The sequence below is a fragment of the Coffea eugenioides genome, chromosome 2 (genome assembly GCF_003713205.1).
Source record: "Coffea eugenioides isolate CCC68of chromosome 2, Ceug_1.0, whole genome shotgun sequence".
NCBI lineage: Eukaryota > Viridiplantae > Streptophyta > Magnoliopsida > Gentianales > Rubiaceae > Coffea > Coffea eugenioides.
The window spans coordinates 45,748,956-45,821,044 of NC_040036.1; the positions used below are offsets into that span (position 1 = coordinate 45,748,956).

Here is a 72,089-nt window from a genome sequence, read left to right on the forward strand (position 1 = left end):
CATCAATCATCCAATTATTTTTTCAACCCGCTCTATTTGATGATTGAATTTTTAAACCTACAAAAACATGAAGTTTTCACTATTAAAATTCATAAAAATACAATTTTTAATATTTAAATTACAAAATGCATATTTTCACTGAAAACTTAGTTCATTAGTTATAAAAATAATTAAAACACATCAAAACTAATTAATAAAACACACTAAAAACATGTAAAATACACACTTATCATGTGCCATACATCCAAAGTTGCACATGTCGCTTGAGGATCGTTTTTCCTTCACAGACAAATTGATGAACTGCACTAGGGGATCTGCTACTTCTCAACTTGACATACAAATGCGTGAACTACCACTCTGAACTCTGAACTTGCAACAGAATGTTGGTATTAAATTGTACACAGCTTGACATACAAATGCCTGAAGTACCACTCTGAACTTCCAATAGAATGTTGGTATTGTATTGTACACGACTATGCTTGTTTCTTGTGTATCACAAAGAAAGTGGTGAATCTGCACGTAAAGCAGTATATTACTTATGGTACTCCAATTTTATCAGCACCATTAGAATGATTTACTTTTAAGAAGATCCTATATCAAACGACATACAACTTATATGATAAACACAAACTAAATAATGGTTTACTTCCTTAATTTTAGAAATTCTCATGTTTGTATCCCTCACTTAAACATGTCATGATTTTGATTATATTTCTGTTGGTGAATTATTATTTTTAGTTCATTTTATCCTGTTGTGATTTAGTGTTCTTCAGTTAAAACAAATTAATACATAAATCTCCTCGACTATTTTAGGTGAAAGCCTAAGAATAATTGCCACATGCTGTTTGAAGAAACTATAGAAATCAGAAGATTTTACACTTAGTCGGCGGAATGCACTCAAACAATAAGTCAATATGTTACTTTGTATGATTTATGCAGGCCACAGAACACCCAAAAGAAATACCCTTTAAATTTTGGATTGCATGCAATTGCTTGGGAAGTTTGAGATGATTTACATATCTCCTTGTTATTTTGAAGTTAACATGGATTCTAGGCATGCAAATGAGTTGGTTCTAACATTCAGACCTACTGAATTTTTTTTCATAATCACACCTGTTACAGATTATATGCAGGCTGATTTGTAGGGATTAGATAGCTGTCACAGATTCATATAGGCTGATTTGTAAGGATTAGATAGCTGTCACAGATTGATATAGGCTGATTTGTAGGGATTAGATAGCTAACAAATGTAGGCTAGTTTGTAGCCTAAATTATAGGAATTAGAGGACTGATTTATTGTAATAGGATATCTTCCTATTATAGGATGTCTATACCTGTATATATACCCTTACGATTGATGAATAAAAATATGGGGAATTTATTCTCTTCCTCTGAAATTGACATGGTATCAGAGCAAGGTTTGTTCATAAATTTTTTTTTTCTAGGTTGTTGGGTGTGAGGGAAGCTGCTGCCATATTCAAGGTACAGGCTTTAGAGGTTCCTTTATAGACACCGCCAACTCAGGGAGGTACGTAGTACCGATTGGTCAGAACCCAGCACCTCTCCTCTGTCTCTCGACGCTATTTGCATACCTGTTTGTGGGTCAACATCGATCTAGGTGTGGGACTTGGCTACAACAGGTTTTTCTTGTGGGTAATCTGTTATCTTGTTGAATTTTCTTAGCAATTATGTCTGACAAAAAGCCTGGAGTTGTTTCTGATATAGTTCCGCTGGTTTCAAAAATCACGGAACATAAGTTAACTGGAATTAATTTTCTTGATTGGAACAATACTATTGAATTATATCTGCTCAGTATTTCTATGGATGGCCATCTGACTGATGATCCACCTACGGATGACTCTAAATTGTCTTGGATGAGAGAGGATGCTCGCTTGTATATACAGATCCGTAATTCTATTGATAGTGAGATGGTCGGTCTGGTTACTCATTGTAAGACAGTAAAACAATTAATGAACTATTTACAGTTCTTATATTCTGGAACAGGAAATTTCTCTCGTATCTATGATGTTTGCAAGGATTTTTACAGGGCAGATAAAGGAGACAAGTCTCTCACCAGTTATTTTATGGACTTCAAGAAAACATATGAAGAGCTCAATATGCTGCTTCCCTTCAGTTGTGATGTGGAGGAACAACGAAATCAGCGAGAGAAGATGGCGGTTATGAGTTTTCTAGCCGGTCTTCCGTCTGAATTTGAGACTGCTAAATCTCAAATTCTTTCCGGTTCAGAAATTTCCAGTCTAGAAGATGCTTTTCGAAGGGTTCTCCGTACAGAGAATACATTACCTGTTCTATCTACTCAGCCTAACAGTGTTCTTCTTAGCCGAACTACCACAGCTGATTCAGGAAGACAACACTACAAGAGTAATGGCACCAGTACGAGCATGGGGTCGGGGCCCAACCACTCTGATAAGAATACTAGCAATCATGGACAGGAGCAAGGAGAGATTGTATGTCACTACTGTCATAAACCAGGTCATATCAAGCGAGACTGTCGGAAGCTGCAGTATAAGAAGGCTCACTCTGCCCATATTGCATCTAGTTGTGCGACCTCTGACAAGCATGTTACAATATCTGCGGATGAGTATGCTAGATTGACTCAGTTTCAAGAAACAGTGAAACAGCCATCTGGTCATGTTACTGCTCCTGTCGAGACAGGTAAACCCAATGCATGTCTTGTTTCCTCTTCTCCAAAATGGGTCATTGATTCTGGTGCTACTGATCACATGACAGGTAATCCTAGTTTACTTTCTAACTTTCAGCCACATAAATCTATCACTCCTGTTACTTTAGCCGATGGTTCAACATCCAGTGTTATTGGGTCTGGAACCACTCAGCCCACATCATCTCTCCATTTATCATCTGTTCTGAGTCTACCACAACTATCTTTTAATCTGATTTCTGTCAGCAAACTTACTCGTGCTCTTAATTGTTGTGTCTCATTTTTTTCTGGTTATTGTTCATTTCAGGATCTCATGACGAAGAAGATTATTGGTAAGGGACATGAGTCTGACGGTCTCTACATTCTTGATACACCGAAACCAGGGTCTATAGTTTGTGCTGGAACAATCTCTCCTTTTGAAGCACATTGTCGATTGGGTCATCCTTCGCTTTCTATGTTGAAGAAACTTTGTCCTCAGTTTTCAAACATTACGTCATTAGATTGTGAGTCTTGTCAGTTTGCTAAACATCATCGTCTTAGTTCTAGTCCTAGAATCAATAAGCGAGCTACTGCTCCCTTCGAGTTAGTACATTCTGATGTTTGGGGTCCTTGTCCAGTTACCTCTAAAACTGGTTTCATATATTTTGTTACCTTTGTGGATGATTATTCTAGAATGACATGGCTTTATTTGATGCAAAGTCGCTCAGAACTATTTCTTCACTTTTCTTCCTTTTGTGCTGAAATTCGAACCCAATTTGGTAAACCTGTACAAATTTTGCGAAGTGATAATGCAAAAGAATATGTTTCAAGCAGTTTTCAGAAATACATGATTGAGCAGGGTATTCTTCATCAGACCTCTTGTGTTGACACCCCTTCTCAAAATGGGGTTGCCGAGAGAAAGAATAGACACCTTCTTGAAACTGCTCGAGCTTTGTTATTTCAAATGAAGGTTCCTAAATGTTTCTGGGCTGATGCTCTATCTACTGCTTGTTTTCTAATCAATCGTATGCCTTCCTCTGTTTTGTCTGGTAATACTCATTTCCACACTCTATTTCCAAATAAACGGTTGTTTCCTATAGAACCAAAGATATTCGGTTGTACTTGTTTTGTTCGGGATGTTCGTCCTCAAGTTACAAAACTTGATCCTAAGTCCTTAAAGTGTATGTTTCTGGGTTATTCTCGCATGCAAAAAGGGTATCGTTGTTATTGTCCTAGTCTTGGTAAGTATCTTGTGTCTGCTGATGTTACTTTTTTGGAACAAACACCTTTATCTTCATCTTCAGGCTCTTCAAGTTCTGTGAGTCCAGGGGAGGATGATGATTTGTTAATCTATAGTGTCATACCAAATTTGGGTCCGCCTCCTTCTACACCGGTTAAGCCTCCCATCAAATATACCTACTCACGTCGGGCACATCAGCCCAGTTCTGACTTGGTCCTTGAGTCTCCAGAATCATGTCCTGATGAACCAGTCTCTTTGTCATCAGATCCGGCTGCCAACGATGATCTTGATCTCCCTATTGCTCACAGAAAAGGTAAACGTGCATGTACTTATCCAATCTCTTCAGTTGTTTCCTACCATCATTTGTCTTCCTCTTCTTGTGCTTTTCTTACATCCCTAGACACTGTTTCTGTACCTAAGACTGTTCGAGAGGCATTAGCTCATCCCGGATGGCGGACTGCTATGATTGAGGAAATGAATGCTCTAGATGTCAATGGTACATGGACTTTGGTTACCTTACCTGCAGGTAAACAAGCCATTGGATGTAAATGGGTGTTTACTGTCAAAATGAATTCTGATGGCTCCATTTCTCGATTGAAAGCTCGACTTGTTGCTAAAGGATATGCTCAAATTTATGGGGTGGATTATCATGATACTTTTTCTCCTGTTGCTAAACTTGCTTCGGTCAGGTTGTTTATCTCCCTTGCTGCAGCTTATGACTGGCCTCTGCATCAGTTAGACATCAAGAATGCCTTTCTTCATGGTGATCTTCAGGAGGAGGTATATATGGAGCAACCACCTGGTTTTGTTGCTCAAGGGGGGTATGGGAAAGGGAAAGTCTGTCGTCTGCAAAAATCTCTATATGGCTTGAAACAGAGTCCTCGGGCTTGGTTTGGAAAATTTAGCCAAGCTATTGAGAAATTTGGGATGCAGAAAAGCAAGTCAGATCATTCTATTTTCTATAGACACTCTAATGGAGGTATTATTCTGTTAGTTGTATATGTGGATGATATTGTAATCACAGGTAGCGACTCTAGCGGAATTTCGTCTCTAAAGTCCTTTCTTCATACTCAGTTCTATACCAAAGACTTGGGGATGTTAAAGTATTTCTTGGGAGTTGAAGTTAGCAGGAGTAAGAAGGGAATCTTTCTATCACAGAGAAAGTATGTACTTGATTTACTGTCGGAGTCGGGAAAGTTGGGTGCTAAACCATGTAGTACCCCAATGGTTCCTAATTTACAATTAACCAAAGAAGGTGAATTGTGTGCAGATCCTGAGAGGTACAGAAGACTAATCGGAAAGTTGAATTATCTTACTGTGACACGTCCTGATATTGCTTATTCAGTGAGTGTGTTAAGCCAATATATGTCCTCACCAACTGTTGACCATTGGAAAGCAGTCGAACAAGTTTTGCACTATTTAAAATGTGCTCCTGGACGTGGAATCCTAATTTCTTTTTGAAATTACCTTGCAAATTCATTTTATTTCGAAGAAATTGAACTTAAAAATATTGAAAACAAATTTTTGTGAGACTTTTCTTTTTTCGAAAATAATTTAAAAAGAAAATGAACCCTAATTTAATAAAAATAGCTAACTATCATTTTGCGAATTTTGATTAACTAAATAAAATAAAGTTAAAATTAAAATTAAAATGGAATTGAAATTTTGGTGTCTACACTCATTTTTTTAAACTTAAAAATAACAATGAAGCATTTTCAAATGTGCCTTAACTTTAATTATGGAATCTAAGGGATCAATTCTTTATATATTTTTAAAAAGTTTTAAAACCCAAATGTTATTATAATAATCAAAGCCCAATAACAATTGCAAAAGATCAAACGTTCTTTAAGTCCAATTGAGTAAAAAGAAATACATTTTATAGTAGGACACACTATAGGATCAAACCCAAATTTATATTGATTTTAAACTAATTCTTCCCACTTTTATAGAAGAATAAATAATAAAACTTAATTAAATGATTGAGTGAAGTATTTTACTTAAATAAACAATTGAGTAAATAAGTTAAATACATAAATAAATAAATAGTCTATATTTATAAATATAAAATAAAATAAATAAATGGAATACTTATTATAAACTAATGAGTAAATAAGTTAAATACATAAACACATGAATAAATAAATAATGCCTATTTTATGGATAACCAAGTTAAGGTGCCCTTTCAAAAAGGAAAAACTTTCTAATTTGGAAACCTTTCTAAAAAGGGAAACTTTATAAATTAGGAAACTTTCTGAAGAAGGAAATTTTCTAGTTTAGGAAACTTGTCACTTACTTTTCATAAAAAGTTCACACATGTTTTCTAAAATTATCCAAGATAGAAATGAGCACTTTAAGAGTAGGATATATATATATTCACAAAAATGAACTTCTCATTAATATGAAATCATAATTACACTGGAAGGATTCATTCACGTATAGCCCAAACCCCATGTACGAAATGATGGAAACCCTAATCGATCCAATCTAATATCCCCCCTGACCAATTGCGGCAGGTCTGGGAAGCTATTAAATACATGTCCTGCGCTAGAGTCAGTGCCAAAATTTGCCAGACGATCCGCCGGTGCATTTGCCTCCCTGTAGCAGTGTGTTATCGTGTGAAAAAACCGCTTGAACATCAGCAACTCATCCAGATCCCTCTGCAAACGCCAAGGGCAAGCACTAGTCCCTTGAACTATCTGAACCAGGGTGAGAAAGCCCGCCTCTAAGTGTAACTCCAAGAACCCTCGAGCCACACAATGCTTAAAGCCCCATAGCAATACTCGCAAGGTTATTATCCCGAAGTGCTCCGCATAGCCGAACACAAAATTTTCTTGACTATCCCGCACAAGACCATCCCCCCCACTCCTTCCTGGGTTCCCCTGAGAGCATACATCTAAATTTAACTTATAGCCTCCCCGCGGAGCTACCCAGCAAACTGGCCTAATAACCATCCACCTTTGGTGACTGCCCAGCTCGCGAAGCATCCCTTCCCATGTGGAGGCCGAACACTGCACCCCTGGGAACTGTGCCTGAAGGAAATCATGCAGAAGCTGGACTATCCGACTCACCGTAACCCCGACCCTCATCTTCCGACCTTCAAAAACCCCCTCATTCCTAACCTTCCACAAAACCCAGCATACCACCGAAGAAAGTATATTCTGTACAAACTTCACAAAGGCATTAGTCCCCCTCCTTGACCCGCAAGACCACACCATATGGCGCACCGTATAAACCCCATTAAACTCCCCAGCAGTACTCTCAAAGTGACGTCAGACCAATCGTGCCCCCTCCCTTGAGCAAAACATATGATTCAAGTCCTCCTCCCGGGGGTCCTGACAACACCAACAGGACACAGACCCCAAACCTCTGTAGGCGGTCCATAAGAGGGAGCCTCCCCTGCATTAGTCGCAGCATAAAGAAAGAAACCTTGACTGGAAGACCCTTCTGCCATATACCGCCAGAGAACCAGGAGCTGTTACTGGACTGACAGACCAATGAGTAAGTTGATGCAGTGGAGAATATGCCCGAGTTCGTCAATGCCCACACCATTCTATCATTGCCCCTACCGAGAGGGGGGTCAAGCTTCAAAACGTGCCTGACCAATTTCCCATCCAAGAATTGACGGAGCGTGGCCACATTCCAAGCCCCCCGATCGATAAAATCAGCCACCTAATGATCATGGAAGACCTCCACCTTGTCGCATAGCGCACCTGACCCCATCCAGTTGTCATGCCAAAAATCCAATGCACCCGCACGTACTACCCAGCTAATATTGTCCTCCCTAAAACACTGCATCGTCACCATCCTCCACCAAGTTTGGGATCCCTGATGCCCGACATCAGCAAGACAAGGGTGCTGTCCTGCGCAATACTTCTGGGACATAAACTCTGCCCATAATGATTGTTGTTGCCGAAATTTCCACCAAAGCTTAATGGAAAATGAGTAGTAGACCTGCTTCAACCCCCGCAGACCAACACCCCCCTCTTCCCTCGGCCAACACAGATCCGCCCAACACATCCAATGGAACTTGTCCCCTAAATCTGATGACCCCCACAAGAACTTGGCGAATAATTTCTCCAGTGCCACTAACATCCCCTTTGGAGGAGACGCGGCTGCCAGCAGGTAAACTGGCATAGAGGCTAGCACGCTCTGAATCAACACCACCTTGCCCCCTGCCGATAAAATCTGATTCTTCCAAGACAGAATCCGGGTCGCCACCGCATTGTATGTATTTGCATAGTAGACCTTCTTACTCCTTCCATCCTAGATATCATATGGGAAAAACCCGTCTATTATACCCCCAGTACCTGGCCAACAACCGCTGTCCTCTGAGAGGGAGCCCGTGGATGAGTAAGGAAATAGCTCTTCTGAGGATTGAGCCGCTGACCTGATGCCACACTATAATCATCTAGAACCCGTTTAACCAATCGTAGAGACGACCTCCCCCCACTAGAAAAGATGATCATGTCATCGACGAACGCCAAGTGCGTAACTATAGGACATCGAGGAGGTACTCTAAAAGGGGTAAAACCCCGCTGTGTGGGTAGCGCATTGAGGGCTCGAGACAACACCTCAGCTCCGATAACGAATAAGGCCGGTGAAATGGGATCTCCTTGCCGTAAACCTCGTGAGGACCTGAAAAAGCTGTGCGGACCCCCATTAACCAATACCGAGAACCATACATTCGAAATTAAGTGCCAGATCATGTCTATCCAGGTCTCACTGAACCTGAAATACCGCAGCAGCTATAGGAGGAAGAGCCATGAGACTCTATCATAGACCTTCATCATATCTAACTTGATGACCACGTTGCCATCCCGATTTGATTTCTTGAATCCGCTACTAACTCCTGAGCTAGCAGGAAATTATCTATAATCTGCCTCCCTTGGACAAACCCGCTTTGCTGAGGAGATTTAAGCCGGGGTAAGATCATAGCCAACCTTGCTGATAACAGCTTGGAGATGATTTTGTTAGCAAAATTGTACAAACTGATCGGCCGAAACTGCTTGAAATCTTGGGGGTTCTCCACCTTGGGCAACAAAACAATCGAGGTAGCCGTGACACTCCTAGGTAGCTCAGCACCGCAGAAAAAGCTGACAACTACCAGGTATACATCCGATGCCACCACCTCCCAAGCAAAGGTAAAGAATTTTCCTATGAACCTGTCCGGGCCTGCTGCGCTCTCCCCATCCATGGTAAAGACTATGTCCTTAACTTCTGTAAGAGAGGAAATGTTCGTTAATAGTGAGTTGTCCAGGTCCATTACCAGTTTTGGGATGACCTCCAGACCGGCATTAGAATGTGGGCCCCCCTCTGCCGTGAACAGCTCCTGAAAGAATCCTACAGCCACATCCCCAATCTGAGGCTCCCCCTCAATCCACTCTTCAGCTGTACCCCTAACCCGATGAATCACCGCCCTACGCCTCCGTTCCGTAACCAAAGAATGAAAGTATTTGGTGTTCCTATCCCCGTCCAAATGCCACCTTAGCCACGCCTTTTGTCTCCAAAAACCCTCCTCAATTACAAGCGCACGCCTCAACCGTGCACGAGCACTATGTAACTCGCCCCGCCGATGCTCAGTCGGATTCAGGTCGTACTGCATCTCAACCTCGGCTACCACGCGCTCTGCACTACGGGCCCCCTCAAAAATATCACTGAATGTCGTCCTAGACCATTGCTTAAGGGCATTTTTAACATACCGTAATCTCGTGGCCAGTACTTGCAGTAGGGAGCCACTGACTGGCTGAGCCCAGCAATCCTTGATAACCCCCAGCAAACCATGATGAGTGGTCTAGATGTTTAAGAAACGAAACGGCCTGGGCTTGTTGTCTAGCCTCGTAGCCACTGACAGCAACAAGGAAGCATGATCCGACGGGTCACAGCACAAATGCTGAACCATGACTTCGTACGGAAGCTCCAAAACGCGCCCACAAAGAAGTAAGCGGTCCAGACGCTTCCAAATCCACGCCATTCCCGATCGATTATTACACCAGGTATACCTTGACCCAGAGAATCTCACATCACTGACTCCAGCCACCGTCATGAAATTAAAAAAGTCCAACCCCTCTGACGGTCTAAATGGTAGACCGCCCCTCTTCTCCTCGGTCTTTGTGACCACATTGAAATCTCCCACCAAAAACCATGGGTTCAAGGCGGGCTTATCCCTTAGTAATGCACTCCATAACTCCTCCCTCTCCTGGTCCGTACACTTCGCATGTATACAAGACAGAATAATGGAGTGTTGGAAAAGATGAGATTGCACTCTAATAGTTAAATGTTGGGGAGACTCCCCAATAGTCTGACACGTAAACAACAACCGGTAAAAAATCCAAACTGAACCCCAATGATTGGACATGCAGCAATCAATCCCCAATTTAAGTCTAATATCAGTGATTGACTCCACCCTCAACTTAGGTTCAACAACAACAACCAATTGAAGATCATACAATTTAATAAGTTTCCTCAACCGTCTCAAGTTAGGAGCTCAAGCCACTCCCTTTATATTGCAGAAAAGTAACTTAATCATCAGAAAGCACAGAGAAAGTATTTGTTGAAGAACTAACCATGGATTGTAATGTTCTATCTGACGGGAAGCCAGCCCGGAGACCACGCGACCTTGCATCAGTTCTCTCCTTACAAATCACTTTCTCCTGCGCAAGGCTGTCAGTAATCGCCACTGTATCCATATGCACTGTCTCTAGTGGTGACACCTCCCCCCGAACACAATCCCTAGGACACCCGCCCCTAGGAGAGAGGTTACCCACCCTTCGCTGAGTGTCTTGTATGTCGTCAACCAACATGTCGTCCGCATAAGACATTGCTTGCCTCTCAACCAATTGCATGACCACCCTCGCTGCCAGCCCACTCCCCGAGCCTCGATACCTTCCCCTCCTCCCTCAGGTCGCAGCAACACCTCCTTATCGCTAGTCCCTTCGACTGCAACCACCCCCCCACTGTCCACCGCTGTCCCCCTCTCCTGCTCCACTGGTGTAGCAGCAGTGGGCTGCCTCACTTGCTCCCTTTGTGCACCCCCTGCTCTCTGTCCGTAGGTCATAACAACTGGTGGCTGACTGTGAGCATGCGCTCCCCAACAACTAGCACATTGGTAGCCACAGCCCCCGTAACTTCCTCTTTTGCCCCAGCAGCCGCCGCAACCTCTTGCACCAACACGGACTGCCTTTCCTCATTGCCCTCTGCATGCCCATCATGAACGTCCATATCCACCGTCTCTGTCAACCGAAGTTCTCTTGTTCCAGTAGTCTTGGCATGGTGACCAGTGGCACCACGTAACTCGGGTTTCAACACATGGCAGGTCTCCACATCGTGACCTTGGCGGAAGCAATGTGAGCAGTACCTAGTAGGATTCTCTACCACCAACTCTTGCCAGAAACCAGCGTGGTTTCCATTGCCAATCCAAACCCGTGACGGCGTCGACCACAACAAATCCATCTCAATACACACCCGTGCCACGGTTGGCCGTGAAACAACAAGGGTAGCCGCATCAACCAACAAATGATTACCCACCATAGAAGTAATCTGAAAAATCACCTCTTTATTGAAAAAATGCAGCGGGAGTTTTGGTAATTGGAGCCACAGCGGAACCACCGACGACTCCCTGTCAACATGGAAGTCCATGGTCCATTTGAACTCTCATGGGGAAGGAAGACACATACCAGATCCTCCGAAACCATACACGATGAAAGTCAGCTTCATTGTGTCACTGAATCAACACATGTCGTGCGTCCAACAAGCCCACCGACGGGTTCTCACGCAAATCCAGCGACGCAATGAACTTCCTCACCTCCTCCAGCTTCGGTCTACCTCTGGAGAATTTCCCAACCAATGTGAAACGAAATGGACTGGCCAGAGCTTCCACCACTGCCTGTGGGAAAATCAGCGTAGGTTCCCCCTTGTGTGTAGCCTCCTCTACCGCAAAGGAGAGCGACGGCTGCGATGAAATCTTCGTGAACAACTCGGAAAAATATTTGCGTTGAAAGGTAGAGGGGGCAGGATGCCCCCCATCAGGTGGCCGGAGGGCAGCCATGGATTGCCGCACCCCTGCCCAAGCTGCTCCTTCAAAAACCCTAGCACCGAATCCTTACCTTCTATTTTTGGAAAGAAAAGAGAGCGTTTTTACTAAACCTCGTCCTTTGCCAAAAGTTTAAGAGTAGGATATATGAACTAATTAAAGTATATATGTCACTGTTTATAGATTGGAGGAGACTTCAAGGGCATGTTAAGGATCTTTTCAATCAAGCAATTTGAGGCAGGTGGTACTTACCTCTCTGTATTTTTCAAATGTTAAATATGAATTTTCTCAAATGAAAACTTTATTTTGAAATATGTAAAATGGATCATATATGCCTATTTGAAATATTTTACTATGCTATGAAATATGAAATGAGTGATATATTTTCATGAAATGTAAGAAAATGCATGTGATAAGTGAAATGAGCTCTGAACAATCATGAAATATACAGTAGGGGCTATAGTTCTGTCATATATGAGGATCAAATGAAGATCAATAAAAATGTTTGATCAACTATGATAGTCGTAACTGTTGTGCTCGGCCGATTAGCCTATATATGCTATGTCATGTTATGTCATGTGGTCAAGAGGTTGACACGAAACCTCTTGGTTGCCCTCCTATAAGGGATATAATCTCTAAACTGACTACTCAAAAGCTAGATATTGCATGTACTTGTTTATGAGCTCTATTTTATGAAATTAGATGACATGATTGACATGTTTTGTGATTAGCAATAATTTTATATGAATTGATCACGTCATGTTATGTGTTTCCATACCATGTTCAGCAAGGAGCACCTCTAAAACTTGTGGGACTAAATGCTACGTCTGACAGAAGCCATTTGTATGTATACCACTCACTCTCAATAAAATATGTATATGTAATATACAAAAAGATGCGAAATGTTTTTGTTCAATGTATGCATGTAATATTGCTTGATTGAATTTGCAAATGTATATATCATGTACATAGCAAGATCATGTACGAATAGAAGATAAGAGAAGGGTAGAAAGATAGGCGTATTTTTACTCTAAAAGTATAGTGTAGGTTGTTTAGCAAATGTATGGATTCGAATATATTATGCATTTCTTTAGATTTGCAAGTTTTAAATATTAGTGAATTTTTACAAGTTATGGTAATAGTTGTGAGGACCCGAAAAATTTCCTTATTTTATTTTATTTCTTCGAATACATTTTCGTTACTTTACTGTATTGCCTTCATTTCCTAGATATTTTTACAAGTGAGTCAAGTTTTTAAATTATTTTCCTTGTATAAATTAGTACATATTAAGTTGTAATGCATTATGGAAGTGGGACCCACTAGTGAGGTGTGTGCGTCCAATTTTTAAAGATTAGGAGGAGTTTTGTACAAAGGGATATTATTTTATAAGGTGTTAAGGGATAATTAGATATTGGTTAGATATTTTAGTTTTTAGAAGACAATAAGATGAGGATTAACCACAGTGAGCCAAGTGTCGCACAAGCCATAGCTCTTTGACTTTGACTAAGACTTTTCTTGACCTTTTATTAACAAAAAATTTGGCCAAAATTCTATCATCTTTCCTCCCTCTTTGGCTGACTTTTGAGCCAAGAAAAAGAGAGAAAAAACTTCACAAAAACCCAAGTCTAATTCTTGAAAAATTAGTGCAAGATTCAAGAGAAAGTTCAACAAGATTCCACCCAACCTTGGCTTGCTACTTGAGAGGTGATTCTGGGGGTTCTTGGTGCAACTTGCAAAGCTTGAGGAGCTTGAGGTAAACCTTAAATCATGAATTTTAATGCTTTGAATTAGTAGGGTATGCATGTAATTAAGGTGCTTAGATAACCTAGATACTTGAGTTGTTGATGGCTTGGCTTGGGTTCTTGTTTTGAAGCTTGGATCATGGGTTTATGTTTATGCCTTCTATGTGTTTGATCTATGGTTAGGTGTGTTAGGTGAGGATTTCTTTAGGTTTTCTTGGTTGTGTTAGCATGAGAATCATGGTTAAAGTAAGTATAGTTAACTTGGTGTGTATGAAATAAAAATTCAACAATCACAAGTTGGAATTTATGCTCGAGCTAGCTGAATTTTTAGCTTCAATTTTGTGAGGATTTTTGTGTTGTTTTGGTGAGATTTGTGCTTGAGGAACTTGGTTTAACCTTACCCTAGAAGTGGATGTTATGTATGGGTGTTTGAGTGGTAGTTTTGTTGGAGTAAAGTTAAGAAAACTAGGTGGAAATTTTCTATTTTGGGGTTGCTTGCTGGCCGGCCATGGATTGGAGGTTTTTCCCTTGATCTTTGTGACTTATTGAACCTTAATTAAGCTTAAGAAACTTGGCTAAACATTGGTTTAACCTTATATGTGAATTGAGGTGAAATGGAGCAAGTAAATTGGTTGATTTGGCTTGGTAAAGTAGCGGACTGTTTTTTTCTTCCTTGTTGGCCGGACTGCCTTGATTCATTTTATCATTTTGTGTGTTGAATTTTAAGATTAAATAGTGCTATATAACTTTACTCCTTGTATATTAACTTTAGGAGATTGAATTGGATGAATTTGAGCCAAAATGAATGATATTAGAAAGGAGCATTAGGTGATTTTGTCAAAGTCCTGAGCTGATCAGAACAGGAAAATTAGTCAACTTCCGTGGACTTCTGGTATTTATAGGAGAGGAATTAGAGTTTGCATTTTATATCGTTGGAAAGCTCTTCGGGTCTAGTTTCCAACACTACAACGGCGTGTGATTCTGACTTTTCTACAATGAGATATGGCCATTTTCGCGAGACTGTTATACCCGAGAAAACTCTTTTGAACTTGAATGAGATTTTCCTTTTGCTCAACTTTCTTGCACTTGTCAAACTCATTTTCTTATGACATTTTCCTACATTTTTAGTCTAACTTGCATGGTAAATTGAGTCGATTAACAACCCACTTGGTCACCTAATGAACATACGTTTGGGTTGGAAGATGAATCTAGGATATTAACGACTTTCACTCGTTGCCCTAGGACTGGGAAACGAAGGTGAGGGTAATCATGGGACTTGATGGACAAACTCTCCATTTCTTAACAGGTGAGTGTTCCAATGCATGTTATTTGATTATGCTTTACTTGAGAAAATGTTATTATTTGCTTAAGTGCTCTCTTATGAATGACATGCTAATAAGTGAATGACTGTTGTGATTTTCTTGTCTTGCTAATTTGCTATGAGTGCATGTTCACATTGCATGAATGTGTGATAAATGTGCAAGAATGTATGCCAATGTGTACTTTATCGCCTCGGCTGAACTGAGCTTAACCTTTTACTGGCACCTTATCAGAGACTCGCTATTTGCGAGGTCGGATCAGCTGGATAACTTTGGGTTATAACTTACCAATGTTAAGTGCAAAGCTCAAACTCTTTGGCGAAAGGCCTTGAGTACAATGTTAAATGTTTAATGTTAAATGAGAGAACTGTTGATTTTTCGGAGGACATAAGGTGAATGTTAAATGAGAGGATTGTTGATCTTTCGGAGGACATAAGATAGGAGTTCGGAGGTTATAAGGTGGTAAAATGTAGGGGATTGTTTATTGGCAGTTATAAGGTGAATGTTGCTCCCTGTGAGCCCCGTATCCTTTTAATGTTTAAATTATTGTTCATCCTTGTATTTACTTGAATGAATGATTGAATGCACGCATGAATGTTATTGTTTATCAAGTATTTTACATTGAAAAATTCCTATTTCAATTAATTGCACCACTACCAGTTTCTAAAGTTGAGTATCGATTTACTTGAAGCTATATTACTTGAAAAAATGTGTTTACATGTTAAATTGTGTTATTCTCTTATTTGGCCTGTTTACTTGTGTCGCGCCCCATTTTTTGAAAAAAAAAGAAAAAAAATTACGAGTGTATAAAAATGAATTTTGATTTATTTGAGTGAAAATGAGTTTTTGATTTTTAGAAAATAAATAAAGAGAAATGGGCCTAAATGGGACTTAAAAGTTGCGACGATTTTGATCCAAAAATAATAGTTTAAAAAGGGGTTTTAAGAAAAAATTGGAGCCGCCACTTGGTATAAAGTTAAGGTGTACCAAGTCTCCCAAAATGAATTTTAAATAAAAAATTGAGAAAACCCTTTTTAAACGACTCCAAATCTACGTAAATCAAAGAAAAAGGTTCGAGAGTCACATTTGAAGAAAGGAAAGGCAAGGATAAAATCCAAGGCACCCTTTTAACCTAGCCAAAGCTAGTTGTGTGATTTAGTCAAAAATTTTCTTAGTTCAACCTAAAAATTTATCATATTTGGATGTCACTATATGGATGCAAAACCTAAACCTAGGAGGATATCGGTGGGTCAGAATATCTCTTCAAAACTTAATTGGTGCCAATCAGATAAATTGTGATGCCCTAGAGTGACTCTTTAAAGAGGTCACGAATATGCAACATATGAGATTCTCAAAAAAGAAAAGAAAATAATAATATACAAACATATATGACCTAAAGGAATGCATCGTAACGGGTACGGGGAACTAAGATTCGTGACTTCAATTTTCCCTTTTATGGAGGGAATACGAGCGTGCCAAGGTTAAAAAGCCAAATTCGTCCATATCCCATATTCGAGGGGTATTTCTCCTATTTAATCATGCAAATGTACTAACCTAGTTCTAATTCTTAAATGGAATGCAGGTCTAATGTTATGTATCGCACATGGGGATAAGAGATATATATATAGGGGAAATATGGGATAAGGGATATACATATGGGGAATATGGGATAAGGGATGTACATATAAGGGAAATGTCATGCAAAATGATAAAAAAAAAACCTAAAAGATAGAAAATATGCATGCAAATGCAGTGATTGTCACACAAACATGATCTAACGTGTAGACGGTCCCTAAGGGTCTAGTGTTAGACTAACCCATGTCTATGAGTCCTCACTAGCATTAAACTAGTGAAAAATCGGAACAAAGGGCCGCAACTAGCGTTGGACTAGTGTGGTGACGTTATACATTTATTATAATCAAATAAATCATATAAAACATAATGAAAGCAAGTAAACACATAATATCACATAAAACACATAACACACAAGCATGATATCTAGATGCAAGACCCTAAGAAAGCGAGTAACACGTAATACACAAGCATGCAAAACACATAAAGCAAATAGAAACCTAACTATTACATTTGGAGGCCCTAACTACAATCTAAAGGGGGAAGAATGAAATAAAACAAAATAGTAACCTAACTATTCCAACTTGGCATTTAAATGCTTCTCAAATAACCAAAAGTAAATATACAAAATTAAAATAAATAAAGTGAATAAATAAATAAATTAAATAATAAAACATTCAAGAAAAAACATGCAATTACACACATAAAATCACATAGGAGCACAAAGGATCAAGTAAAATCAAAATAAAGGGGTAGAGTGTACCTCCCTTGGATTGGTGTGCCAATGAAATGACATTTTTCTTATTTACCCTCTCCAAAACAAAGAAAAAGGTCAAGACATCACTTTAATTAACAAATAATTACAAGAAATGGAAATCAACACGAAATTGAATTAATCAAAGCATTCAAATGAAAGTCAAAAACCCCTATTCAACAAATTAAAACAAACAAGGACCCAATTGAAAGAATCAAAGAAGTTAGAGGGGCCAATTTATTGTTATTACAAATATTAAAGGTCTAAACTAAAATAAAATAAAATTAGGGTTTAAGATGAGGCCTACCAAAACCAAATACTAAAATTCAAAAAAAAAAATAAATGAAAACCCATTTGCTATAATTAAACAACAAAATTACCCAAAATTTTACTAAAATTCAAATCAAAACTAGAAATATATCAAAAATTATTCAACCTCCAAATTTCATCCCAAAACTGATGCATATTCTGTCCAATAATCACATGAAAGCATACCAAGGAAAAATAACATGTTAAAAGGATAAAATTGATTACTTTTTCTAATTTTTTGGGCCATAGTAGCATTAGACAAAAAGTAAGGGGTTAGAGTGCAATTTTCGAAAAATTTCATGCATAACCGCGAAGCTTTCTTCTTCAGCACATGGTTTTTGGGTTTCTGCAAATTTGGAAGCTTATTCAACGGAGATATGCCCATGCGAAATAACTCAAACGAAGTCTATTGATTCATCAACCCAACCCAAATGCTATAACTTCAAATCAATGTTGTTAACATCACCCAAAATGCAATTGTCTATTCCCAGCAAATCCAATGAAGCAACTGGATATGAATAATGCAGCAAAGACAGAAAGAAAGCAACCCCAAACGTGTACATGGTAAACCACAAACCTCAAACAAACCAAAAGCTTCAGCAACCCCGAAAAAAAATGACTCTATCAACACGGCTACAACCAACCAAGATTATGCAACTCAGGTCGAGAAGACTATTGACAAGATAACTGGGAAGAAAAAAGAAGCTTTTTGATTCATAACTGCAAGATTATCATCATTATTCTCTCATTTCCTCTGTCAAACCCATCAGAGACTAACGAAAATGCATCAAATGATTGAAAAGACTAGCATTTAACTAATGTTCATGAAGATCTGAACGATGAAGTCGCAGTCATGGCTATAAAACATTGACAGAAGCAAAATAACGCAAGATTCATGTATTGTGGGCTTGAACTCTCGTGAAAAATGGTGTTAAAACGATCAAGAGGAGAATCTGTGGTTACCTTAGAACCTTAATCAAGTGCAATGAACGTGAAAATGCTCCCAGAAATCGCACCGATTCTGGAAATTAAGCTTATGATAACTTTGCCGTCGAAATTTCAGCGATGGAGGACCTGAAACTTGGAGCCCCGATTCCACAGACTTGGCGATGTTTTTTCCAAACAAAATTCCAAAACAGGCCAGTTCGTCAGCCTGTGATGAAAATTTTTTGCTACAATTTTCTCAGTTTTTTCTTGCTCGATCTCCTCTCCCTTTTCTCTTTTCCTTGTCCTAAGCTCTCTCTCTTCTTGCATAGGTTTTCTTTTCCTAACCCAGAAAAATTTGCCCCCTGCCCGTGCCTTTTCTTCCTGCTTTTTCAACCCCCCAAAACCCCCTTTTTCTTCTCCCTTTTTCCTAGTTTCTTTCTTGCCCATTTTCTTCCTCCCTCTGCAATCTCTCCCTCAGTTCTTTTTCTCCTCTTTTTGTTCTTTCTTTTCTTGTTTTTCTCCACTGTCCAAAGCTCTCTCACAACCTCCCTTTCTCTGTTCAGCCGCCACACCCTTTTTCTCCTCTCCTCCTAGACCCTCGCTTCTCCCCCTCTCAAATTTCCAGAACCTCCTCTGCTTCCTTTCTTCCACCGCCCCTCTTGCTTTTCTTTTCTTTGTTTTTCTCCTAATTTTTCTAAACTTCCCAAGTGTCTTGCCACCTACCCCCTCCCTTTACATGTGGTATCAACAAAATGGGGACACTTGTCCTATTTGCATGCACTAACACTTGTCCAATACTTCCCTGATACACTTGTCTAATGCTCTTTAGCACACTTGTTCAACATGCAAACCCCCCACCTATCTTCATATTTTCCCTTTTTTATTATTATATATATTTTTTATCATTATTATTTTTGTTTTTCAAAATCAACTTAGGTAAGCAAACAAAGTTAATTCCTAATTAAAGTTGCATTCCAAAATTTTCATTTATTTTAAAGAAATTGAATCTAAGAGGATTAAAAAAACAAATTAAAAAGCAAATTTTTGAATTTTTGTGAGAATTTTCCTTTTTCAGAAATTTAATGCAAAAATATCTTAAAATTAAAAATAATAATGAACCTAATTTATAAAATAAGTAAAAATAACACTAACTATCATTTAATCCATTAAAATAAAATAAACTAAAATAAGAATAAAAAAAATAAAGCTAACATTGAATTAAATAAATGAAATTTTTGGTGTCTACAACTTGGAATGCTCACTGGGCGTAAGCTCATCCCATATTTTGTTTTTCTTAACAGGATTTGGATCTAGGAGTGCTCAAGAATACTGTTGGAATGTTTTGAGAGACTTTAAGTTTTTATTTTATTAGAAATGACTGTAGTGTATATATTTTTGGGTTATTGTTAAGATAGGCGTTGAATGATGAATCTTTTGTACGCGAACCTATGTAATAGCTTTTGGATGTATGCAAATGTTATTTTGGGGTGTAATGAACATTATTTTGGTTAGTTTAGAAATTTCAAGTAATTCTTGCTATGGATTGTAGTGAGTCCTGGCGAGAGCTACGTAGGCGGTCCGCTGACCCCTCTGGTTCGCCTTTGGGGAAAGTGGAGCTGTCACAATTGGTATCAAATCCTAGGTTTCAGATCACTATAGAGTATCCTAGGCTGAAAGTTAAGGATACCGGACCGTGGGACTAGTGTGACTGTTAAGTGAAACATTGAACATCTATGATCTCGGTGGTTCTTAAGACAAGTTCTTTGCACGCTTCTTCTCTAGGAATTGGTAAGGAAAGAAGAGGATTGTGAGGGGTTGATTTCATGAATAAATGATGTGTTTTTTGGATAATGGTAAGATTTGATATCTAGGTGTCGAATCTTTGACTTGAAGACTTATGAAGCTCTCATTTCGTTTGAAGTATCCCTTAAGGATTTTGAGATTCGAATGTACTTGGCCACAACTAGAAGTGACTCTTGGAGTGATTGATTAAGTACAGTTTTCCCGCAACTGTTGTTAACAGATTTTTGTTTTAGAAAGATAGAGTTGACCGGATCTGTTATGATATAATCAAGTGACCATTGATTTTGACTTGTGTGAAAGGGATAATGGGGTTGGAAGTGAGAATTGTTTAATGTATTTAATGCCTTCAACTTGAATGTGTATGACACTTGGTTTCAACTTGTGTTGATTAAATAGCTCTGATTGAGCCTAATTATAGCTAGAATTGATTGTGACTACGTTGCTTGTGGAAATGCTTTAGTCTAATTTGTCAGTTATTATTTTTGAATATATGTGCTTGTCATTGGTATGTTCACATGCATATGTGTGTGTATGTTCATAATGAATATTGGATTAATACACATCTACATAGACTGGTTGAGAAAAAAAAATGGAAGCTGGAAGACAGCGACGAGGGCGTCCATGTGGACAAGCCCAAAATCAAAGGGAAGAGAGTGGGTCTGTGGCTAACCAAAATACTGAGCCAAGGGCTAGGGCAAATGATCAAGTGGCATTGGCTATAAATCATATGACAGACTTGTTAGAACGTTTAGTGCCCTAACAGGACCAAGGGGCTGGACAAGTGAATCAACAAAGAGACCAAGAGATCGGAGAGGATAAAGCATTGGAGAGATTTCAAAAGTTTTCTCCACCTAAGTTTTCTAGGAGTCCTGACCCTGAAATAGTTGAAAATTAGTTAGAAAACATGATAAATATCTTTGCTATTCTAAGATATACAGAGGAAAGGCAAGTGACATTTGCTGTATTTCAATTTGAGGGAGCAGCCCGATCATAGTGGAATGTCGTAAGGACTAAGTGGGAGAGCGAGCAAGTACCCTAGACCTGGCTAAATTTTACCCGAGAATTTAATGAGAAATATGTTCCCCCTCTTGTTCAAGAAAGAAGAGAGGATGAGTTTGTAAGGCTCCGCCAGGAATCAAGGAGTGTTGTTGAGTATGAGGCTCAGCTTACAAAATTATCCAAATTTGCTCCAGAGTTGGTTGCTACTAAGCAAAAGAGAAAAAGGCGGTTCATTCAGGGCTTAAATCTGGAAATTCAAGAATCTTTGGCAGCGGCTCAAATTCCTACATTCAGTGACACCCTTGAAAAAGCTCAAAGGGTTGAAAGTACGAGATCTCAATTCCGAGCTTTTCAAATACGGAAAAGGGATGCATCTAGCAGTCATAACGTGGAAATACCTAGAGAAGATGTACCACCTTCCAAAGTTGGGAGAAAAGCTAGAGAAGTACAACTTTCACTTCCATCTCCACCCATGGCGGGGAAACCAGCAGGAACTATAATAAGAGGAACTCAAATTGAAAGGGAACCACCAAGGAAAGTTTCGCGGGAAAGCCAAGGACTGACACCTCATTTGACTTATGGATATTGTGGGAAGCCTAATCACATTGAGGAAAACTGTTGGAAAAAGTAGCGAAAGTGTTTGATTTGTGGAAGCGCAGATCATCAACTTGCAAACTGCCCGAAAAATCAACGAAGAGAGAGTGCTCCTCAGCAAATGGATAAAGATGTCTCTAAACAAGTAAAGGAAGGAGGGAATACACCTCGAGCACTGGCTAGAACCTATGCTATTTATGGACAACCGTCTTCAGAGTCCACAAGGGTGATAGAAGGTAAGAATTTCGAGAACGAAATTCTTTTAAGGGAGAGAGAGTGTGAGGACCCGAAAAATTTTCTTATTTTATTTTATTTTATTTTATTTTTTCGAATACATTTTCGTTACTTTATCGTATTGCCTTCATTTCCTAGATATTTTTACAAGTGAGTCAAGTTTTTAAATCATTTTTCTTGTACAAGTTAGTACATATTAAGTTGTAATACATTATGGAAGTGGGACCCACTAGTGAGGTGTGTGCGTCAAATTTTTGAAGATTAGGAGGAGTTTTGTGCAAAGGGATATTATTTTATAAGGTGTTAAGGGATAATTAGAGGTTGGCTAGATATTTTAGTGTTTGGAAGACAATAAGATGAGGATTAACCACAGTGAGCCAAGTGTCGAACAAGCCATAGCTCTTTGACTTTGATTAAGACTTTTCTTGACCTTTTATTAACAAAAAATTTGGCCAAAATTCTATCATCTTTCCTCCCTCTTTGGCGGAATTTTGAGCTAAGAAAAAGAGAGAAAAAAAACTTCACAAAAACCCTAAGTCTAATTCTTGGAAAATTAGTGCAAGATTCAAGAGAAAGTTCAACTAGATTCCACCCAACCTTGGCTTGCTACTTGAGAGGTGATTCTTGGGGTTCTTGGTGAAACTTGCAAAGCTTGAGGAGGTTGAGGTAAACCTTAAATCATGAATTGTAATGCTTTGAATTAGTAGGGTATGCATGTAATTAAGGTGCTTAGATAACCTAGATACTTGAGTTGTTGATGGCTTGGCTTGGGTTCTTGTTTTGAAGCTTGGATCATGGGTTTATGTTTATGCCTTCTATGTGTTTGATCTATGGTTAGGTGTGTTAGGTGAGGATTTCTTTAGGTTTTCTTGGTTGTGCTAGCATGAGAATCATGGTTAAAGTAAGTATAGTTAACTTGGTGTGCATGAAGTAAAAATTGAACAATCACAAGTTGGAATTTATGCTCGGGCTGACTGAATTTTTAGTTTCAATTTTGTGAGGATTTTTGTGTTGTTTTGGTGAGATTTGTGCTCGAGGAACTTGGTTTAACCTTACCCTAGAAGTGGATGTTATGTATGTGTGTTTGAGTGGTAGTTTTGTTGGAGTAAAGTTAAGAAAACTAGGTGGAAATTTTCTATTTTGGGGTTGCTGCTGGCCGGCCATGGATTGGAGGTTTTTCCTTGATCTTTGTGACTTATTGAACCTTAATTAAGCTTAAGAAACTTGGCTAAACATTGGTTTAAGCTTGTATGTGAGAAAGTAAATTGGTTGATTTGGCAAGGTAGCGGAATATTTTGTTCTTCCTTGTTGGCCGGACTGCCTTGATTCATTTTATCATTTTGTGTGTTGAATTTTAAGCTTAAATAGTGCTATATACCTTGACCCCTTGTATATTAACTTTAGGAAATTGAATTGGATGAATTTGAGCCAAAATGAATGAGGTTAGGAAGGAGGATTAGGGTGATTTTGTCAAAGTCCTGAGCTGATCAGAACAGGAAAATCAGTCAACTTCCGTGGACTTCTGGTATTGATAGGAGAGGAACTACAGTTTTCATTTTATACCGTTGGAAAGCTCTTCGGGTCTAGTTTCCAACACTACCAACGGCGCACAATTCTGACTTTTCTACAGTGAGATATGGCCATTTTCCCGAGACTGCGCATGCTTGACTGTTATACCCGAGAAAACCCTTTTGAACTTGAATGAGATTTTCCTTTTGCTCAACTTTCTTACACTTGTCAAACTCATTTTCTTATGAACGTTTCCTACATTTTTAGTCTAACTTGCATGGTAAATTGAGTCGATTAACAACCCACTTGATCACCTAATGAACTTGCATTTGGGTTGGAAGATGAATCTAGGATATTAACGACTTTTACTCGTTGCCCTAGGACTAAGAAACGAAGGTGAGGGTAACCACGGGACTTGACGGACAAACTCTGTATTTCTTAACAGGTGAGTATTCCAATGCATGTTATTTGATTATGCATGACTTGAGAAAATGTTATTATTTGCTCAAGTGCTCTCTTTTGAATGACTGTTGTGATTTTCTTGTCTTACTAATTTGCTATGAGCGCATGTTCACATTGCATGAATGCCTGATAAATGTGCAAGAAAGTAGGCCGATGTGTACTTTATCGCCTCGGCTGAACTGAGCTTAACCCTTTGCTGGCACCCTATCCGAGACCCGCCATTTGTGAGGTCGGATCAGCTGGACAGCTTTGGGTGATAACTTACCAATGTTAAGTGCAAAGCTCAAACTCTTTCCCGAAAGGCCTTGAGTACAATGTTAAATGAGAGGATTGTTGATTTTTCGGAGGACATAAGGTGAATGTTAAATGATGGGATTGTTGATCTTTCGGAGGACATAAGGTGGGAGTTCGGAGGTTATAAGGTGGTAAAATATAGGAAATTGTTTATTGGCAGTTATAAGGTGAATGTTGCTCCCTGTGAGCCCCATATCCTTTTAATGTTTAAATTATTGTTCATCCTTGTATTTACTTGAACGAATGATTGAATGCACGCATGAATGTTATTGTTTATCAAATATTTTATATTGAAAGATTCCTATTTCAATTAATTGCTCCACTACCAATTTCTAAAGTTGAGTATCGATTTACTTGAAGCTATATTACTTGGAAAAATGTGTTTACATTTTAAATTGTGTTATTCTCTTATTTGCCCTGTTTACTTGGAATGCTCACTGGGCGTATGCTCATCCCATGTTTTGTTTTCCTTAACAGGATTCGTATCTGAGAGTACTCAAGAATACTGTTGGAATGTTTTGAAAGACTTTAAGTTTTTATTTTAGTAGAAATGACTGTAGTGTATATATTTTTGGGTTGTAGTTAAGATAGGCGTCAAATGATAAATCTTTTGTACACGAACCTGTATAATAGCTTTTGGATGCATGTAAATGTTATTTTGGGGTGTAATGAACATTATTTTGGTTAGTTTAGAAATTTCAAATAATTCTTACTATGGATTGTAGTGAGTCCTGGCGAGAATTGGGCAAGCGGTCCGCTAACCCCTCTGGTTCGCCTTTGGAGAAAGTGGGGCTATCACAATAGTGCCTTGTATTTGTGGGAGTAAGGTCTTACAGATTCGGCATGCCACGTTGCAAATCCGACCTAGAGAACTGGATTTGGGACGGGACATAATAAACCAAAACTCAAAGATACTAATGAAAGATATACCAACGTAAAAAGTTTGGTAAATTGATAAGTGCTCTTTTAATAGAATCAGTGAAATAAAATTTTATCTCAAAAATGAATAAGCCTACAAATACATACAAACACTTTTTTGTTGGCTAAATTTCTAAGTGTTTACATTTTCCATCCCTTGAACTCATTGACAGCATCGCTTTCCTAATCGAATGTCTGCAATGTGGTTTGATTAAATTATTCCGTCTTTACCAACCAGTCAAATATGGGTTGCACCAAACGATTGTCAATATATATATATTTTTTTGCCTTTTTCCTTTTTCCCCTAGCGTAATAAAACAAAACTTGAAGTTACTAATGACAGATATATCAATGTAAAAAGCTTGCTAAATCGATAGGTGCTCTTTTTATGGGTTCAACAAAATAAGTTTTATCTCAACAAAAATTTCTTTTTTTTTTTCGGGAGAACCTCAGTACCAATAATGAAGAACAAAATCTGTAGTTTATGCATGGCCTTAGTATGTATAGACAGAAATTTCAGCCCTTTGTTTTTGAAGCCTCAAAAAATTGAATAGAAAATAATTGAATACAAATGTCAATATTTGAAAAATAAAAAATTTGAATTATAATTTGATAGCTTCGACACTTCAATTGGTATAACTGAGATTTAATCCATCACATTTGACATGAGACTTGCCTTTCATGAAGGTGAACTTGTTGAATCTTTTGGAATACTTCTATGGGATCACTATGGTCTAGCTTTCGTTTTGTGATCTGCTGCTTTCTCCTTTTGCAATCTTTGTAGTAAGTTATTTTCTCATTTACAATCTTGCAAATTTGAAATTGAGGTATTGTTGAGATGCTTGTAGGTGGATTTCTTCCACGATCAAACTATGACACGTAGTATTGGTTTTTCATCCCTCTTTTTGGTTTGGGTGGATGATGAATGAGAACAAAATTTGCTAAGGAAAAAAATGGCAAGACATGATAAGTGCTCATCAGTTGTTGTGAATGATTTGTGTTATTAGTTAGTTATTATAGAGTTGTAGGGATTATAATATAAATGGAGTCCTAAAGTTTTGCAAATGTGATTTGGATTTTCGGTGTTCCAGATTAGTGGATAAGGGCTATGCAAATTTAAAATAGTGAAAGGATAAGGGTCGCCTAAACATGCATACCAACTCGAAATCATGAGAAGTTACATTACTAGTAGCTAAAAATTTGAAATGGTTTGATTGTAGCAAAATTGTGGAACTAAATATCTCTAAATTAAAATAAATATAAAATTTTAGAAAAAAGTGATTGGGATTGTGGAGGTGTGTGGAGCCTTGTAATAATAAACGCTCCTTGCAATACATATAGATAGATAGGTTTTGATTAGTTAGAGCGGAATAAATTCAGGAAGAAAACCCAATAAATCACAAAGACTTTTTTTGTTATTTTTATTAAGTTTTTAATTGGCATTCATTAACGCACTTAAATTATACCTAGCTTACTATGGGAATACATACAATCACAATTATTGCATCACTTGATTTAGATAATTTTCTAAATTAACTACATTTAAAAAAAAAACACTCGAAACCTCTCTTAATGAGTGCTCATTAGGTACCCGTTAGCAAAACCCCCTTTTTCTATATATTTTCAGTTAATTTCTGAAATGTCAATAAAATTTGTGCACTAGTGATACTTTTGAGTAAAATGTCATTAGGTTATGGCTAAATATTCATTTAATGGCATAGGCAGGAACCAGGGTTGGAACAAGATTTTACTCTTCCCCCGAGTTTTGGGGGGGCGGGGGAGGGGGGGATAGTTACACGCAAAGTAATACAAAATATTGTACGTAAAGTACATTAAACTAACTTCAAAGCTTACAAGACAATAAGTGGCATTCAAATACTTTTATTGACAAGAGACAAAATCTGAAATAAAATACTAAATTATTATATCACTTGGAAGTTTTACAAATATTGACAAACAACTCCATAGCAACTTATGAATGATGCCCAAATTAAAAAAAAATTTGTCATAAGAAAGGCATGGGATTAAAATGCTAAACCTTGTATAGAAATAATACTAAAACAAAATTCAAATGTTGAATAAATAATAATAATAATAATAATAGTACCGCTATCTTCTTAACGGTAATTTTAATTATACAATAAATAATTAAGGTGTGTAGTACAATGAAATTATTTTTTTTGGGTCCAAGAATGTAATGGAATTACTTCTGATAACACTACAATGTGGGTTTGGGCGATTGGAGAAGAGTCAATATGGTTGGTTAATGTGTTAAATAACCTATACAGTTACATTGACTAATACTAGTTTTCCTAATTTGCCAAGTTAACTGGATATTTCCTTTATCTTTACTTTTCTACTTTATTCCATTTCCTTTTATCATTAGCTTTTTTTATAATTAGCTGTCATAATTGTATTGTACTTAATAAATAATACTTGAATATGGTAAGAATACTAATGTAAATTAGGTAAAGATAAAAAAAAAAAAAAAAAACTTACTAGATGGATAGAATCTTGGAGGCGGCCCCGGGGGATTGGAAGCTATGCCCATTTGCACCCCTGATTCCGTCCTTGAGAGGAACAGTGTCTCTCTGCCAACGTGTTATACAAGCTCGGTAGTGAATTTTTTTTTTTTCAAAGAATGCCTCCATCTTGAAAAATACCAAAAAATAGGTGCAACTAATCCTAAAATTTTTTATTGTTACTTTTTATTTTTAATAAATTTAGTATGGCAGTGTGGGTAAAATGAGCACCAAATGAAAATGATAATTCACTCGAGTTTGCAAACATGTTTTCTTTTGGCTACCTAGCCTGAAAAGCATTTTATCCCATTGAGCGTTTTTTGAGTCTAATTGAGCAAGTTGTTGTACTGGTTTTCAGAACCGTGTTATCCCATGTACCTATGGCTAAACCTTACAGTTGGACTTGTAGTGTATCCATTCTAAAAATCAAGGATTAGACGGTATAAATGATCCAATCTCATTTAGCCTTGCCTATTGTAATAGGATTAGTAGTTTATCCTTCAAACTGGCTATACATCAATGCCTTAGATTGAAATTAAAAAATCCATCCGACCAAAGCTTTAAAGGCGTAGTGACACCTAAACCGCAAAAGAAAGAGGACCGATTTAATCTTGTCAATTGCTCAATTGTTATGGCAATATGTATGCAGCGGTAGCTATAGTTAAACTAATAAGGACCAACTTAACAATGACTAGGTAAAGAAATTAGAAATTACCAAATGAGAAGTTGTACATAACCTTAAACGGTTTGGAATTGGGAGTCTTGGTAAAAAATTTTGTTGCGATCCGAACCAACTACTTGACATCTATACTATATATAAAGTTTGAGGAAGGGGTTTGGGGTTAACATTGGGTTAACATTTATCGTCAATTTATGAACTTTTTTTTTGCCCTTATAAAAACTACTTTTATTTTAACTACCTATAATTACTCATGACTATTTTTACTTTTAACTATTTAAGTATATATTTTCAGCATAACTATCCCTAAACGTTATAACTGTCAATATAAAATTATTTTATGAAAAGCATTTAAAAAATTAAAGTTTACTTCACTAATAAAAATTTTATTTAAAATATATGACGATAAATATTTTATGTTTTCTGATTGCACACACATTGAGTGTGCATTGATCACTAGTGTTTAATAATTGATTTTTGATCAATGAAACGGCACCAAGTAAGCAAATAAGAACCTCGCATTATTATTTAAATTGTATTTAATATGGAATTTTGGGTTCAACAATTTTATTTGGAGTATTTTTGTTGATGAAAAAACTAATTACTAAACTTGTCTGATAAAATTTGGACGATGTATACATCCCACGGCCGGATTTGTCACCAACCAAACTAGGCGTCCAAAGGTGGTTTTGCTTAAGAGTGTATCTGTACTAAAAACGCTTCGACTAAAAAAGAAGACTTAGATTCCACGCAAAAGGATAAATTTCTAAATATTGCGATCTTTCTAGGCGTTTTACTACATTCCTGTTTTCAAGTTATGTTTTCAGGTTTTAATTTCTCATGTAATCTTGGATGATGATCCGGGCTTTGCTTGTTCAACTTGTGCTACCTTTTTAAGATTACTAAGTTCCCTTTTATTTGATTCCGGATGATTCTCGTTATCTGGATTATCCTTCTTTTATGCTATTCTTCTTGTTCTCATTGTAGTTAATAGTTCTTCTTGCATATTCAATAGCAGCCATTGATTAGCAATTCTGGAGCAGGCATATTCCGGCAATATGGTAGTATCTTGGATTGTATTGATGCTGAAGAGTGTAATTAATCATCAATATTCAGTCGAGATGATATGGAATCCAAGGATGAAAATTAAAAAGGATTATTCGGGTAAGTTAATTAGTTAAACTCTAGAATGTGTATTTACTTTTTTCTAGTTTCACGGCCTCACACGATGCACGAGGATGCCTGGATTTGTTGTGAGTTTCCTGGATTTTATTGTGAGGGTACACAAGATGGATGTTAAAACAATATAATTGGCTGACAAAAGCAGAGAAAAAATTGTACCATAATTGAGCTCACGTGGGTTAAATTTGCAGTTTATAACTCAATTTGCAAGTTTATTGCTGCTTATGTTGGGTAAACTTGCATTAGACATGCTAACAAGTAACATGAAGATGGGAAATGTCCATGACAAAGAAAACCATTTTGCACAGAATACTAAATAAGCGACAAACATGGAATACAAAGTCCTATATATACATCAGTGATAATGGTAGAGAACTGTAGGTAGTGATGTTGGTAAATCATCAGTTCCTGACCCTGTTCAAGGAGTAATGTTGACATCAATGAGGTTTGTAGCAAAGTGGAGGTGTCTGAAGCCTCCTTGAAGGACCAGCTCTGGATTACTTGTTAGCAGAATTTTCTGCACCTCTAAGTCACGTTCAATGGTGATTGATGACGTAGAATTCTGCGGGCAACTGACCAAAGGTTTACTGCTTGATATGGGCTACTGTGCTTTTCTTGCATTGCATTCATTCTTTGTTTCCTATTCACCGAGTGCATGCCTGATCTCTGTAACTCTTGTCATTGCAAACGTGAACATAAAAAATGATGATATTCATCATCATCTATGTATATGGTACTTGACCTCAACAGCTGCTTGAAATTCCATCTTCCTGCTTGTCTTAGCTCAAAGTTTCCATATCAGCATCAGGTCTGTTATTAGCATGTTCCAAGTCCTTTCACTTTGGGATCATCTATGTTACATCTGTTGGGAGCATCAACTTCAATGTTACACAACTCATTATCAAACCGTTGAGCCTCATTGAAAGAAATGTCCTCTCGTCCAATGATTGGAGAACGTGCAATAAAAGCTGTCACTGCAATGGTACACGAGCTTGAAGATGTTCGGGCATGATTATGTTTGTAAGCAGCATGTCATTATTTTGTAAGTGAGAGATCTTGAGCCTAGGATCTCATACTTATAATCCCTCCCACTTCATCACCCAACCCATTTTTCCCCACTTCCAAAGTTGCATATTTTCACTAACGGCCCGTTAGCTGAAGATAAACTTCCAAATAACAGGACTATATACCAGAAACATGGAATTATGCATTCAATCTTATGGCTAACTTGGGAAACAATAGAATTATAAACTTAAATCTTATGGTTATCCAACAAAATTATGGTCCGCAGCATCGCTTAAAATAATTATAGGCGTAGACAAGAATTTTCCGAGGATTCGAGCAAATTTTGACAACCTAGCGTCCAGTTAGAATGTGATCAATCTCAAAGTCGGGAATCCGGTAATGTGCTTGCACCATTCAATGTTGGGGCAGCTACTCATGTTACAGCACCTTCCCTTTAGATGAGAAGATACGCATCCTATTGGTAGGCTTCTGATTGATTGTTAGGAGGGTTACAACTCAAGCTTTTCAGATGTGCCAACTTAGAATCCTTCAACAGATGAAAGCCTCTTGAAAAGACCACGCTATGTTTCCTTAAAAGGGCTGACAAGCCTCGTTAGCAGCATTTGTCGTTTGAATGAAAACAAATTCTGTTACTGCAAGGCCACAACCATTTTGAAAATCATTAGGTCAGGTGCAATATAAGTACATTCCAGAAAATGCAGGGCCTTAAGTATTTCGAAAATCATTAGGTTATGTACAATATAAGTACACTCCAGAAAATGGAAGCTGCAGATCCAGGAAGTATATCCATGATTATGAGAGCAAGGACATACCTTGACTTAAAATCCAACCAGTAGCTTTCCCATGTACATTGGCTTAATCCATAGCTCTGTTCTTCACCTTGTAAACAATGGGAGAAAGCTTAACAATTTCATACAAGTTTAAAATAAACGGCAGTCTATGAAGATCTTTTTGACTCTACGAATTATGAAACTCAATCAAAAGCACAAAGAAATCAGCAGAAGTCATGAAAATCAGATAAATTTCCTTCAATTAGAATATTAAAAACACATAGAGAAGTGTACCTCAGTTACGAGAATCCCTGTAGCCAGCCAGAATCATGTTTCATGCAGGTTCTTGAAGAGCTCAAGGCCTCAAGAAAATCTTATCACTGTCAGCCTCGTGTATACTTCCAATGGACCAACCATTGTGACTGTAGACTCTCAAATTAGACTTAGAATTGCCTATGACCAGAGGAAGAAATGGCATCGGATTTGTAGCTGCACAATGAGAATAAACCAATGTAGAATGGATTACAGTCATGCTGAATTGTAACTTAGCCTTCTCTGTGTGCAATTAAAGTGCAAGAGTCTTCCTTTTGGAAGAGCCCAAATAGATTGCTCCAACTACAAAAGTTCTCTGCTTACTTTTTCTAGTGCAACTGCAGAGGATGACTTGAACTAGGCCAAGTAAAGACCTAAATCTTGGGAGTCATATCCTCATTGCATATTTTCAGATAATATAGCAAATGTTCCTCAAGAAATGCCATGCCTTTTCTGTGCGAAGAGTCTTGTGAGCAAAAAAAAGTGACCTACCATCAGGCCTCAGTCAACAGCATTTTGAATTTCATGTTACGAATTTTATGCAAGCCGTGCTGAGTCCAAAATGCAACAAATACAAGAAAGTACAGCACAAAAACAATCAGCAAAATATGGTTCTTAGAGAATAACAAGATAAATCAATACTAAGCTCTTAAAGGAATGCAATGGTAAATTTTTTCATTGAGAAGTTGGGAAAAAAAAAAGATAAGAGTGCAAGTAACTAGCTAAATTAAGGTCACCTATTTCCAAGTTATTAAAATTGACTTTAGTTCCTTAGGTGGAACCTAGCATCTGACTATTTTAGGTGCACCAAGTCTGCCACGCATCAGATCAAAATCAGGTAACTAACACTAGAAAACCTTTTGAACCTGCAATATGGGCATACTCAAACTTCATATCTTAGGTATCAAACTATCTAAACAATGTATCTGGACTCTAAATCTTGTTAAAATCCCTCTAAGATGATAAGACAGCCTGTTTCAATAGGAATAGTCCTTACATTCTTGAATTTTGTAAGAATTCACTAAATAATTGAAAACAATGAATTTGCGAGAGACTACAAATACTAATCTCGACAAATGATGTTTCTTGATAATTAAATAGCATATTCTTGCTATTTCTTCCCACGGAACAACTTAATGAAGATAATGGGTATCATTTATTTCATCAGGTATGCGTGGTGATTATATATGATGAAGTTACATATCGTCCTTATAGCTGATTTCAAAATTGACCTTTTTATTTGTAGTAACAAGCAGGAATAAATTGAGGTGGTTCATTTTCTTCATTTTCATTTATTTATGCATATCTTTATTTATTTTTCTAATTTCAGCATTTCTAACTCACCAAGTATTTTTCATAACAGGTTCCCCTTACAAGAAATGGACACTCTCTTTCACCAGCAGACAGCCATCCACATGAACTGTACTTACCAACAAGGTTGATCCTTCCTCTCAGAACACTTCCTGGTTCAATGATATGAATCAAGATTTCCATGTATACCCCAGCGTTGAACTCTACCTCTCCTACATTAAATTTTTGACTTTCTCCATAATCCATTAACCTGATTCATTTCTAAAACTCACAATTAGCAATATCTCGTGCTAGGCTGGAGAACTTTATGAGATGAGCAAAGACAGAGTATTTACCATGGCATCTTTTCCATCAACCTTGTAATAGCCTTGAATTAGAGAATTTGCCCCCCATCAGATTGAGCCAACAGCTCATGCACATAACAGCTTTTTGTATACAAGAAAACTTTGAAGGATGTTTTCAGACCATTCATTAGATTTCTAGCACTCAAAAAACTGTATAAGAAAGCAGGGTTGCATCTGAAAATTTACAACATAAAAGAATGTAACCTCCCAATTAACATTGCTCAACAGACACATAATAATTCATTAGAGAATAAGAACTCCACAACTAAGATATTCTGGTTTGCTAACCAGAATATCAAGGACCAGCTACAAATCACTGCATACCCAGTGAAATACAAATAGCAAATTACCTACTATTATGCCAAGTAGCTCTAATTGGACAATATATCAAGCAACTGCTTCAAGGCACTGCTTGATTATTCAATCATCCGACAAGCTTCACTATTTCTTGATATTTGAGGCACTAATAACTGAAAGAGTTGCTAATTATGGTTCCATTCATGTCAGAAAATGATGGATTTGTTGCCCAAGTGGAAGACAAAAGGTGGTGCCTAATGGGGAAAGAGTCTGAAGATGGATTTTCAAAAGAAGAAGTATTCCTGATGCTTGTGAAGATGATTATGCAGAATTTCATATCATTCCTCCTTTAAATTGTATTTGAAGTTGGATAAAGTTTTCCTGAATCATAAATTTTTCATCAGAAAGAGGTGTGTTACCTCATGCATGAGAATCCCCATAGCCAACCCAAATACAAAAGTGGTGCCTTTGGGGGGTGGGGGTCTGAAGATGGGTTTACAAAAGAATAAGTATTCTTGATGCTTGTGAATGCGATTATGCAGAAATTCACATCATTACTCCTTTAAATTGTCCTTGAAAATCAGATAAATTTTTCCTGAATCATAAATTTTCATCAGAAAGAGGAGTACTACCTCATGCATGAGAATCCCCGCAGACAACCCAAATAATCTTCATTGTAGCATGTTGGAGAGCTCTAAGCCTCAAGAAAATCTATTACACCCACAACTTTCTATACTATACCATGTGTGTTTACACATGGTTCATCATGTACTCTAAAACTAAACTTGGCACTGCCTACAACATAGGAAAAGATTCCACTAGATCAGAAGCTGCACAATAATTGAATAGAGCAAAAGAAAAAGAATTACAGGAATGCTGAATTCTACCTAAACTGTCTCTGTATAAAGAAGGAGAAAGAGATCCTTTTGGGAGTGCCCTGATGGATCTATTTGAAGCTAGAAAGCTCTCGCCAAGCAAACAGCCCCTCATTTTTGCAGGTCAAAGAATGTGGAGGCATTTATCTGCATCACCATTTAACAGGAAACCATGATAGCTGAAGACTTTTGATCAAATATATCTGTTGCCGTGTAAATAAAAGATCATAAATTAAAAAAGAAATAAAAATAAAAGCAGACTCAAAAAAAATGATGATTATCAAATACTTTGTCAGACAATGCAAAATAGTGATCTACAACAATTAATCAAAAGCTCCAACAATTAACTGGTCAATGGCCTCGATCTAAGTTCAGAACAATTTAAGGACCAAAGTGTGTTATACTAATCACTTGAAATATTGACCTTTTTTAAGTTCATTACTTTAAAAGGCTAGCAATCTCCCAGTGCTACTACGCTTTGCTCAAAAAAAATGACATTGGATCAAAAGTTTCAAAATCTCATAAGCATAGTGAGTTAAGCTTATTTTATGAAGTGCATTCTTTGACAGGGAAAAAAAGTTCAGTACTTTGAGGAAAAAGCTCTTGGTTTCAGCTAATAGGTGGAATTCCTCAGCTTAATGGAAAACTTTCCATTAATTGTATGACTTGAAAATATTATCACATTGCTCATTAACTACAAATCTTTTACTAGAAAGACACGCTTAAGTATCTATAATTGTATGACTCGCCAAGCTTCTCCATGATCATTTTCATGTAAAACAATCTTAAAGCTTAAATATTATCACTTTGCTACTTTCATCGACAGTTCAGTCATTACAATCTGACAACATGCATACCCTTGGCTGAGTGCATAGATGCTAAAAGAAATGAGAAACTGAAAACCTTTTGCCTTTGAGTACCGCTATTATTTCTCTCAGTCTAGTAATTTGTTTGAGCAAAAGGCAAGGCTTTACCAGTCTGAAACTTTCAGTACTGAGTATAAGTCCAGAACTGAATTAACAATTAACTAAAACAATCGACAATGCAATTAAAAACACAGATTGAGATAACAAGATCAATATAACATATGCACTAAGTGCTCAAGCAAAAGTAGAATTTGATAAAAAATGCATGGTGGATATGCTGAAAAACTAGCCTAATTCGCGGCTCTGAATTGGGAAAGTTTACACCACCCACTAAGAACTACAAAATTTTGAAATTTGCATTGGTAATAATGTGCAGCTTGTTACCTTTCTCATCATATAACATAAATTTTGATAGCAGAAAATTTTTTTGTGGATAACCATGTAAGATAGGACAATTATGTTTTGCGACCATATTGCAATAAATTCCAGCTATGGTCTCACAAAATTTATCTGGAAAACCAAGTTTCAAACATTGTTAATTCTTGAACATGTTGGAAGATACAAATATTGGAGGAAGTAAAAATGGTAGTAAACCACAACTGAATATCTGGAAAGTGGAAGCTCTGGGGAAAATGAAAATACATACATACATAAACGGAGAGGTTACCTGGAGAGCAGAAATTGAGGACCAAGAAAAGATGGTTTGCAACAGTTATTCAGCAAAAGTTAGGCTGCACCATTGAGATGCAATTAATAAACTTTATCAATACATTACTGCTATCATTCGATGGATAGAAGAAGCAAAAATTAATAGAAAAAAATGTGTTAGTAGCACAGAGGATTACCGAGTAGCTTCAATTAATAAACTTCAGATGGAGATTAGCCTCTGATTTGCAGCCCATCAATGTAAATTTCAGGAATTTGGGAGATCTTGGACCACTCAGAATTGTTTGGAAAAAGGGCAATGTTTGGAGAGAATGCAGTTGTCCGATTTCAAGAGGCATTAGATCACTTGATTCATCCTTAGAGAAAATATCAAAGTGCCTCAAATTCACCAAATGCTTGAAATTGTTTGGAAACTTTGTCAATGATTCACAATCACGAACTCTTGCAGGTTGTAAAGTTTACAAAGAGAGTCCAGCAAAGTTTCTATTGGAGTATTTGACGAATCGAGGTACCGTAAAGGAGACAACTTGCCAATTGATTTAGGAAGCTCCTTGGCATGTGATGAAGTTAAATTTAGCAATCGCAAGCAAGTCAAAAATGAGATCAAACCATCATTATTTGATTTGTTCTCCAATAAAAATAATGTTGTTGTGTAGCTGAAACTCTCATTCAATAGAAATGATATTTCTTCCCCACCACTTCTCCCCATTGCAAGATACCTAATGGGAAAAGTCTTCTCCGGGTAATCAACTCCTGCTGACTCTTTCAAACTTATTGTTCTAAATTTGGAAATGAATTGCACCATATCATGCACAAGATCATGCATTTTGCAATTCAAAACATTCCCATAATCATCTTTTTCTGCATCTTGAAACAAGTTACTATCCAGCAAAATCGTAAAATACATGTTACCAACTTCCTCCATACGCATATTGTTTCTTTGATTTGAATGAAGAAATCCTTCTGCCATCCAAAGTCGGATTAGTTGACTCCTTTCCATTTGAAAATCCTTGGAAAAAATTGTACAATATGCAAAACACTTTTTCAGAGATGGATATGGAAGGCGATCAAAGCTCAACTTCAAAATTTTAGCAACATCACTATTTTCATCTCCACCTAAACTTTGAAGCCCAATCTCTAAGTTCTGCCATTCATCTATTCCCTCGTTAAGCAGCATGCCACCAAGAACACATGCAGCCCATGGTAAGCCTCGGCATCTTTGCGCAATCTTGAACCCTATATCTTGCAGCTCATTCAACAGTTCCCAAGCTCCAAATGCAATTTCTCTGAGAATGAGCCAACATTTATCATCTAATAATTGTTTCAAGGCACAAGGAGGAGAAGAAATTCTTGTGATGTTTGCCACTGGTTGCTTACGAGTCAGAAGAATCCAACTCCCCATGGATGGGCTAGTACCTTTTAGTGCACCAAGAAACTCATTCCACAGTGTGGGCTTCTCATTCCACACACCATCTAGGACTAGTAGAAACTTTTTCCCATCCAATAACTTCTTAAGTTGCTTCAACTTAGCTTCCCTACCCTCAACTCCAGGCTTTTGGACTTGCCATGATTCTAGAATCAAATCGAAAAGCCTATTGACATTGAAATCATCTGACACACAAACCCATATTGTTTTATCAAAATGTATGTCAATTTTTAGTTCATTGAAAACTTTTCGAGCCAAGGTGGTCTTCCCTATCCCGCCCATTCCTACTATAGGAAGAACTGAGAGACTTTCATTGTTACTCGTGGCAGTCAATTGTGTTACTATTGCTGAGACATCATCACCTCTACCAATGAAACTCGTATCAATGGTAACAGAGTCAATCTCTCTGTTCTTCACAAATCCTTCTCCACTAGGAGGAGAAAGAGCAGGAACATCTCTAGCTCCAATCTGTGACTGGAGGCTAAAGTCGATTGCTTCTTCATTGATTCTATTCAAGTCCATATTGATTTGCTGAATTTTGTTGGCCATTAAATTGCAACGAAATGCAATTGGACTGGAGAGTGAGAAGAAGAAGAAGCATACCTTCTTGTTCATTTGGTTTTGGATCTCAACTCTGCGTCGAATCATTTCATAGTTGATGTCATCCAACAGATTACCAGCATCGAAAGCCACAGCTTCAAGCTTCTCCAACCAGCGCTTCATGAACTCTTGAGTCACCTGTTTTTCCTCTGCATCATGAAGGACAGGCTGGATCAAAGTCAACCCATACTTCAGTTTCTCCAAATCGTTCTTGAAGCCAACAAACAGGCCAATTTGTTCTGAAGCCGAGTTTATTGCCTTCTCCACTAGAACTTGTACAGAGGAACCAAGCAGTGCATCCGCCATCAGGTCTATATTTGAGAGCAAGAGAGAATTTGATATTTCTGAGATTGGGGAACCCAATTTGCAGCTTTTAAGGTGAGAAAGAGTTGAAAATATGTACAGTAGCTGAGACCAAAAGTCAACGAGTTGGTGGTGTCTTACTGACTTTTGTTTTTTAGCCATTTTATATTCGTACTCCAGGCTTTTGAATAGTTAAATGAGTGAACTAAAGAATTATTACGTTAGGCCTATTGATGATAGCCTACCAAAGGCAAATTGGAAATAAAATAAGGGTTAACTACATTCTCAAAATAATCTTTTATTTAGTATAAACATGTTCTAAGCTCAGGCAGTTCATCGTTGATTTTTCTTTTCTTTTCCTTCTTTCTTTCTTTCTTTCTTTTTTTAAATATAGTTAACATGTTTCAAATTCGAGACGTCTCACTGATGCTTTCTCCTTCTGTACCACTCAATCCATCCCCCTTTTTCCACCGATGGTTGCTATAGACTTTATAAATCTTATTAAGACAACATCTTTTTCTTGGCATAGGCTATATTACAGATGGAAGTTAATGATTGAACTAAAGAATTATTTAGTACATTTAGGTCTATACTTGATGGGCGGCAAATTGTAAACAAAACAAGGGTTAATTACTATTTTCAAAACAAAATGAGGGTAAATTACTATTTTCAAAACAATGTCATTTTCAACCATAAGAAATATCAATTTGTAACATTGAACTTTAGTCTCTAGCATTCAGTGGCGAAGCCAAGAATCACTTTCAATGGGATAAAGACAGCGTATAATATGTTTATAATTTTTCAGCTAAAAATAAAACATAACAATAATATTCACATAATAATTAAAAATAATATGACATACTAGAATATACTAATAAAACAATCATTTCCTTCAAAAAAAAATACGTGATTTTTATAATTACTTGAGACAGATTTTCAAAACTTTGTGTTTTATAACCTTTTTATTCACAACTCCACGAGAAAGTGAAAAAGGTGAAGGAGGTGAATAGAGAAGATAGAAAAAGAGTTGATGAAAGATAGATAATATTTGTCTTTTTTTATGTGGTGAAAGGAGATCAGGAGACAAAATCAACACAACTAGCGAATTAAGATTTTGTTGCTTTTCTTTTTCAATACTTTAGTTCTTGTGACAGCATATCAGTTTCAAAGGGAAAAAACAAACACACACACACACAAACATATACACACTGACGTGTGGCATGTTTATTCTAAACTAGTTTTCGTGGATGCCCAGATTTTTTCTTGAGGATGTACCAAAGCTGGCTAGATATTGGTCCATAACTGTTCGATATCAAACAATCAACAATTTACAAATCTTATGCTTCAACAACATATATATATATAAGCAATAAAATGTACAGCTAACATCAGGGAAAGAGAGACATAAACTATAAATTACATGGCAGGAATTCATACATACATAGTTTGTAGTAGAAAACAACCAAGCCATGAATTAAAACTGATAATGTAGTTTGAAAAGCCTATGAATCAGGATTGCTCTCAAACTTTCATTTATCTCAAATTCGAAATACATGTGATCTCCAAGTCTGCTAGAAAAATAATAACAGTCATCTATTAGAAACTGAAAGCCAAAAAAAAAAAAGCAAGAGAGTTTTTTATGGACAAAATCTATACAAAGAGGATCAGGGTCATGCTTGTTTTTTCCTTTCTTAAATTCTTCAAGATCCAACTGGTTGCTATTAGGCTTCACAAAAATCTTCTTTTCAGTTGGCTTCTCAGCTTTACAACCCTGTCGCTAGACTTCATTAGCAATATTGGCTCCTCCTTCCAAATTCATTGCATACATTTTTCAAATGGGATACAAATTATTGAACTGAAACTCAGGGAAACTCAAATACATAGAAATTAATCGATTGACTCCAAAGAAATCTTTTTTCTTCTTTTTGTACAAGTTATTGCAAAGAACTAAGTACATTGCGAAGACAACTGAAGTATATGATAAAAGAAAATTATAGTAAGCTTTATATGCATGCACTAATCAAATTGTACCTTCCTAATTCCTCATCTACCCTAGGGCCTAGGCCGTGTGAATTCATCTTTTTCTTTTGTGTGAGACATGTTTTTCAAAGACAATAATACTGATGTTTTTCTCATGCTCACTTATTTTTCATGACGTTATCAGTGAAGCACTTATAGTTGTACTATTCCTTTCTCGAGGTTTAACTTCTTTTACGTAATTTTCGTCTTTGCAGAAATTGCATGCTTTAAGTTGCCCGTAAATGCTAGAAGAATTCTTCAGCATATGATATTCTTAATAGACCTGGGGCTTATCTTAACCAATTGGAAATTCTAAGCAATCAGGTTGACCATTTATTGGACTATTTCAAAGACAGTGCAGATAATTCACTGAAAGGAAAGTTTGGTTATACCTCAGTAATAAGATAGGTGATTTTATACATTTACCAAGTCCTAACCTAAGCATTTGACCTTGACCATATATAACTTTTTTTTTTTTTTTTTTTTTGTCGACACAGGGGTGTCCGGGTCAATCCTTACGGGGCCTGACCTTGACCATGTATAACTTGGTATGTCCATTAACATCTTTGTTTATGTAATTTGATAACTTAGACTAGACTTGGCAATTATGCCCAAAATCCAACAACCCACCCAACTCACCCACTAATTTGAGAGGTTGGGTTGGGTAAGTTGGATATTGGGTCAATTTTGGGTTGGATAATAAAAACCCACATATATTTTGGGTGGTTTGAGTATTTATGTTGGGCACTCATTACCCAACTTATGCTAATTGAATCAAGTGAATAGTCAACACAATCTTAAAAGGGTGAATAGTTACTCAAAAGCATCAACTATAGACTTTTTTTTATTATTTTTTGCTATAAACATCTTTTGTGATTATAACATAATTTGCCAAGCAAGTTAAAATTTTTTTACTTGGCCTATTTTTAATTCCTTGGTTACATACTTAATAGGGTATTACCCTAGATATGGAAAATGCCAGATGTGTTAGAATAATTGCCAGATTCATCGTGACTATGTGAGTTCGAATGTGACTTTTTTTCATTTATATTATCGTGATCAAAATGTGCAGTATGAAGAATTTGAACATTATTAAATTCGAAATTAATTTTGAGACGTTAATGTCAACTTACAACTACTCGTGTTCTCGGTGCTTAATAACTACCACATAACTCGTTCATGCTAAAAGATTTTTGTTTTTATAAACCGTATTCTCAATATGTAAAAACTACATAAATCCAAAATTACCATACTTTTTTTGTGAAAATTAGGAATGGCAATGGGGGGCACCCGCCCCGCAGGGGGCTAATGGGGAGGGGGTTGGGGCGGGGATGGGGGGAATTTTTTTCCCTCCGCTTAGAAACGGGGCGGGGGGCGGGGGAGTGTACCCCCGCCCCGCCACTCGCTTTAAAAAAATAAATATATAAAATATATATGTATATAATTATATATATAATATATAATTTAATTAGTTACAAACTTATGATAATGATATTATTAGTTATATGTATTATATAATGTCTATTAGTATATATAATATAATTGATATTATTAATTACACTAATAAGTAACTATGTGTACTAATACAAATTATTAATCGGTTATACTAAATTTACTAATACATTTATACTAAATCCCTAATTACACTTAATACAATAACATTTTTTTCTTAAAAAAAAGCACAAGCACAATAATGAATTAGTGATTGTATTTGTGCCAAAAGTGAAAACTTGACTACTTTAGTTATATTTATTTTATCATGTTAGATTGTATTCAAATAATTTTTATTTGATTGTTTTTATAAGTTTCAATTGTAAAATTATAATAAATAATAATTTGATGATGTGTTGATATTTTAGTACTTGATTATTTGCTAAAATTTAACTATAATAAAATTATATAACAATTTTTTATTAGCCCCGCGGGGGCATCCGTGGGGGAAGCGGGGCGGGGCAGGGGGAGCGGGGAACGGGGGATGGGGCGGGGCCGAGGGGAGTTTGTAGGCAGCGGGACGGGGGATGGGGAAGGGATCCCCCGCCTCGTTGCCATCCCTAGTGAAAATATTAGCGTAAAATCTTTTTTTCGGCGGTTTGGATATTTGTGTTGGGCATCCACTTAAAATTTTTCTTTTGTATGTGAAAATATACTTGAGAGAGTTTATGTATCAAAATCTATTAATTAATATATTTGATCATATTTGGATTATAGGTTTGAAATGACTCAATATGACCCAATCCAAAATTAACCCAATTTAAAGTTGGACGGGTTGGGTATAACCCATTTAAACAAAAACCCAATATTAACCCGCCCAATTGCCAGGTAAACAAATGAACCTTGCATACGATGCCTGCTGCTCTTAAATTGTCAATTGAATCGACAGATTGTCACACTAAGCATGGAAGACTAAAAAAAAGTTCTTCATAAACATCAACATAAATTATTTTAACTTAGACAGCAAGTATCCTTCAAAGGACCCTTGTGCATGCTGCACGAATTTCGCATCTCTAATGCTGAGGAGCACAGGGAAGAAAAAGTCCCTGCTTCCCATACAGTTTTAGTATTCCACACAAGTAAATCTATATTTCACTCCCTGGAAATGTTTTTATTTCTTTAGGCCTCTGCTTACAAATATGACAATAGGTTTTCATGAATGTAAATTAGTTAAGGAAACGGTGCTTCTTCTGAAGTAAGGTTCCCAAACGAAAATGACATACGCACAAGAGTTCACAATTTAATCTGCTTCAACCAAATTAAAGATTGGGCATGGGTATGACCGCCAAAAAAACAAGTTCCCTATGACTATATCAATTCCATAATAGAACTGTGCAATGGCCCAATGAAGGCAAAAATTCATGTAAAGACCACAAATCAGAGCATGCACCATATAAATAGATAAACATCTGAAACTCAAACCACTGGAATAAAACAGGAGATCGTATTACCCTTTGCCAACTTGGAAACCCGAAATTAAAACATCAACATCACCAAAAAAAGGCAAGTAAGAAAGTAGAATTTAAAAAATAAAAAAAAAGAATGAAATATGAAATTTGAACAAACTATGATAGTATCAAATGCAAAAGACGATAGATACACTGTGAGGAAAATGGGAAGATTATTGCCTTTGCTGCCATTAATGCCTGAGTTCCAAAACCTCCCTACTAATGCCCTACCCAAATCCAGGGACTAAACCAAAAAAAAATTATTAGGAGCTACAGTTCAGATCAATCAATAAACTGAAAGCACAAAATAAGCGTGTTTTAAATTTGAAAGTTTATGTGATCATAAAATTCTGTAATAGAACAAATCGAAAATACTATAATATATTTCTCTAAGATGGAAGCTGATTAGAGGCATATTTTACACACATAGGTCATAATCTCCAAGCAATCTGATTTTAATTGTCACCTATGAGTAGCGCAACAGATGAATAAAGTGAAATCTCATTTGATACATATATATAAGTTTGGACAGTAAATCACTATGTTGATGGCTTCAAAGATTCTAGATTGGATATACAGAAAAAGAAAAGATATGATTTCACCTATTATCTGGAAAAAAAAAGGGATAGAGATAAAGTTACTAAGTATCATCCTCTTAGATTTATTGGACTCTGGGCAAACCATTCCTCACTTAGTCTCAAATGACAGGAGCAAAATCCTGGTACACCTTCAAAATTTCTCAATAAACAACCCATTGAATTAAAAATGGAGAAGGAAAACTGCATCAAAAGATGAAACGAATCTCACCACAACACACTACTCCAACCAATATACATGCCACAGTAGGGAGAAGGTAGCAAAAGTCAAGCACGAAAGTTACCTTCCCAAAAGACAAGCCTAAACATTCATGTGTATCTCACGCCATAGGTAATGAACAGAAACCTGTAGCCTGACTTTTCTATCTCAATTACAATCATCAATTATGGAAGAAAAGTTGACATGAGCAGAACTAACAGTTACTCTAAATATAATGATCATATGGTCTGCATAACTCTAATGAATTGGATATGCAAATTCCCGTTCAGAGGTTAAAAAAAAAATGCAAACACCTATCTGTGCCAAATGTACATGAACATTTCTGACTGTCTTTTTCTATGATTAAGATTTTTTTTATCTCCCAAATCTCCACCTACTTTTGCTGTATTTGTCTCTCTCCAGCAATCCAAAGAAATAATGTACAGCCAACCACCATAAGAAATGTTGATCAACTCTAGTACTAATCAAAGTATATCAATCATTCTAGCAAAGAAAACCAACTACCTTGTTTTTAGCCAGTCTTTGTAGATCTGGAATAAAAAGATGTAAGAAAAAAAATCAAAATACGTACAACAACTACATGTGCTAGCAAAACCAAAAGCACAATAGGACACCCCCTGAAAGCAAATGTTGCCTGCTTTTGGCTCTCCGACAGCATAGCCCTAATTATCCCCTCTTTCTTTTTCTCTCCACAATAATAGATCAAAACTACATTTTGATTCATTCCAAAAATCATTAAATCAAGAACCAGCCAAAAAAAAAATGGCTCAAGAAATCATCAACTAATGAGCTAGTTCCTCTTATTGCACCACCCCACTTGAAGATTTTCCCTTTCTTCACTATTTGTGCAATGTAAAGGTAGTTTCAAGGCAGATGAAAATTGATGTGTGTTTGTATATGTTTTCTTGAAACGTTTTTTTTTCAAATATTTTAAGCAGGAAAGGGGTGAAATATAAGAAGCAGGAAGGAGGAATGAGGGAAATGAATTTAAGACTCCTAATTCTTGGGTTCTCAATCAAAACAATTAGACTAATGGTTCCCGGCAAAACTGATATGTATATGGTTGTCCTTAAAAGTTCAGATACTTCAATGCTAATTAGAAGGACAAGAAAATGACTCACAAGAAGGTTATCCACAATACTGCTAGCGTGGACAGCAAATATTTGATACCAAAGAAAGGAAAGCAAAATAATTTCAAGGGTACATCTGAGATGCACTGCATTTTCGATGTACAAGGATAAAAGTATCAAAGTGCAAACGGCAGTATGCACAAATTAACCAGCATAAGTTGAATGCTTTCCGCATACATCATTAAGAATCAGAGATGAATCTGTTTCCGGCACAATTTAGAGAAACATATTGCTTAAATAGGATAAATCCACTTCAGAGAACCACAAGGTTGCTGTAAACTTTAATTTTTTTGACCTCTTGTTTTCATGACAAAAGTAAGCTGATACCAAGATGAACTTCAAAGTCTCCAATTCAAGAAGTGGTTACTACTGTTCCATCAATATTCATCTTAATCAAGCTTTCATAATAACAAACCAGTTCTATGTTAAGCTCCAACTTTCTTGTATACGGACTATTATGCGAGCTCCATCAATTCATGCAGCCTCATCTAACACGTACTTCTATTCTGCAGACAGTAACTTGCTGACATGATGCAATGTCCTTCCCCTACACACCTCTACTCAAAGCCACAGATTGAAGCAAATATAAGGAAGGAAAGACACATACACGTATTGAAGCAAATGTTATCTTAGGACGGGTGCACAGGAACTTAAGATTTAATTTGCCCTTTTTTTCCCCTCTTGCAGAGTCACATGACTGATATGTTAGACAAGGACTAGCCATAGGTTGAAGACATAACAAAGTTTTTGTCTCCTAATTTTCAAAAAGGTAAGTATAACACTTAAAGTAAAAATTGAGTTAACAGATATTTAAATAGAACGTGATAGTAGGATCAAAACAGATTAATCCAAGCTCCAGAAGAAAAGAAAAAAAGTAATAAATTTAGCTTAGATTCTCTTTCTTCTTATGTTTCTTTCCAAAAAAGTAATGGTGGTTATGCACATTCCAAGAGCAAATAAAATGCACCTTTAGGAAACCTTCTTAGGGTCAGGTGAAGAATGATAGACCCTTCAAATGCCAGGGTTGACTCAAGCTTTCAGAAAACTCAATCTGTCACAAAACGTCAAAGAGCATCTCCTCTATGATGACTAAACAATAAGGTTTAGGAGTAGCTGGACAAGAAAAACCTTGTCAGAACTATCCAGTTTAAATTTACATATTTAGCCTATCAATGCAGCAACCAGAGAAAGGAGAGGAAACAAGTCATTCACATCCAATATGCTGAAATGGCAACATCTTGTTGAAGGGCATATCCCGCACCAAAGTTTGAGAATATTCTAGGCAAAAGAATCCAACGGCAGCAGGGAAATCACAAAAAACATCAACCTGACATATAATTGAGAATAATAGGGCAGTAGCCAAATGAATGACATAATCATGAAATAATTCTGTCAAACGTTGAAACTGCAAGTAATATGATATCTAAGAACTCTGCCAAGTACAAATTAAAAAGCAATCTCTATGCAACTAGCCTCTAATGAAGCAAGACTGCCATGCAAAGTTCAAAGCTTGTACAATCATGTCATAAACAACACCAAATGAACAATGTTTGTTGAAAAGCACAAAAGAAGAGTTCGTATAGAAAGTTCAAACATAAAGGACCAACAAAATTCCTCATTGCCAAAACAATGATAGCAAGATACTTTATTCACATAGATTGTATCCTTTAATGAATAACCAGCACAGCAGAACATATTTGTGCACCCAACTTCAAATGCATTTAACATCGAGAAATTAAACCTTGATTCTGCCTTAATTACATCACCCATGGGAAAAGCTCAACGGCCACGATCATTGAAGCCATCTCAAGCAAATTCAATCACACATGTAGATGACTTTCTGGGGAAGATTGATATCCTCTTAAGCGGAACTTTTCCTTGATGTCATCCGGAGGTAGACCAGAATGTAGCTTTATTCTTTTGAGGGCTCTTCCATGATTCAGAAGATACCTTGCTGTTGAAAGCTCATCTTTGAGGCCAGTAAAATTTTGAATAAAAATTTCTCTGAGACTTGACAGCAACCAACTGGGAACTTGCTTAGGAACCCTCCAGCATCCACTATGTGTTTCTCAACATTCCTAAAGCTAATTACAACAAAAACAACTATTCAATACACTCTCCACTAAAAATACAATCAAAGTCTTAACAGAATTACTCCTTTTACATTCTATGATTCTCTTTCACTCTCGACATAAGAGGGCCATAAGCTGACATGAAAAAGTTCGAAAAAAATGTAAGTTAGTGGAGCTCTCAAGCAAATCTGGCAGAAATTTCCACCCACAGCATCCAGCTGGTACCATCAATGAGGTTAATCTCTCAAACTTTGTTGACAAAGGGTAAGTCGCTCCGTTAAGAGACTACAGAAAAACCATTCAACTTGTCATGGATTTGAGCTCTGATATGCAACTAAGTACTAAAGCATACAAGACAATTGTTCAATTTCCTTACTTAAATTCTTTGTGCACCATATGGTATTATAACTACTTATAGGCTCAATGAGAATTAGAACTAGTAGCTTCACCTTACTGGCTTCAAATGAAACTGTCAGAATCTTCATATGATGAAGTGCTTGAAGTAGTTTAACAGCTCAATTGCAGTTAGGGAGAGTGAAGAATAAAACAACATCAACATATGCTTCTACTACGGGAGGTAAGGCTTCCAACTATGAAGTCTGTAGTCACTAAATCTTCCAGATACAGGTACTCATGGGCAGGGGCATTTATGTCGAGCTTATAGTGGAAATCAGGATTTTATACACAATCCGCATGAAATCGTAGTTATAGTCTTTCTAGAACAGGAGATAATATTGCAATAATAACCACATCAGGACAAACATCTCTTTTGATATGTAAGGATTTTAATACTGCACAGCCAGCTATAAGCTTCTGAACAGAATCATTGGATTCAAATTCAACTAAATTAAGGTTCAGGGTAACAAGCCTAGGAAGACAGACGAAGTTTGGAACTTTGATGACAATATGATTGGATAATTCAAGAAGTTCCAGTGTTTCCCAAGTATAGAGGCTCCTAGGCAATTTATACCATACATCAGGACAATAAAGAGAGACATCAAGCACTTGAACATTACAAGCAATTGCAGGGGTGACCCATCTATTCATGTTGAAGATATCACAGTCAAATTCCCACTTCAGACAGAACTTATGTAGTGATTGCACATCACTGAGAAGCAAAACCCTGTCAACAAACTTCACAACTTTCATCTTTTTAATGAAGCATTCACTATGGCTACAATACACACTGAAACCTTCAAAATGAGAACTAGGGACTTTCAGTCCACAGAAACTTCCATCATCTTGATAAAATGCTGGTTGCCACAACTTTTTTTGGTGGAAGAAAAGACAGAATGGAACAGAGTATCGAGTTCAGCAAATTACTAATCCTATCATCCGAATTCACCAATTTACCAAAGGCTTTCTTATGCTTGTAGCTTGATCTTTTACCAGCAGATCGAGTTCAATATCCATTTGACCTAGTCATTCCACCTAAGTAAACACTTTTCCCCCTCTCAAAATCTAAACACTGTAACAGCAATAGAAAAATTTTCATTATTGGAACTTGTATGCCAATATCCATAAGCAAGCTCTCTTGATAAATTCAAGGGAAAACATTGATATAAGAAATCCCAGAACAAAAGAAAAAGATTTTGCATGTCATCTTTTGAAACAGAAAACAATAACCCTGCATCATTTGAGGAATAGGCACAACTTCAATTAGTGGGCACGAGTTTTATCACAATAATCAAGATAACCATTTGAGCCATCTAATCAAAGCTAACTGTTAAGGATATTAATTTCAGAAAAGCGTATCAAACAGATAAGGGCTTCCTTAGGTTAATGTTAAGGATATACATTACTACCGCAATTGAGTACTCTGCATAACAAATTCCCTAAATAACATGCATGAAACAATCAAAAAAAAAAAAAAACAATCACAAAGAGTCGTCGGATCACCTAGAAAACCCAGAAAAGAAACATTAAACAAAATATACTAGAGGAGAAACGAGAAGAAACCATTAATTGGGGGAAGGACAAAGGAGAGAAATATCACCTAATCCATCTCGCAAACACCTTTCACCCATTATTGATGCAGAAGAATCCAAATAAGGTGAGCTCTCTATAAATGAAAACCCTAGGTCATAGATGTTCTTTGAAGTTGTGATGGTTAAGTTTGAACTCGAAATGAAGAATTCTGAGCTAGAGGAAGCATCTATCGACTCTAGTGAGGTAGCCTCCGCACCTGACAGAGATTTTAAAATGAAAACAAAAGAGTGGAAAAATCTAATAAATTTCATGATCCGTTTGAATTAACTATTTTTGGGTTATTTTTTAAAAAATTTACTCTATCGGTCATTAAAAAACAGAGGATGTCATTTGGGGTGTTGTATATGAAAAACTCAGTTTAAAAAAAAAAAAAAAAAACCTATGCTTGGATTTCGCTGTATTTGAAAAGAGAAAAATGTAATTTTGGTACCCAAACTTTGACACATGAGCCGTTTTAGTCCACAAACTTTGGGTTAAAACAAATCTAGTATCCAAACTTTCAACTTTTGAGCACATTTAGTACCCTTGACGATTTTTTCTCAAATTGTTATTGGAAAGAGTCACGTGATAGTCACATGTCCGGCCATTTTTGTATAAAAAAAAAGCCAAAAAATGTCAAATGCTATTCTGATACTAAATACTAAGTTTGAGGACTAATAATTTAAAAAAAAAAACTTAAGGACTAAATTACTTCACATGAGTCATTTAAAAATAAAAGAACAAGAAAACGATTGTTTGAAAATCACTAGAATCTACCAAGTTTTCTCAAATTTTTGGAGCCCAACTTGAATTTTTGTTGAAGTTCGGTTCTTAAGTTTTCTTTTGGGGAGCGGAGAGAGAGAGAGAGAGAGAGAGAGAGACGGAACACAAATATCATTTTCTTGTTCTTTTATTTTTTTAAATGACTCATGTGATGTTATTTAGTCCTTAGGTTTTTTTATTACATTATTAGTCCTTAAACTTAATACTTAGTATTATAATGGCATTTAATATTTTTTCGGTATTTTTTTATACAATAGTGGCGGGACATATGACTATCACGTAACTTTTTCTAATAGCAATTTGGGAAAAAACCATCAAGGATACTAAATGTAAGGATCGAAGATAACCAAGTGGAAGAGATAAACAATATACAGATCATAAACGTAACAATAAGTAAATAGAAAGGAAAGAATTGCAAACCAATTAACTACCCAACTCCTCTTGAGCTTGTAAATTAATTCAAATAAGCTTCTTCAAGTTGATAAATTACAATCACTCTTGCGTATAAAGGGAGGTTCACCTCCTTCTTGCCCCGAACACCACTCGGTCAAGCCAGGAAATTTTACTATCCCTCAGGACAACCCTCACAGAGCTACACTCATGAAGTATTCACTCACAAATGAAAAGCTTACAATGAACCTCACACCACTAAGACTACAAATCTTCTTTGAAGAGTATTTTCTCACTAAAATCACTGTAGATCTTTTGTATCTTCAGTGTGCAAAAGTTATTTGATGTATCTGACCAACCACTATTTATATAGGACCAAGAAAGTGCTTCATTAATGCTTTCAACGGATAGAAAGTAGATGAAGAGTCAACTAGCCATTGGAGTATCGGACGTCCGGTACTCCTGTTTTTTGCATCCGACAGCAGGCAGTGAGTTTGAGAAATTTTCTTCAATTGTATCGGACGTCCGGTGCAAGCTCTTTGTGCGTCCGATGGTTTCGTCGACTTCGAAAGATCCTATCGGACGTCCGAAGTTGTGCAATGTTTATCGGACGTCCGATACTGTCATCACAAGCGTCCGACATCTTTTAGCAACCTTTGTCTTCTTTCAATTGCACTTGTTCATGGAATCAAAAAACTTCATAACTGAAAATATATCTTGAAGAAATATTAGTATTATCCATTGTTTTGTAAACATCAAAAGTTAGGGACCAAGGTCAACATTCTCCGCCTTTTTGATGATGACAAAACAATGGATGGAAAAAGGAAAAAGATTGAGCAAATGAGCATAAGCTCCCCCTCATTCATCGCATCCAAACTTATAATCTCAGAATAACTCCCCCTAACACATAGCATCTATTTCTTCCCCTTTTTGTCATCATAAGATGAGAGTAAAAATCAGCTATCAAAATCCAGCAACAATAACAGAGAATTCAATATTCCAAATAAAAACAGAGAAATAATAGCAATCACCAACATATCACAGCAAATCATTATGAGATCAGCATTATTCTTCTTTTTTCTCCCTTTTTGACATCATACAAATTCAGTAATATTCAAAAACATCAAAAAAAACTCAGTTCAAAGTATCGGAAACATTAAAAGAGAATTACAAAAAAAAATTATGAACAAGAATCTCATCAAACTTACCAATATCTTCTACTTGTTAGAATTAGTATCATGTCTAACTATCCACACGCATTTCATGCCTCTTCTCATGTTCTTTTTCACATAACAATTACTTTTCATATGACCTTTTTGACAGCAAAAATTACACATAATCAAAGAGTTATTTACATGAACAGGTTTAATAAACCTTACTTGTCTTCTCTTATAAATAGCAAATTTATTTACATTCTGATTCAGCCTTATCTGATAATACCAAAATTTATCTTCTTCTCATAAGTGCCAAAATAAGATTTTGTTCCATTTTCTTGAAAGCAATTTTGTTTCTTATATTGTAGTAATTCATTTAAATCATCCATTCTTCTTTTCAAATCACCTTGTTTCTTTTTGAGTGTCTCACAAAGACTTGTTTTTCTATCAAGTTTATTTTGTAAATCAATCTCATTATTTTTCAAAGAATCATTTTTAGTTTTCAATTCTTTAATTTCTTGAAAAAGACGAGCATTGCCCTGAAAAAGAAAGCCAATTTTATGTTTTAATTCCTTATTTCTAGTATAAAATTCTTTCAAACTATCATGCAATTTTATAATGAAAGATTCAAGATCATCATCAGTTTCATCATCACTTTCAAATTGAGAGTTAGAAGATATTACCTCATCATCTCCAATGGCCATGAAAGCCAATTGAGCAGATTTTTCTTCCTCTTCAATTTCACCATCGGAGTTGCATTCATTCCATGTGAACTGGAAGTTGTTGAATCTGGATTTTCTTTCACATTTCCTCTTCTTCATTGAACACTCACTCATGTAGTGTTCAAATTAGCCACATTCATAGCATTTATCAGTTTACTTTTTATTGTACTCTTGCTTCCTTTTGTTTCTTGTGTTGCTGAACTGATTTGGAAATAAATTGATGTTTTCTCCTTTTTTGAACCTTCGTTTGTTGAAAATTCTCTTAAAATTTTTTGCGACGAGAGCTAGATCATTATCATCAGTTTTCGTATCTTCTTCATCTAGGGAGGCAGAATCATCCACATCTTGAGATGCCTTTAGAACAATACTCCTTCTTACTTTCGCATCCTCTTCCTCTTGCACTTTGGACTTAAGTTTCAGCTCATAAGAGTTCAGAGAATTAATAAGTGATTCAATAGACATAGTATTCAAATCTTTAGCCTCCTCAATAGCAGTCACTTTATTTTTCCAATCATCGGACAAGGCATTCAAAATTTTTCTGTTTTTCTCACCTAGAGAGTATTCCTTTTCCAGCACCTCTAAGTCCTTAATGAGGTCGTTGAATCAATAGTACATCTCATCAATATTTTCATGAGATTCCATCTTGAACGATTCATACTTGGTAACCAGAATAGACTTCTTTTGTTCTCTCACATTCTCACTACATTCATGAATTTCTCTAAGTTTATCCCAAATTTCTTTAGCGGACTTACAACTCTTGACTCTAATAGATTCATTTGAGTCTAAAGTACAATATAACACATTCATGACTTTTGCATTTAAGGTGAGATGAGTTCTATCCACAGCAGTCAGTTCATTTCTAGTTTTTCGTCTAAATCTATGAGTATTTTCATTTATAAGAGAGGCATCATATGGACCTTCACTAATAATAAACCACAATTCAATATCAATTGATTGCAAAAAAATAATCATTCTTTCTTTCCAACTCACATAATTTGACCCATTAAATATAGGTGATCAAATGACAGAATGTCCTTCAAAAAACATGGCATTATTGGTTGTCATTTTTACTCCTAAGCCGATTGAGCTTAATCTCAAGGAGACCAAGTTCTGATACCAATTGTAAGGATCGAAGACAACCAAGAGGAAGAGATAAACAATGTACAGATCACAAACGTAACAATAAGTAAATAGAAAGGAAAGAATTGCAAACCAATTAACTACCCAACTCCTCTTGAGCTTGTAGATTAAGTCAAATAAGGTTCTTCAAATTGATGAATTACAATCACTCTTGCGTACAAAGGAAGGTTCACCTCCTCCTTGCCCCGAACACTACTCGGTCAAACCAGAAAGTTTTACTATCCCTCAGGACAACCCTCACAGAGCTACACTCTTGAAGTATTCACTCACAAATGTAAAGCTTACAATGAATCTCACACCACTAAAACTATAAATCTTCTTTGAATAGTATTTTCTTACTAAAATCACTCTAAATCTTTAGTATTTTCAGTGTATAAAAGTTATTTGATGTATCTGACCTACCACTATTTATATAGGGACCAAGAAAGTGCTTCATTAATGCTTCCAACGGATAGAAAGTAGTTGAAGAGTCAACTAGCCGTTGGAGTATCTAACGTCCGGTACTCTTGTTTTTTGCGTCCGACAGCAGGCAGTGAATTTGAGAAATTTTCTTCAATTCTATCGGACGTCCGGTGTAAGTTCTTTGTGCGTCCGACAGCAAACAAAGAGATTTGAGAAATCATCTTGTTTCTATCGGACGTCAAGTGGAGACATATTCAGCGTCCGATGGTTTCGTCGACTTCGAAGGATCCTATCGGACGTCCGAAGCATGCGTCCGAAGTTGTGCAATGATTATCGGACGTCCGGTACTGTCATCACAAGCGTCCAACATCTTTCAGCAACCTTTGTCTTCTTTCAATTGCACTTGTTCATGGAATCAAAAGATTTCATAACTGAAAGTATATCTTGAAGAAATATTAGTATTATCAATTGTTTTGTAAACATCAAAAGTTAGGGACCAAGGTCAACATTCTCTCCCTTTTTGATGATAACAAAACAATGAATGGAAAAAGGAAAAAAATTGAGCAAATGAGCATAAGCTCCCCCTCATTCATTACATCCAAACTTATAATCTCAGAATAACTCCCCCTAACGCATAACATCCATTTCTTCTCTTTTTTGTCATCATAAGATGAGAGTAAAAATCAGCTATCAAAATCCAGCAACAATAACAGAGAATTCAATATTCCAAATAAAAACAGAGAAATAATAGCAATCACCAACATATCACAGTAAATCATTATGAGATCAGCATTATTCTTTTTTTTCTCCCTTTTTGACATCATACAAATTCAGTAATATTCAAAAATATCAAAAAAAACTCAGTTCAAAGTATCAAAAACATTAAAAGAGAATTACAAAAAAAAATTATGAACAAGAATCTCATCAAACTTACCAATATCTTCTACTTGTTAGAATTAGTATCATGTCTAACTATCCACATGCATTTCATGCCTCTTCTCATGTTCTTTTTCACATAACAATTACTTTTCATATGACCTTTTTGACAGCAAAAATTACACATAATCAAAGAGTTATTTACATGAACAGGTTTAATAAACCTTACTTGTCTTCTCTTATAAATAGCAAATTTATTTACATTCTGATTCAGCCTTATCTGATAATACCAAAATTTATCTTCTTCTCATAAGTGCCAAAATAAGATTTTGTTCCATTTTCTTGAAAGCAATTTTGTTTCTTATATTGTAGTAATTCATTTAAATCATCCATTCTTCTTTTCAAATCACCTTGTTTCTTTTTGAGTGTCTCACAAAGACTTGTTTTTCTATCAAGTTTATTTTATAAATCAATCTCATTATTTTTCAAAGAATCATTTTTAGTTTTCAGTTCTTTAATTTCTTGAAAAAGACGAGCATTGCCCTGAAGAAAAAAGCCAATTTTATGTTTTAATTCCTTATTTCTAGTATAAAATTCTTTCAAACTATCATGCAATTTTATAATGAAAGATTCAAGATCATCATCAGTTTCATCATCACTTTCAAATTGAGAGTTAGAAGATATTACCTCATCATCTCCAATGGCCATGAAAGCCAATTGAGCAGATTTTTCTTCCTCTTCAATTTCACCATCGGAGTTGCATTCATTCCATGTGAACTGAAAGTTGTTGAATCCGGATTTTCTTTCACATTTCCTCTTCTTCATTGAACACTCACTCATGTAGTGTCCAAATTAGCCACATTCTTAGCATTTATCAGTTTATTTTTTATTGTACTCTTGCTTCCCTATGTTTCTTGTGTTGCTGAACTGATTTGGGCATAAATTGATGTTTCCTCCTTTTTTGAACCTTCGTTTGTTGAGAATTTTATTAAAACTTTTTGCGACGAGAGCTAGATCATTATCATCAGTTTCCGTATCTTCTTCATCTAGGGAGGCAGAATCATCCACATCTTGAGATGCCTTTAGCGCAATACTCCTTCTTACTTTCGCATCCTCTTCCTCTTGCACTTTGGACTTAAGTTTCAGCTCATAAGAGGTCAGAGAATTAATAAGTGATTCAATAGATATAGTATTCAAATCTTCAGCCTTCTCAATAGCAGTCACTTTATTTTTCCAATAATTGGACAAGGCATTCAGAATTTTTCTATTTTTCTCACCTAGAGAGTATTCCTTTTTCAGCACCTCTAAGTCCTTAATGAGGTCGTTGAATCTACAGTACATCTCATCAATATTTTCATGAGGTTCCATCTTGAACGATTCATACTTGGTAACCAGAATAGACTTCTTTTGTTCTCTCACATTCTCACTACCTTCATGAATTTCTCTAAGTTTGTCCCAGATTTCTTTAGCGGACTTACAACCCTTGACTCTAATAGATTCATTTGAGTCTAAAGCACAATATAACACATTCATGGCTTTTGCATTTAAGGTGAGATGAGTTCTATCCACAGCAGTTAGTTCATTTCTAGTTTTTGGTCTAGATCTATGAGTATTTTCATCTATAAGAGAGGCATCATATGGACCTTCACTAATAATAAACCACAATTCAATATCAATTGATTGCAAAAAAATAATCATTCATTCTTTCCAACTCACATAATTTGACCCATTAAATATAGGTGGTCTAATGACAGAATGTCCTTCAAAAAATATGGCATTATTGGGTGTCATTTTTACTCCTAAGCCGATTGAGCTTAATCTCAAGGAGACCAAACTCTGATACCAATTGTAAGGATCGAAGACAACCAAGAGGAAGAGATAAACAATGTACAGATCACAAACGTAACAATAAGTAAATAGAAAGGAAAGAATTGCAAACCAATTAACTACCCAACTCCTCTTGAGCTTGTAGATTAAGTCAAATAAGGTTCTTCAAATTGATGAATTACAATCACTCTTGCGTACAAAGGAAGGTTCACCTCCTCCTTGCCCCGAACACTACTCGGTCAAACCAGAAAGTTTTACTATCCCTCAGGACAACCCTCACAGAGCTACACTCTTGAAGTATTCACTCACAAATGTAAAGCTTACAATGAATCTCACACCACTAAAACTATAAATCTTCTTTGAAGAGTATTTTCTCACTAAAATCACTGTAGATCTTTTGTATCTTCAGTGTGCAAAAGTTATTTGATGTATCTGACCGACCACTATTTATATAGGACCAAGAAAGTGTCTCATTAATGCTTCCAACGGAAAGAAAGTAGCTGAAGAGTCAACTAGCCGTTGGAGTATCGGACGTCCGGTACTCATATTTTTTGCGTCCGATAGCAGGCAGTGAATTTGAGAAATTTTCTTCAATTCTATCGGACGTCCGGTGTAAGCTCTTTGTGCGTCCGACAGCAAACAAAGAGATTTGAGAAATCATCTTGTTTCTATCGGACGTCCGGTGGAGACATATTCAGCGTCCGATGGTTTCGTCGATTTCGAAGGATCCTATCGAACGTCCGAAGCATGCGTCCGAAGTTGTGCAATGATTATCGAACGTCCGGTACTGTCATCACAAGCGTCCGACATCTTTCAGCAACCTTTGTCTTCTTTCAATTGCACTTGTTCATGGAATCAAAAGATTTCATAACTGAAAGTATATCTTGAAGAAATATTAGTATTATCAATTGTTTTGTAAACATCAAAAGTTAGGGACCAAGGTCAACATTCTCTCCCTTTTTGATGATAACAAAACAATGAATGGAAAAAGGAAAAAAATTGAGCAAATGAGCATAAGCTCCCCCTCATTCATTACATCCAAACTTATAATCTCAGAATAACTCCCCCTAACGCATAACATCCATTTCTTCTCTTTTTTGTCATCATAAGATGAGAGTAAAAATCAGCTATCAAAATCCAGCAACAATAACAGAGAATTCAATATTCCAAATAAAAACAGAGAAATAATAGCAATCACCAACATATCACAGTAAATCATTATGAGATCAGCATTATTCTTTTTTTTCTCCCTTTTTGACATCATACAAATTCAGTAATATTCAAAAATATCAAAAAAAACTCAGTTCAAAGTATCAAAAACATTAAAAGAGAATTACAAAAAAAAATTATGAACAAGAATCTCATCAAACTTACCAATATCTTCTACTTGTTAGAATTAGTATCATGTCTAACTATCCACATGCATTTCATGCCTCTTCTCATGTTCTTTTTCACATAACAATTACTTTTCATATGACCTTTTTGACAGCAAAAATTACACATAATCAAAGAGTTATTTACATGAACAGGTTTAATAAACCTTACTTGTCTTCTCTTATAAATAGCAAATTTATTTACATTCTGATTCAGCCTTATCTGATAATACCAAAATTTATCTTCTTCTCATAAGTGCCAAAATAAGATTTTGTTCCATTTTCTTGAAAGCAATTTTGTTTCTTATATTGTAGTAATTCATTTAAATCATCCATTCTTCTTTTCAAATCACCTTGTTTCTTTTTGAGTGTCTCACAAAGACTTGTTTTTCTATCAAGTTTATTTTATAAATCAATCTCATTATTTTTCAAAGAATCATTTTTAGTTTTCAGTTCTTTAATTTCTTGAAAAAGACGAGCATTGCCCTGAAGAAAAAAGCCAATTTTATGTTTTAATTCCTTATTTCTAGTATAAAATTCTTTCAAACTATCATGCAATTTTATAATGAAAGATTCAAGATCATCATCAGTTTCATCATCACTTTCAAATTGAGAGTTAGAAGATATTACCTCATCATCTCCAATGGCCATGAAAGCCAATTGAGCAGATTTTTCTTCCTCTTCAATTTCACCATCGGAGTTGCATTCATTCCATGTGAACTGAAAGTTGTTGAATCCGGATTTTCTTTCACATTTCCTCTTCTTCATTGAACACTCACTCATGTAGTGTCCAAATTAGCCACATTCTTAGCATTTATCAGTTTATTTTTTATTGTACTCTTGCTTCCCTATGTTTCTTGTGTTGCTGAACTGATTTGGGCATAAATTGATGTTTCCTCCTTTTTTGAACCTTCGTTTGTTGAGAATTTTATTAAAACTTTTTGCGACGAGAGCTAGATCATTATCATCAGTTTCCGTATCTTCTTCATCTAGGGAGGCAGAATCATCCACATCTTGAGATGCCTTTAGCGCAATACTCCTTCTTACTTTCGCATCCTCTTCCTCTTGCACTTTGGACTTAAGTTTCAGCTCATAAGAGGTCAGAGAATTAATAAGTGATTCAATAGATATAGTATTCAAATCTTCAGCCTTCTCAATAGCAGTCACTTTATTTTTCCAATAATTGGACAAGGCATTCAGAATTTTTCTATTTTTCTCACCTAGAGAGTATTCCTTTTTCAGCACCTCTAAGTCCTTAATGAGGTCGTTGAATCTACAGTACATCTCATCAATATTTTCATGAGGTTCCATCTTGAACGATTCATACTTGGTAACCAGAATAGACTTCTTTTGTTCTCTCACATTCTCACTACCTTCATGAATTTCTCTAAGTTTGTCCCAGATTTCTTTAGCGGACTTACAACCCTTGACTCTAATAGATTCATTTGAGTCTAAAGCACAATATAACACATTCATGGCTTTTGCATTTAAGGTGAGATGAGTTCTATCCACAACAGTTAGTTCATTTCTAGTTTTTGGTCTAGATCTATGAGTATTTTCATCTATAAGAGAGGCATCATATGGACCTTCACTAATAATAAACCACAATTCAATATCAATTGATTGCAAAAAAATAATCATTCATTCTTTCCAACTCACATAATTTGACCCATTAAATATAGGTGGTCTAATGACAGAATGTCCTTCAAAAAATATGGCATTATTGGGTGTCATTTTTACTCCTAAGCCGATTGAGCTTAATCTCAAGGAGACCAAACTCTGATACCAATTGTAAGAATCGAAGACAACCAAGTGGAAGAGATAAACATTGTACAGATCACAAACGTAACAATAAGTAAATAGAAAGGAAAGAATTGCAAACCAATTAACTACCCAACTCCTCTTGAGCTTGTAGATTAATTCAAATAAGTTTCTTCAAATTGATGAATTACAATCACTCTTGCGTACAAAGGAAGGTTCACCTCCTCCTTGCCCCAAACACCACTCGGTCAAGCCAGGAAGTTTTACTATCCCGCAGGACAACCCTCACAGAGTTACACTCATGAAGTATTCACTCCTAAATGAAAAGCTTACAATGAATCTCACACCACTAAGACTACAAAGCTTCTTTGAAGAGTATTTTCTCACTAAAATCACTGTAGATCTTTTGTATCTTCAGTGTGCAAAAGTTATTTGATGTATCTGACCGACCACTATTTATATAGGACCAAGAAAGTGTCTCATTAATGCTTCCAACGGAAAGAAAGTAGCTGAAGAGTCAACTAGCCGTTGGAGTATCGGACGTCCGGTACTCATATTTTTTGCGTCCGATAGCAGGCAGTGAATTTGAGAAATTTTCTTCAATTCTATCGGACGTCCGGTGTAAGCTCTTTGTGCGTCCGACATCAACAAAGAGATTTGAGAAATCATCTTGTTTCTATCGGACGTCCGGTGGAGACATATTCAGCGTCCGATGGTTTCGTCGATTTCGAAGGATCCTATCGAACGTCCGAAGCATGCGTCCGAAGTTGTGCAATGATTATCGAACGTCCGGTACTGTCATCACAAGCGTCCGACATCTTTCAGCAACCTTTGTCTTCTTTCAATTGCACTTGTTCATGGAATCAAAAAATTTCATAACTGAAAGTATATCTTGAAGAAATATTAGTATTATCCATTAGTTTGTTAACATCAAAAGTTAGGGACCAAGGTCAACACTAAATGTACTCAAAAGTTGAAAGTTCAGGTACCAAATTTGTTTCGCCCAAAGTTTGGGGACTAAAACCGCTCATGTGTCAAATTTTGGGTACCAAAACTGCATTTTTCTCTATTTGAAAAATAGTTGTTGCGACAAAATATGGGTCAGTGAATTTTAAGGATAAATTATGGCTCAAATATATTTTCATTTGGCCTACACCACAAACTTAGGGCATTTTATGGCTAATCATTGGAATAACGGTGCTAGAGATGAGAAAATTGGGTATTGTACCACTTTTGAAAGCAACTTGTCAAAACACGTATACTAATATCACTCCCATTAACATTTCCAATTTGAAGTGCAGGAGCTATCAATATGTGCCGAAACCAATTCTAATAGTTTAACACAATCCACCTTATCATTAAGTTGGTACTAAAGTACATTACCACAAAATTAAGTATTGTTAAATATGAACTTGTTAGCTACACTAGGAGAATTCTAAACGATGATGTCCATCTTCCCATGTCAGATGAAGATTGGTCATGGAAAAAACAACGTTACCTGGTCCATGGATGAGTCTTCCCATGTTAGATGAAGATTGGTCATGAAAAAAACAGCGTTGCTTGGTCCATGGATGAGTCCCCTGTCCACCTCCTATCGATATAGATACACATGATTGGCAATTGTCTGCCGATCTTAATTCCAATCAATAATTCCCTGTTGTGACATATAAATTGGATGAGGCGCATAGACTAGGTTCCCCTCCTCGAAACCATTTTCATATGCTCCGACTGCATATCCTTCCTCAAAATATTGGTCGTTTGGTACCTGATCCCACATCAAATTATGCAATGCACAATAGGTAAGAACAATATTATTCTGTGTGGCTATCATGTAGTTCTACATTTGCCCCTTAAGAATTGGGAAGTGCTTCTTCAGAACTTCGAACGTCCGTTCTATAATGTTTCTAACTGTTGCATGGCATTTGTCGAACAGGACTTTTGTTGCATGCTCCTGTGCTGATCCCCGAACACCTCGAAATGGAGCCATGAATCTGAGTAGATTTGTATATGCAGCGTGTGAGACCCCGATTAGCCCTTAAGTTTGATAAGAGGCGAGGCGAGTTATTTGGGCGGTAACATTAGGTTTTGGGACTAATTCGAAAGCCCTAAGTTAAATATAAGTTCGAGTTGTAGTTAAAGGTAGTTATTTTAGTGTGTGTTGAAGCAGGTACGTATAGGATTTGAATTGTTTTACATAGGTTAAGTAGGTTTACGCAGGTTAGAAACCCTAAACTAGCAAAACCTCTAGTGTTGCAATGTCTTAGAAACCCTAAGTTGGGTTTCAAAACCCTAATTTTGCTTATGACAAAAGGTTGTTGTTTAATTGCTTTGATGTAGGATAAAGTATGTTTAAGTATAGGTGATTAAGATAGAAAAGTGCTTAGTAGAGAAATTAAGTAAGATTAATGAGATTGGACTAGATTAAGTTTAAGTCCTATGGAGTAAATTGTAAAGAGTTCAAATGTTCAAGGGCAAGAGTGGAATAAAAGGTAAGTTGAAGTGTAAGGGTTAAAAGAGCAAAAAAGGAACTTTTATGTGATTGGGTGGTGAGAAAATATCTTCTCATGTCTTGACTAGGCTTATGACTAAGCTTATATCTAGAATATTCAAGAGAAAACCGAGTTATTCAACAACAAAAATAAGAAAGAAATAGAGAGAGAGAGGGCCGAACCTTGAGAGGAAAAGAAGGAGAAAAATTTCTTCCAAGTTTGATCAAGTTTAACCACTCATCTTGGTTGTGGAGCTTGGAGTAACAACTTGAGCACTTGATTGTTGTAGATTAACCACCACAAGGCTTGTGTGAAGGTAAACCATCTTGATTGAAAGTTAAACTCTTGATGACTAAGTTTTGAATTCATGAAAGTGATGTTTTTTTGTTGTTTTATGACCTTATATGATATAGATGGTGATTATATAGAGTTTAAATGGTTCATCTTGGTGCTATTTTGCTGCTGAAATTTCGGTCAACCAAGAGACATTAGGGCTTCTTGTTATAGTTTTCTTAGTTGATTGGGTTGGTGATTAGACTTGATAATGGAACTTTTGGTGTAAATAATTCATTTGAATGGTGAATTCTTAATAAAATCAGGTTTTGGTTATGAAAGCCTAATGTAAAGAGGGAAATTTTGTGTGGTTTAGTTAGAACTTGAAAGGTTAGGGTTGATTGACTAGAGTTTTGAAGTTGGTAAAGAACTAGTAGAACTAGAATCTAGATTATGGTTGGTATTTGGTATTTTGGGGAAAGGAATTTCGGACCATTGCTAGGTATTTTAGAATCTGGTATAGGTAGTATTGTTTGGTGAGTTTGGCTAGAAGTTTGTATGAGAACGCATAGAAACGGACTGTGCGGTTGAGGCGGCGCGAAACCGGCAAACTGGAAACAGGATAGTCCACAAATCCAAACTTTGACTTCTATTTTTCTTTATGCTGCGTGCTGATTCAGAAGTTTCTCAAACATGAAAGTTGTAGCTTCTTAAGTCTTTAAGGTGCCTGCAAAATTTCAGGTCAAACGGATCAGTGTAGCCAGAGTTATAGCCGAAACACTCACTCCTGTTTTGAACACTGGATTGTGTTACGTTTTTTGAATTTTGCTTCTGACCATGCTTTGTCGCGTCTTGATAACGTGCGAACTGGGTGCTGATCCCTTCATAAGAAATGTAGATCTTGGTTTTAGCTTCGAAATGGTAGTAAAGTGCATCCAAATCCGATTCCCGTAGCTTCAGTTATGACTAAAACAGGATCGGTTGTCAGAACTGCCTTCGAATTTGGACCGTTCTGACAGGAACTTTGAACCCCTTTTTTCCTATGCTCCATACTGATTCAGCTTTTGGTCAAAACACAAAAGTTATAGCCTTATAAATAAACTTTCTAACGCCACTGGAATTTCTTGATTCTGATTTCTGAGTCCTGAGTTATGGTCTTTCAAACAGGGCCTGTTTGGTAACCCGAAATGAAATGGCTGGAACTGTTTTGCACATTTTTGTCCTAGTTCCATTGAGATCTGGCTTGAGGTGCCTTTATGAAAGTTGTATCCCTTCTTCTTATCTTCGTAAAAGTACCTCATTCACTTTGATCCGATAACCGTAGCCTGAAATTTGATCAAAACGGTTTTAGGTGCCAAATCTGCCGTTTCCGTTGCCGGCCGTTTACGTTTTCGTTTGCCGTTTCCGCACTTGCATGTGCCAATTTTGCCGTTTTGCTTGTTTAGGCACGTTAGTAGCCGTTTGTGATATTATGTGATGCAATCTTTTATTTCAGACGGTGGTGAGCTAGGCGGAGCCAGTGAGGCCTACTACTAGCTACTCTACGTGACATAAATTGAACACCTTTTGATATCTTTATTTTGAAGTAAGTATTCGGGCCGTTTTGTGTATATGAATTGCTTATGTGTCTAAGGTGAATTAAAGGGTACCCAGGCGAGGGTGTACTTCATCGCACTCGACCTAAACCCTAATTTACATGCATATTTATACATGACATGTTTAAATGAATTATTTTGGGTTTGAACCCCTTGAGCTTGTAGCTCGGGGTGACGTTTGTGAGTTGGGGTCGCTCTTCCGACCTAGATGGACTATTCGAGCCAGCCGGGGCTTGGTCGAAGCCAGTCCAACCTAGTTTGAGGTCACCAAGTTTGTAGGTTCAAGTTGTGAACCAAGTTTGTGAACCGAGCTTGCGAAGCAAGTTCAATTTCGTTTCATTCGCTCGAGCAAGTTTGTGAGGTGACTGGCCAGTAAGGGTGATAAGGTGTTAGGTGGGAGTACAAGTAGAGTTCTACGGACCTTATTTGTGGCCGACGGAGTGTCGGCAGGAGGTCACGCATGGCAAACGACTTGGCTTTGGAGCCAACCTGTATCCTTCATTTGTATTGTTACTTTTGCACTTGACTTGACATTTTGTGAAATAGTTGTTTATCTAAATGTGCAATTTACGATTTTACCCCTGTTTACTTACTAAGCACATAGCTTACCCCGTTTCCTTTGTTTTGCTTAGCAGGGGACGACACGAGGAACTCCTTGGCACATTCACTAGTATAGTTAGGTTTGCTTGTAATAGTTGGACAATTAAGATGGTTGTTTTTGTTTTGGTGGTTTGTATAAGGACCCTCCTTAGGGTCTAATTTCTGCTGGTTGTTATCATAATGTAATATAGTGGTTTGACTAGCTGCTTTTGGGGATGTAAATAGAACTCTTTTGGAGTTGGCTATATTGTGAATAGTACACTTTTGGTTTATCTAGCTTTTATTGTTTTGAAATTTCGAGTCCTGGCGCGAGCTAGGCAGGCGTCCCGTCGATACCCTAGGGTTTGCCCTTGGGAGAAGCGGGGGCGTCACACAGCGTCCACTATATAATACTTACCTGCACATTACTAATTCATTTCAAGCCCATCAATGCTCAAATAGAAAAAAATCTGGTTTACTTTCCCAACTCTAATACTAAAGTAGACAATTGGGAATTGTATTGGAACTTGTTTAATTGAAATTCGTGTCTCCTTTTGCCATTGATCACCTAACCTCATTCATGGTTAGACATTTTTTGGAACACACTAGCTAGTAGCATAGGAAATGCTGCATTTGGGTCAAGAAAGGTATCTTGTAGTAACCGCGAATCATGTGCACTGTCTTCCTAGCCTACTCGGACATATACAAATCTCATGTTATGGTCGCAGGCCGCTAAAACATTTTGAGATAATCCACCATGTCTATTTCGAAATCACTCTCTATTGCACCAGACTGAGACAAGAGTGCCATTTAATGCCCCAACACAATCTTGTTGAGAGTAATAATAAATTACGAATGGTTTATGTGCAAACATATATTATTCATTACCTAAAACAAGGCTACCTTAAACCACAGCCAATACTTCCCACTATTCACAATCCGTGGATGAATCGCATGAAAATTGGTTGGCCTAACTATATCCCAACCTAATCTCACTAAGGCCCTTAGGCAGTGATGTATATGCCGATCCACTATTTCTAGGGGATGTTGAAGCGTTTGGACAAAACCTGATGCCGTTCATCATGACTTAGGCACATAATGGCAATGGCAACCGACTCATGAATGCCAACCTTTTATGTAGCGTGCGATAAGCTAATAACCCCGCTGTAGTAATAAATCACATAAAGCCAGGAACTGTGTAACCTCCATGGGTATGTTCTCAAATATCCTGTTGCTATGGCCATTTATGAGCTCAATCAGCCATTGCTCGTTGCTTAGAGCACCATCTCGAATCCTGTGGCTTCGTAGATCATTGGAATTGGTGTCTAATAAAACCAACAGAAGCATTACAAATAGAGCATATGCTACCTCGTCATCGTCATCGTAACTGTAATCATCGTTACCACCCTGTCCATGAAAACCCTGCATGTTGATGAAATTATCCATGTAGTGTCCACAAGATCCCACATAGATGCCAAGATGTTTTCTGAAAGAAAAGCAATAAAGGAAATATGTCAATCATATGCCATACGTCTAATATCGGGCTCGAATAAAAATGGATTGTACCGATATTCGGCTGCATTTGCATCTAAACATATTCTCAATAACAATTCTAAACCAAATGCCACTAGAAAATTGGTTAAAAAAATTGAAGTAGAATCGACCGGGATAACAAATGGCCAATCCAACTGAGCGAAAACCGTCCAAACCAGAAAACATTCTTTAAATACAAATAGCCAACACCTACAACTGTAAAATCAACAAACCAGAACAAATGTATGTTGTTCAATCTAAATTTACAATCATTCTAAGCACTTTAAAAAGTAGCAGGTTACATAGGAGCTATGAACCCTTCAAGATAGCATTACAATCCTACTAATATTATTTGGTTCGAGAGGTAGATAGCCCCGAAGTGGGGCAAACTCAAGTCGGTCATCATCGGATTTGGCAGTGAACCAAATGGCGCGATCCTCTACATCTTGTAAGATATTGGTGACCTTGACATGAATTTTTCATGGAAAGTTCAGAGAAGACAGTTGTTGGAGGACAACTTCATAGGCGGACAGTGCTGGCACAAGGGGTGGAGCATTTTTGGAAGGGGAGCTCACTGACATCGTACTAGAGCTCTTTTTCCAGCTTACAAAGCTCTATAGTCCATCCAAGATGCGATCAACTCTATCCTGTGAATGCTTGGATACGCTAGGGATAGGGAAGGAGTTTTGATGTGTCCCCGAATTTGCACTTACCCTTTCCCTTTCTGGATTTCACTTTCTTTGGGGAAATTACCTACACTTCATCTTCTGAAGTATCGTAGTCAACCAAACCCTTGGCTCTCGTATCCTTGGTAGCATTTACCATTTCCTTCTCCTGACCCAAATTAGGAGGTGAATCTTCAAATCCAGCACTAAAGTCCCCAGTAGGACAATGTCCAATTTCTCGTCTTGGCCATTACCAAAGTAGGAGAACTATGTGCTTGGAGTTCACAACGACAAGGGATCGATTGGATTTGAGAAATAAGGAACGAAGGGTCAAAAAATAGGGCTGATGGACTTGTAATAAAAAATGATAGTGTCTAAAAAAAGGGGTATTGTGCACTTACAAATTTTTCCTCTGCTTCGGCGTGCTATTGTGAAATACATATACAATTTTTCATAAATTTCTCAAATCCAAACGGAGTCTCAGTAAACTGAAGAAGGGATAATTTCAAAAACCATGCTTAGGTTTCTACTATTTCATCTAACGCACCCCTAATGTTCTAAAAATATTACTGACCTCTTCTTAAACCATGTCTTTTGTAGCAATACCACCCCTATATGATAAAAGTATTCCTAAAAGAACCAATTAAGGAAAGAGATGTAATTTTATTCCAACTCTACCCTTTTGGGTTGTGCTATCTTGAATTTTTTACCAAATTAATTTTTAATATGAGATTTTCATGACAGGACTTAAAAAAATTCTAGGGGTGGGGAGGTTTATTGTATGTGCAACAATAATTGTTAAAATAGTGATTTTTTCTACTTTTGGTTTTTTATTTGAGATTTTTTTGCCTCTATGGTTGTTAGAATATAATGAAGTAAATTTAGTATAAATTTGACATAGAAGGATATTAAAAGTACGAGAGAGATGTTTCAATGCAAAATTAATTTTAAAACATCCACCTTTTATGGATTTCAATTTATTATCTTTTAATTATTTTTTGCCTAATTGATTATCATGAGGTTAACATAGGAAGACCAAAAGTGGAGAAAGGGGGAGGGGAAAGGGGTTGTTAAGTGAAAAAATAATTATTAGAGTAGCTACTCCTTCTGGATTTTGATTTTTACTTTTCCAATGTTTTTGGACATAGTTAATCAAATAGCAAAGTTAAATGAATATGAGATTGACATAAAACAACAAGAAGTAAATAGAGTGTTTACCTGAAATGATAATTTTATTATAATCTCATTTTTTAAGATTTTTTTCTCTTCCAATTCTTTTTTTTGGCTTAAATAATTGTAGAGTAACAAAGGCAATTTAATATAACATTGCCATAGGAGAATCAAGAGAGAGAGAGAGAGAGAGATGTTTAAGTGCCACATTAGTTGCTAGATTAACGAATTTCGGTATTTCTCTCCCCATAATTTTTTCCTTAAAATATATTAGAATTAGTAAAAGAGATTCAATATAAAGTTGGTATTGGAGAACTAAGAAATATCAGGATGGAAAAAATGTTTAAGTGCAAAAACAATTTTTCACATGACAGTTTATTTTTATCAACTTATAGTTTTTCCCCCTAGATTTTTTTCCTAGACAATTGTTAGAATAGACAAGGATAATTTAATACATAGTTGGCATAAGAGGATTAATTGAATATACAGGATGTTTTAAGTATAAAAAGAATCTGAAATAATCACTAATTTATTATAGTGCTTTCAAGTGAAAACCAGGAATATGTGAAGTCCACTAGTATTAATATACAGCCAAAATGTCATATATAACCGTTTCTTAATGTAAATTACTTACATTTTACCTATGGACTTGGAGATTATTACGCTCTACCACCTTCCATTTAATAAAAATGCATTGTCCTTTTCTATTTAACAATATCTTGTGGTGAATAATGGCCGTTCCAAACAAGGTCGGACATAAAGGTGAACAACTGTTGGCTACATTGAATTTGACAATTTGACGAGAGCTCATCATTCATAGACCATGTCAGATTCTCCTTTCCTATTTTGCATTAATCAATTTCTAAAATATTATTCAATCGAAAAGAGGAAATGATAAAGGAGCTAAGAGGGCAAAAGTCCACTAACCATTCAAGAGAAGAATTTTCCATTTCGTTTGTTAGTTGTAGGGCTATAGTCGAGTAGAGTTGAGTTGAGTAGCACTATGCTCGAGTTTGACTCGAAAATAAAAAGATGCTGCTCGAGTTTGAACGAGCAAAATTTTTAATCACTCGAGAGCGAGCTTGATGTCGAGTAGTCTACAAGCCTAAATGATATGACTCCTTGATCCACAAGAATCAAGAAGGCGACACGCGGAAGCAAACCCTAGACCTTTAGAGGGCACGTTGCGAATTGATGGACTCGACCTCCAAACTTGGACCACTCAAGCTTGAATTCGATGGTAGAAGACGCCACAATCAAGTGTGTTCGCTTGATTGGTAAGTCAAAAAACAACCTAGGATCAACTCTAGGGTATTCAACTTAGCTTTCACATGCTAAAGGGAAATTGCCTCAAAGAAGATGAATTTCTGGAATTTCTTTTATTAAATGTCAAAAACTCCTTGAATACATCAACTTAGGGCTATTTATGGCCTTGTCTAAACCTAATAAAACTTGGAAACTTACTAAAGAAATTCGGCCAGCATGTTATCTTCCTCTTGGCCGAAACTTAACCTATTTAACTAGCTAATTGACTAACTAACTAACGGAACTAAGGCCCACAAGGCCGGCCCTCTAAGCTCAACATGAGCTGACTAATCTTGGCCCAATCGGCTATTGAAACTTGATCACTTGCATCTTCAATTATAAAAAAAATCTTGGTAGTCTTGCAAGGATCCTCCATGTCCATTTCTTCGATGCACGGTTTCTCTTGAACTTGAACGGCATGAACTAAGGCTTGAAGTAAGTCTTTGAACCTCTTAACTCGTGCACGTGTCACGGGTCCTTGAGGGACCTTCACAGGGTCTACTTGCACACCATAAGCAGTTTGCTCATTCACATCATTCCCCTCCTCTTGAAAAGGATTTGTCCTCAAAGCTTGGGGAAAAAGTGGAACTCCATGTTGGTGCGCTTATAGGATAGCAATGTGGAAACTAGATGAATGAGCACCAGCCATGTCACATATTGCTTGGACAACCTCATGATGCTCTTGAACAAGGACATTCTCCAAGACAACAAACACCTTGTATAAAGCTTGTGAAAATTCCATGTAGCACTCCAAAACTCTCTCATCAACCCTTGGTCGTTGCATGTCAAATTCAAACCTACAGATCAAATCACACAATTAGTATATGTAGGGTTAATACTACTTGACAACTTACGTTTCACATGCACTAGATAGGGATCTTCATGATGACTCTCAATCAGCTTAGAAAAATCTCGAATCTGATTGTGCAAAGTGACGAAATTCATCACTAGATGTTGGTGATAGGGTACTTCTTGCACGTATAAAGCTGAAGCAACGTGTTGCACCTCCTTATAAGCATGAATCAAGAAGTTAAAAATAACATTTGAATGCTCAACACATATGTTCACATCTCCCAACATGTATGGTAACAAAGGCTTGAAGTCCCCATCACATGAAGCACACGGGTTAGCACAATTCGAAGTAGACACAAGAAACAATTGACAACCAGCTTTAAGAGACAGAATTATGCTTGAAAATTCACAAACTAATATTGATGAAAAGTCCTCAAAACTGGCAGCAATAGGTACTATAGTTTGCCTTGGATTCGATGGCTTTTCTTGAGGAAACTTTGGAGGTACCTGGACATCTTTACAATCTGCAAATAATGAACAAGTTTCATCATGTAAAGGATCAGAATTTGGAACAATAAGGAAGGCAATTTCATGAAGTAATGGTGATTTTTGAAATTGAACAGCTTTTACTCCCTTCACCACTTTATTCTTGAAAGTTGGTAACACTTGAACAACCATAAATCCTTCAAAAGAAACAAGCGAATAAGCTTTAAAAACCTCAGAAAATTCAGAAGGAAATAATGAAGTGTCACTAGATGAATGATAAGGAACTATAGAATAAGACTCAGGTGTAGGTACTCCCTTTGAAACTGCATTCGGATCACCAACAAACAAATCAACTCTAGGCGAGAAATTGGTCACTTGTTGATAACAAAGAGATACCACACTTAAAGCACAAACTCCATGAAAGCTCTTCAATGTTCTAAAGGATTAAGGAATGGAACATTTTAAAATCAAGGCGATTGCACTTTGCTTAACTTGCACAAAACAAGAAACACTAGACAATGCAAAGTTAAGATGGTTAGTACAATAAGAAGTTCTCTTCACATCCTTAGATTCTGTAGTAGATGGTTGCTCTCTCTCTTGTTTTTCCATTATGGCTGAACCGTGCATGAAATTTTCCACACTCAACTCCTTTAAATGTTCATTCTCTCTATCTTTGACACTTTCCTCAACTTTTACCTCAAGTTCACTCTTAGCACCACACTCAACTCGCTCTTTTTCAAGCTTTTGTTGGAGGAGTTGTTGATAATGTCTCCCACACTCTACTAATTCCTTAATCTATGGATAATGTATTTGCATGCTTTGTTGTCGAATGAACCTCCTCCCTTCTCCATTAATATACTGACTTTGAAGAGGTAGATTGGACGTGGGGGTAAAATTGTGGAGAACCCCTCCTCTTGACATCCTCATTCACCATTCGGTCAAGGTGTCTATGAAGAGACTCGAAAGTTTCATCCAAACTCTGCTTGAATTCTTCCCTTATTGCCTCCATGTGTAGTTTAAATCCATTGTTTGGTCACCAACTCCATTAGACATGCTTAGGTAAACCTGCAAAACAAATAGAAACAACTACCTCTTTTTTTTTTTTTTATACAGTATATAGATCACTCACACTAGTGTTTCACTCAAGTTCGCTGCTCTCTAAGAATCTCACCAAACAATTCCTTGGCTTGCTAGTTGCTCGGGTTGAACAAGCTAGGCGTCACCGCAAGGATCGTTTCTTGACTAGACAACAAGTGACACAATATTTGCAGCAATAATGGAGATGAA

The 72,089-nt window shown here is 36.6% G+C and overlaps 2 protein-coding genes and 2 long non-coding RNA genes across 5 annotated transcripts; 1 reads left to right on the forward strand and 3 right to left on the reverse strand.

The window, feature by feature from the left end:
• Positions 1–10,949: 10,949 nt before the first annotated feature.
• Positions 10,950–11,534, reverse strand: LOC113759809. The gene has a single exon (XM_027302384.1). The coding sequence runs from the start codon at positions 11,532–11,534 to the stop codon at positions 10,950–10,952; it is 585 nt and encodes a 194-aa protein (XP_027158185.1).
• A 19,428-nt stretch (positions 11,535–30,962) lies between these two features.
• On the reverse strand, positions 30,963–38,546 carry LOC113759810 (putative disease resistance protein RGA3). Its single transcript, XM_027302385.1, has 9 exons — positions 36,394–38,546; positions 36,216–36,279; positions 34,695–34,829; positions 34,440–34,602; positions 33,200–33,684; positions 32,180–32,308; positions 31,838–32,032; positions 31,586–31,652; positions 30,963–31,405 (listed from the first exon to the last, which is right to left on the reverse strand). The coding sequence occupies exon 1, from the start codon at positions 38,544–38,546 to the stop codon at positions 36,633–36,635; it is 1,914 nt and encodes a 637-aa protein (XP_027158186.1). The 3' UTR covers positions 30,963–31,405; positions 31,586–31,652; positions 31,838–32,032; positions 32,180–32,308; positions 33,200–33,684; positions 34,440–34,602; positions 34,695–34,829; positions 36,216–36,279; positions 36,394–36,632.
• A 6,999-nt stretch (positions 38,547–45,545) lies between these two features.
• On the forward strand, positions 45,546–46,725 carry LOC113760473. Its single transcript, XR_003467047.1, has 2 exons — positions 45,546–46,173; positions 46,440–46,725. It is a non-coding gene; the product is annotated as an uncharacterized LOC113760473 (long non-coding RNA).
• Positions 46,726–46,923: 198 nt separating this feature from the next.
• LOC113760472 lies at positions 46,924–49,712 on the reverse strand. 2 transcript variants are annotated; one of them, XR_003467046.1, is made up of 2 exons: positions 49,516–49,712; positions 46,924–47,531 (listed from the first exon to the last, which is right to left on the reverse strand). It is a non-coding gene; the product is annotated as an uncharacterized LOC113760472 (long non-coding RNA). The 2 variants fall into 2 exon arrangements; XR_003467045.1 differs by having other exon boundaries at positions 46,924–47,804.
• Between the last annotated feature and the right edge of the window lie 22,377 nt (positions 49,713–72,089).

What these genes read in the sequence shown, in the direction of transcription:
- LOC113759809 (XM_027302384.1), bottom strand. Translation starts at nt 11,534, where the DNA reads ATGGACTTCCATGTTGACAGGGAGTCGTCGGTGGTTCCGCTGTGGCTC.
- LOC113759810 (XM_027302385.1), bottom strand. Translation starts at nt 38,546, where the DNA reads ATGGCGGATGCACTGCTTGGTTCCTCTGTACAAGTTCTAGTGGAGAAG.